This window comes from Nycticebus coucang, chromosome 23 (genome assembly GCF_027406575.1).
Source record: "Nycticebus coucang isolate mNycCou1 chromosome 23, mNycCou1.pri, whole genome shotgun sequence".
NCBI lineage: Eukaryota > Metazoa > Chordata > Mammalia > Primates > Lorisidae > Nycticebus > Nycticebus coucang.
This window is the reverse complement of record NC_069802.1, coordinates 14,634,791-14,706,879: the sequence shown is the minus strand read 5'-3', so window position 1 is coordinate 14,706,879 and position 72,089 is coordinate 14,634,791. Positions and strand designations below refer to the sequence as shown.

The following is a 72,089-nucleotide window of genomic DNA, read 5'->3' as shown; positions in this document are numbered from 1 at the left end:
TGACCTGTTGACAAGCACAGAGCTAAACACAGTCCCCATCTCTGCCTACGAGAGAGAAATAATAGTAGAATAAGAGCATAAAGAATATAACTATCTAATTGGCATTTTTATTGTCTAAAGAAGGCACGTTAGGGTGGCCCTAAAGCTTTTAACATTAATCTTTTCACTCATTATGTTGTTAAGAAACATCAAAAACTACACTTAACTACATCCCCCATAACAAAGATGGGCGCACACGGGGTGGGTCAAAGGCCTGCAGTTGCCCGAATTAGCTTTAATTGATTTTTCAACATCTCCAAACTTCCCTGGATTATTCTGTAAATAAGAATGATTAAACACAGGGCGATGCCAAATACTCAATATAAGCATACATACACTTAACATACATATGTTTATACGCACATGCGTGTGTATATATAAGAAAAATTAAGAGACCATTTGATATAACGAGGTACTGAGCCCACAGTCCCACTAAGTTAGTTCACTGGGCTTTCCAAGTGTAGATCCTGTGCCCTCTCAGGGCACATGCACTGTTTGCTCAATCTGTAAACACGTAATTATTTAACCTGCCTTCTAAAGTAACACCACGCCCTGGATATGATGCAAAACCCAGCATTACAAGATAAGCTCTGTCTCAAGTTTCTGCTCGTTATAGTGCCTGAAGTATTTGCTCATATGCTCAGGGACTAAAGCAGAAGTAAACAGCCAGGCCAGTATTATCGGTACACCTGCGTTACAAAATCAACTCTCTTATATTGTGAAAGCAATGAATGAGGTTCAGCGGGACTCGGGAAAGAACACCGATTCAGCCCACATCACATTGGTTAAACAGGACTTCAACCTTACTGCCTCCCTCCCTGACCCGCCCAGGTCAGTTCACTTTCCTCCACTGTCAGATCCAAGTCCCAAGTCACTGGGCAACTCACCTCCTGCTAACCTCTGTTTGCGCCCTCAGCTCAGGGCAACTCACCTCCTGCTAACCTATGTTTGCACCCTCCTGCAGCAAAATTAACCTCGCTTTCTCCCTCAGATCCCCAACAAGGTCTTTGCACCATACATTTAACGTGCCTACACTTTTTATCTTTAAACTCTACAAAAATCACTTCTTTTGTGATTCCTTTGTCTAATTATACAGAACACAGTGACCCGGACAAGGGGATCTGGTACGACTTTCCACTTAGATTTGGTTTTATTTTTGATGTCTCCCCACTAACACACATACCAAGATGTGATATAGCTGCGTGGTTAACGGTAAGAACTTCGAGAGCCAGATGGCAAGGGTTTGGATCCTGGATCCAGCAGATGCTAACTGTGCCCTAGTTTCCTAATCCAGAATCCACCAGATGCTAACTTGCCTTAGTTTCCTTACCAGTGATAGATGGATAGATAGCTGATAGATTACATAGATGGATGGATGGATGGATGGATAGACAGTAGATAACCAAAGTGTTTAGACTGGTAAGCAATAAATGCTACAGAAGGGCAAGCATAATAAACGTGACAATGGTGGTTTCTATCAGCCTCAGTGTTTGGAAGCCAACAGGAGCAATAAGGCCACGCTGGGGCCCCAGAAAGGCCCTGCCTGAAGGCCTGTGGCTGTCCACCACAGCCAGTTACCCCCACAGAGGAGCCTGGCCCGCTGTGACCAGCTCTTCACAGTTTCATGAGAAGGCAAAACCAGATATCTGGATTTTTTAATTGTTGGTTGATATTTTTAAAAATTAGCATTCCAGCCAAAGAAAGCATGTCAAGAGGCAGAATTAGCCCTTAAGTCACCATTTGGTGACCTCCAACGTGTGAATCTACAGTAGGTATGTGAGTATTTTTCGGTGTTTATTTTGTACACATCTTCCTTAACTGAATACCCTACATGGGTGGGGAACCTGTGGCCTTGGGGCTTTCTGGATCCTTGAGTGTGGCCTCTTGACTGAATCCAAGTTTTAAAGAACAAATCCTTTTATTTATTTATTTATTTATTTTACATATACATGTGTTTATTAGGTTTCCATTTTTTGCCTTTACAAAATTAAAGGGGCTTAAAATTTAATAACAATAACAATGTTTAAGATAAGGACTAGAAACAAAAACCTCGTAAAGAATGAATAAACATAACTACATTCAGAAAAGTAATCAGAGAATTGCTGCATTGAAATATTAAGCAATAATAATAATAATAATGCAAAGAAAGTAACATTCACATTGTCAAATAAGAGTATGTCTATTACAGAATGCTTTAACTCTGAGATTCAGTATGGAGTCATCAGTTAACTTCTTATTTTTTTTAAGTCTCAAAAAATAGACAACTAATATTTATAAATAAAAGTGAAAGATAATTTCAAAAAACAGATCATGCCAAATCTTATAGACAATAGAAAAAGAAGAAATACTTCAAAATCATTCTACTTGATCTGGGTACGCCTGATATTAAAACTGGAGAGAATGTATTATTATAAAGGGGAAATTACAAACATATTTCACTTATAAATGAGGATGCAATATCCCAAACAACATATTAACAAGTTGAATTAAAAATTAATGTTTAAGGGCGGCGCCTGTGGCTCAAAGGGGTAGGGCACCAGCCCATATGCCAGAGGTGGCAGGTTCAAACCCAGCCCAGGCCAAAAACTGCAAAAAAAAATTAATGTTTAAGTAATGTACTTTGGTCAAAATTAAATCAAATTTATGTGAGAATTAGTCACTATTTTCTTTTCTTCTCTTTTTTTTTCTTCTTTTCCTTTCCCTCACCCACTCCCTCCTTCTCTGTCTGGTCTCCCCTTCCCCCACGTGGGACATGAGGGAAAAACAAATCCTTTTAATAAAGGGATTTGGATTTGGTCACGAGGCTTTGCTTAGGGACCTGGTAGGCCACATGTGATCTTGAGGCCGCAGGTTCCCCATCCCTTCCAGGGACAGCAGAAAGCACACAGAAGGTACTAGTTAAGACCAGTTGACCAATGAACTGGTTTGTTAATGAGCAAACGTCAATGGAACTTTCTGAAAGAAAATGAAGAATAACTTGGTTATTAGTTCCTTTCGTGCCCTCCCTTAAAGAGCAACTTCAAGTCAGGTCTCCAGACAAGCCCTGGGGACACAGTCTGAACAAGGTGCAGTCCCTAAGCTTGAGGAACGTACCTTGGGAGAAAGACACAGACGATACAGATTGATGAAATGCTCTGACACACATTATCTCAGTTTACATCTCGAGAACTGACTGCAGTGGGCACCACACATGATTTGATATGAAATAGAAGAGAAACTGAGGCACAGGGTCAAGTGACTTGTCCAAGATCACTCCATAGTGACAGGGGTTGTCACGAGAACCAGTTCTGCAGACTCCAAGCCCGGTATAATATGCATATTTCCCAGAGCCTACCATGTTAGCAACTTCAGGCTCATTGAGAGGGTTAGCACTCAGTGAGTTACAAGGCATTGCTATCATCATGGAATGCAGGCTTTAAAAAGCTCCTGAGAGCATATTGCAAGTACAAGTTGGATCTATCAGGTGTAGAACACAAATGTCTTAACAAGGTAATTGGGGAAATGAGGTGAAGGCTATGTTAATTAGTAGGATGTAAGCACTCCAACTTGTACAAATAATCAACACATTGAATCCCATAATGGCAAAAAATAAACAAACAAATAAATAAATAATAAAGCATAGTGCCTACACATAACTGAAAAAAAAATTAAAATAAAAAAAAACTAAAAAGCTCCTGAGAGCTCACTCCTATAATCCCAGCACTCTAGGAAGGCAAGGCAGGTGGATTGCCTGAGCTCCGGAGTTTGAGATCAGCCTGAGCAAGAATGAGACCCACCTCTAGCCGCCTGTACTCCCAACTACTCAGGAGGCTGACGAATAGTCACTCAAGCTATGAGTTGAGGTTAGTGTGAGCTATGACGTGATAGCACTTAACCCAGGGGGACTGAACGAGACTCTGTCTCAAAAGAAAAAAAAAAACCTCCTGAAAGTGGTCTAGAAATTTTTTTTCTCACTAATTATAATTTCCCTTCTACAAAAAAGAAGAAAAAACTTTGAGGCCACTTTCAATAAAACAAAATGCCATTTTAAAAAAGGCCGGGCATGATGGCTTACGCCTGTACACACTCTGGGAGGCTAAGGAGGGTGAATTGCTTGAGCTCAGGAGACCAGGCTGAGCAAGAGTGAGACCCCATCTCTACCAAAGATAGAAAAAGTAGCCAGGTGTTGTGGCAGGTGCCTGTAGTCCCAGTGGTGCAGCAGCTGAGAGAGGAGGATCACTTAAACCCAGGAGTTCGAATTTGCTCTGAGGGGCAAGAGTCCAACTCTGTCTCAAAAAAAGGTTAAAAGAATTAGGTAATGAAGGCAAATGGAGATGAAATCACTGCTTCAGAAAATCAAAGTTAAGAATAGGGAGCAAAAGTGGGCACAAATCGTAGCTGAGCTTCCTGAGTGACAGGGAAGTGACAAAGTTCTTCTTGTCTATCAAAGGAGGCATACTAATTTTAATTTTAGCATATATTATCACCATTTGTTCCCTAATTTCTAAAGCACATAGCAAAAACTGGTATTATGGAAAGCATTGATTTAAAAGTATAGCATTTTACCAAAATAAAAGTTGATCTGTTAAATTTGTGAAGTCCGTGGTTGATGGGAAATTTGTGAATTATCAAAACACACTAACAGCTCATGTTTGTTGATATTAATGGCCTGGTATGTTTGGTAAAGGGAATTGGTCCAGTTTAGAAGAATTGTGCAGCAGGGTTTTGGAACTGTGATTTGGAGGAGAGGAAGAGCAAAGTGTCACCCTCATCATAAACAGCCCATATTTCAAGTTCTTAACTAGAAGTGGCACATGAAAACCCAAGATGACATTCAACAGCTATTAGGACATTTCATCACCCATTCACTCATTCAGTAAGTAGGTTCTGAGGGACCACAGGGCAGGCATTCAGGCTCCGGAGACGGAGCAGCGGACATAAACCTCTGTCTTCAACAGCTTTTGTCCTGTAACACCACAAATTAAAGACGGATGCACGAATCCACATCAGTTGTCCTAAAATGGCAACTGTGTCCAGCACAACTCGAGTTACCGAAGACCTCAAGACACATGCTCAGCTTCTGGGGCAGAACGACCTGGTTGGTCCACCTAGTAGGACCGGGTGGAGCAGAGGCTAATCTTAAGTGCCATGAGACAGGGCTGAGGCCGGGGCCCACCTTTTCTAAGCTTGTCCTGGATGAAGGGTGGGCCAGTACCCCCTTCACTCCAGTGCAGGGGTCCTCTTCTCTTCTAAGAATGGCTTTAAGGAATAAGAAGAAAAATAAAAGCAACAGCAGCCATAAAAGCTGTGAGCCAAGGTGTAAAAAAAAAAGAGAGAGAGAGAGTTTTAAAGACCCATACAGGCGAATATTTGTCCAATCCTCACTATATACATAAACAAGTCCCTGATGTAGGTACTGGGTAAATAGTGGGAGGGAGGGAAAGACATTGCTCCCGTTCTCTGGTCTCTTCTGTTCTAGAGTCAGCTATCAAAGAACTAATTATTTAAAAGTAAGACTGTTTCTAGGAAGGGGAACTGTTGGAGGCTCTACGAACTATAATATAAATGGGCAAATTAACCTAGTGCTGAAGATACCAGAAACCCCTTTACACACACACACACATTCTCTCTCCATGTCTTTCTCTCACATACATACACACACACCTGCACACATACAGGCATACACAGCCACGATGTGATCAGGCACCTGCTCTCTTTCACCTTCAAGGAGACTTCTTTGGAGCAGGAAATGCTAAAGATGGTACTCCTTCTTGGTTTTAGGTTGACAAGCTGTGACCCTTTAAGTCCTATGGCCAGCATTCCTACTCCACACTTAGATGCACCTGGATCGAGGGGGAAAAGAAATGTTTAGACAATTACTTCTTCAAAGGTCTTCTAGATCTTGGGGTGTATGGGCCTCGTTCCTGTTGACGCTCAGCACACGAGCTTGAAGGAGAGCATAGTATGCAATGAAAATTCCAGCTCCCCGTTGGACTGTGTGCTGATTAGCAGCAGTTCAGTCTTAGGTACTAAAGGTAAGAGAAGCAGCATAAAAATAGAACATGTAAAAGCTGACATGGAAAAATTAAAACTTAGAGTCCACGTACATCAAACTTGGACTATTAAATTATATTAATCAATAATGTCAAATTGAAAAAGAGCACATGAAAAACAAGTAGGCAGCAAACCCACAGCCAATATCGTACTGAATGGTGTAAAACTGAAAACATGTCCACTCAATCAGGAACGAGTCAAGGATGCCCACTGTCTCCACTGCTATTCAACATAGCAATGGAAGTCTTACCCACCGCAATTAGGCAAGAGAAGGCGATCAAGGGTATCCAAATAGGGTCAGAGGAGATTAAACTCTCACTCTTTGATGATGATATGATCCTATACCTGGAAAATCCCAGGGACTCAACTTCAAAACTCTTAGAAGTGAACAAGGAATACAGCAGTGTCTTAGGATACAAAATCAATACTTACAAGTCACTAGCTTTTATATATGCCAACAATAGTCAAGCTGAAAAAACAGTCAAGGACTCTATTCCTTTTGCAATAGTGCCAAAGAAGATGAAATATCTGGAATTTACCTAACAAAGAACATGAAAGATTTCTATAAATAGAACTATGAAACTCTGAGAAAAGAAATAACTGAAGATGTTAACAAATGGAACAACGTACCATGCTCATGGCTGGGAAGAATCAACATTGTTAAAATGTCCATACTACCCAAAGCAATCAACAGATTTAATGCAATCCCTACTAAAACACCATTGTCATACTTTAAAGAACTTGAAAAAATAGTACTTCGTTTTATATGGAATCAGAAAAAACCTCGAATAGCAAATACATTACTCAGAAATAAAAACGAACCAGGAGGTATCATGTTACCAGACTTCAGGCTATACTATAAATCTATGGTGATCAAAGCAGCATGGTACTGGCACAAAACTAGAGCAGTAGATTTATGGAACAGAATAGAGAACCAAGAGATGAATCCAGCCACTTACCGTCTTTTGATCTTCGACAAGCCTATCAAAAATATTCAGTGGGGGAAAGACTTCCTATTTAACAAATGGTGCTGGATGAACTGGCTGGCAATCTTAGAAGACTGAAACTGGACCCACACCTTTCACCATTACAAAAATTGATTCTCACTGGATAAAAGATTTAAACTTAAGACATGAAATGATAAAAATACTTAACAAATTGAGGTATATGTACACCATGGAATACTATGCAGCCATAAAATAGATGGAGACTTCACATCTTTTATGTTTACCTGGATGGAGCTGGAGCATATTCTTCTTAGTAAAGTATCTCAAGACTGGGGAAAAAAGTATCCAATGTACTCAATACTACTATGAAATCAATATATAATCACCTACACACTCATATAAATGGTAAAACATAACTATAGTCCAGAAAGTAGAAGGGAAGAGGAGAGAGAGGGAAGAGGAGGGGGATATGGGAGGAGGGATGGTATTTGGGGGGACCTCACCTAATGTACATGATGCAATGGTACATTTCAAAACTATTAAGAAATGAATATAATTGTGATGGATGTATTACTTAGTTCAATGTAAGCATTTCACATTGTATATCAAAGCAGTACCGTGAACCCCATAAATACATTAATGTACAAAATTATGATTTAATAAAAAAAAGAAAAACAAATAAGGACATTATTTTGGACAAAGCATTGGACTAGGCAAATGTTATCACTATTTAGTTATATAACTATAGCATGTTTGTGGTAGATAAAAATAAAAATGTGGACAAGCTCATAGAAGATAAAAATGTAGTTGACTCTTGAACAATGCAGGGGTTAGAGGTATTAACCTCCTTCAAAGTCAGAATTCCACATACAACTTTTGACTCCCTAAAACTTAACTACTAATAGCCTAAAGGTAACAGAAAAGTCAATTAACACACATTTTGTGTAAGTTTTATATACTGTATTCTTATAATAAAGTAAGCTAGAGAAAAGACAGTGTTATTAAGACAGTCGTAAGGAAGAGAAAACCTATTTACTATTCATTAAGTGGAAGGGGACGGCCATGTAGGTCTTCATCCTCTTCCTCTTCACGTTGAGTAGGAAGAGGAGGAAGAGGAAGAGGAGGGGTTTGTCTTGTATCTCAAGGAAGACAGAGGGGCAAGAAAATCTGCATGTAAACGGACCCACACCGCTCAAATACAGGTTGTTAAAGCACCAAGTGTGCAGCCATTTTTAATAAGTGCCTTGCATTGAATGACTATGTCAAAATGTATTTTACCAACTTCCTATTATTGGACATTTATGATATTTCCAATCTTTTAACACAAATATTTCAATGAGACCTTTAGGCAACCATTTCTAGACATATCCCTCATTATTTTCCACTGACAAACTCTTAGAAGTGGAATTTCTAAGGTGAACAATCCTCAGATATTTAAAAGTACAATTAAAGTGATAGCCAAATTTAAAGTCACTTTAAATTCTTGAGGTGCTTATAGCATCTTCCAACTTTGAGTTCTTCTAAGTAAGAATTCAAAAACTGAAAGACGGGTGGCACCTGTGGCTCAAGTAGTAGGGCACCAGCCTCACATGCCAGAGGTGGTGGGTTCAAACCCAGCCCCGGCCAAAAAACTGCAAAAAAAAAAAAAAAAACCTGAAAGACAACAGTCTTTATTTCTATATCAAAGTAAATAATAATATTACATATATATAATTTCAGGACACTGACATTTCTTAAAATCTCACTAAATACTGACAGACAGTAATCCATGTGGTTAGAGATGCTTCTCAGAGAGTGAGCCTATTTCCAATTACGATACAACCAATATGCTAACCGATTGTTTCATTCTTTGATTTAACATGCTGAACAGAAAACCAATCATGATGATCATACGTGATACTTTTAAATGTATATTATAGAGAACAGTAGAAGGACATAGGTCTGAACCATTTACTTCTTTGCTTGGTTAAGAGCAAAGCCGTCATCTCTCTGGGTCTCCATTCTGAGGGAAGACACAAGAGCTAAGGGTTCCAGACTTTAGGGATTTAACAGAACATTTCAACTAACAAAACAAATCAAGAAGGAACTAACAATTATCACAGATTTGCCAAGGAAATAAAAACAATAAAACACCACCTATTAGCGTAGCATTTACAAATAACCTTAAAATTGGATGAAAGCAACATAACATCTTAATAAGAAAGTCTCAGCATTTAACTTTTTTTTATCTGTTCCATTGATCATATTCTCATTTTGCCCTGCAGTGCAAAAACAGTGTCACAAACTTGCACCAGTCCACTGCTGTTGGGACTCCTCTAGGTAACTCGGAAATCCTTTCCAGGCCTAAAATGCTGTGATTTTGTGTTTCTAAATTTTAATTAAGGTTCTATATGAAGAAGTGATTAGCCAGGGCTTTTAAAATTCAGTCTCTGTTACTTCCCTGAGGCTGCCAATGAGTGTAGCCCATAGACAGTGGCGCCTGTGACTCAAAGGGGTAGGGCACCAGCCCCATATGCCGGATGTGGCGGGTTCAAACCTAGCCCTGGCCAAAAACCACACACACACACACAAAGAGGGTATGGACCCCTACTGAGGGCGGGCCTTCTGTGGCCAGGCACTGGGCCCCTGCACCAGGACACAGGGGTCAAAAAGCAAGGGCTCTGTCCTCAGGGTGCTCTCACTTAGGAAGAAACAGGAAACCAAGATAAAGTCGCAGGAGACCACAAGTAACAAAAATGCAGGAGGTATGCCCAGAGAACTCAGAACACTTAGGAGCAGCGCTATGTCCAGACTGGGGTGGAGAAGGCCGGTGAGACAGATCTTCTGGTTAAAATGACACTTAACTCTGAGTCTTGAGGCATGAATGTCAGGTAACTGGGGATGCCATCACAGGCTCTGAGCAGCCTGTGTGATGCTCACATGTATCAGAAATTACAGAGACTCCCAAGAGCCCCACATACTAGTGTGTTCCTATGAGGACAGAGTCCACGGGTTGGAGGATTGCCAGAGATACCAAAGAGGCAGGCAAGTTGCCAGATCAAGGAAAACTTGCAAGTCTTGGACTTGACCCTTAACACGTGGGGACATTACTGAACTATTTTAATCAGGGGAGGAAACTGAGGCACATCTCACAGTTTGCCTCTTTCCCCAGCTAAAATTTTAAAATAGAGCTTTATGGTCGAAAAGATTCTCACAATCAATAATTTCTATGTTCTCTTTATTTTTTTATTTTTTTATTTTTATTGTTAAATCATAGCTGTGTACATTAGTGCAATCAAGGGGTACAATGTGAGTGTTTCATATACAATCTGAAATATTCTCATTAAACTGTTCAACGTAGCCTTCATGGCATTGTTCTCTTTATTTTTTAAGAATACAGATAATACAGTAAAACTTGTTAAAGCAAATTCAAATTGAATAGAAGTGCATAAGTCAGGTGAATTGCTTGAGTTCAGGAGTTCAAAACCAGTCTGAGCAAGAGTAACATCCTATCTCTACTTAAAAAAAAATACAGAAAAAACTAGCCAGGCATTCGTTCAGGTACCTATAGTTCCAGCTACTTGGGAAGCTGAGGTAAGAAGATCACATGAGCTCAAGAGCTTGAGATTGCTGTGAGCTGTGACACTACAAATCTCTACCCAGGGCGACAGAGTGAGACTTTGTCTCAAAAGTTAAGGGGTGGTTCGGCACCCGTACCCAGTGGTTAGACACTGGCCATATACACTGGGACTGGCATGTTCAAACCCAGCCCAGGCCTGTTAAACAATAATGACAACTACAACAAAAAAATAGGCAAGCATTGTGGCAGGTGCCTATAGTCCCAGCTACTTCGAAAGCTGAGGCAAGAGAATTGCTTAAGCCCAAGAGTTGGAGGTTGCTGTGAGCTGTGACACCACGGCATTCTACCAAGGGCGTCATAGTCAGACTCTGTCTCAAAAAAAAAATAAGTTGGAGGGAGGATTTCAATCCTCTCAACCAGATCCTACTCCCCAGAGTCAATTCCCATTACAAATTTCATGTAAATCCATGTGCATTTTTCCTAAGCATATACAAATATATACAAAAGCATTTATAGACAATAGAGTGTTTTGTGAGTTCTCTCTAACAGAGAATGTATTGCACTACACATGGGTCTACAACTTGCCTTTTTCATGACACGTTATCAGTACAGAGTCATCTCATTCTTTTTAACTCTGCAGTATTCTACAGTATCCAATAGGTATTTTTAAAAATTAATTGAACCATTTCCATGTTGGTTAATTTAAGCAGCTCCCAATTTTCTAGTTGTTGCTGCAGTCAACATCCTTGACTGTTTGCACATGTGTTTTTGCAAAGAATGGTTTCTTAAAATTGGAATTACTAAAATTAAAATTTTGAACTCTACTGACTCTCTAAAAAGTCATTCCCATCTTATGCTCATCCAGACATCACAAGTGCCCATTTCCCCCCACAATGGCCAAAGGTGATATCATCAAGCCTTTTAATCTTTGCCAATCCAATGAATGAACAATGTTTTCTCGTGGTTGGTGCAATTGGCATCTTTTGTGTGTTACTGAGCTTGACCACCTTTTCATATAGTTACTGGCTACTTGTTTTGGTTGTTTTTCTGTGAATTGCCTTCTTATAAACTTTACGATTCGAAGATTCCTAATCTGCTGTCCCAGGGACCCTGACATATGTATGTTATCAAATTTTTTCTGTCAATCAGAAGTGCATTATTCTCAGGATCGAGTCCAAAGAACATTAAGAACAACTGATCTTAAAGTTCTTCATGGCTGAGAGGAGTATGTGGAAGGAAATAAGCAGGCCTAGATGGAAGGATGTGAGAGATAAGGCAGGTTTCGGTGATTCCACACGAGGGCACACACGTACGTACACCCTTCATTATCCCACCCTCAGCTACCTGGCCTTCCCAGCAGCCCTTGCTCATGTCCCTCCCAAGAGCATCCCCCAGCCAGAGGCAGGCTACTAGATCTACTACAGATTAGGCTCACTTGTTTAAAAATATTTTTACATATATCACAGGGAATGATAATAAACAACTCAAGATGTTTCTTTACATTCTGACTTATCTAAAATCAGAACAGTCATTAACTTCAACTTTACCTCCTAAATATTTCTCTAACCTGCCCACATCTCTTCATACTCACTCCAACCATCACATCTTGCATTGACCCCTGCGGCACCCTCTTAACTTGCCTCCCTATGTCCTCCCTGCCATTCTCTCCTATCCGCCTTCCACACTTTAGCCAGAGTTCTCTCTTCATTTCAGCACCCGCCAGCTCACAACCTTCCCCCAGCTCCTCTTTGCACTTGAGCTAAAGAGCCAACCCTTGATGCCCATGGGTCTGTCCAGCCCACCTTCCTAGGATGCTAAGCCCCTCCTCCCTCAGCCTGGCTCCTGCCACGCCCACCAGGAACACTCAGGCCTTCTCTCTCCCCGCTGTGAACTTTGTGATCTGTTTCTTCTGCTTGAACGCTCTCTCTTCACCTCCTTTCTTTCACTGACTTCTGCTCGGTTTAAAAATGACTTCCCTGACCTCCCAGGCCAAGCCATGTGCTGCTGTTTCGTGCTTTGGTAGCAGTCTCTACTTTTTTTTCCCTAGCAGTTATCTCCAATTTGTAGTGATATAGTTCATTAACATCTGCTTCCACTCTGGTAGGAAAGTTCCATGAAAATAGGGCTGAGATCTGTTTCCTTCTTCTCTGAAATCCCAGTGCTCAAGGCAGGGCTGACCCAGAGCTGTGATCAATAAATGCTGTTGAAGGGAGGAAGGAAAGGGATGCTGTTATAAATGATCCCTTACAGGACTTCATCTCTCTCACGACACTTTCCTTCAAACATGAAAGGCTGGTAACTATGTCCTGAATACAGAAATTTGCTAACCCTTTCAACTCATTTCCCAGTGTGTATCAGGAACCTACTGGGTATGTCCTAGGCACTTCCCAGAAATGGGAGACACCACGGTGAAAAAAGCCAGACTAATCATCTCTGTGAAGTTACATTATAGGAGGAACAGTCGACATCATAGACAAGTAAACTATATAGTATATTTAGAAGATGGAAAGGGCTGTAGGGCGGTGCCCATAGCTCAGTGGGTAGGACGCCAGCCACATACATCAAGGCTGGCGGGTTTGAACCCAGCCCAGACCTGCTAAAACAATGATGACAACTGCAACAACAACAACAAAAAATAGCTGGGTATTGTAGGGGCCGCCTGTAATCCCGGCTACTTGGGAGGCTGAGGCAAGAGAATCGCTTCAGCCCAAGAGTTTGAGGTAGCTGTGAGCTGTGACGCCACCGCACTCTACCCAGGATGACAGCTTGAGACTCTGTCTCAAAAAAAAAAGAAAGAAAGAAAAAGAAAAGTGCTGTGAAGAAAAATAAAGCTGGGTAAGTTGAATGGAAAGAGGAAAGGAGAAGAGAGAACTATGCCCATTCATTAGGTTGGGGTGACTGAAATAAAGGGTGTGTCAGTGCGCTAATGAAATTTGAAATGTTTGAGAAAAACAGCAGGAATAAATACAGATACATACAGACCCAGTAGTAAAATAGTGTGTGCACAGAGAGGGAGCCACCTGGAGCAGCACGGTGGCCAGTTTGGGAGAGCATCAGCATCTTCCCAAGAACTTCATCCATTTAAAGGTGACTCATTCCCTCTGAATCCCCTCCTGGCACAGGTGGAGGCTCTTTCTTCCATGTTCCTATGGCCTTTTGATCAGTTCTCTCCAGTATCACGCACTTCCGTGTCCTGTGATGATTTATTTCTGCGTCAGCCCCACTAGAACATAGGGACTCCTCAAGGACTGAAAGCATGTTCCAGTGCCCAGGCTGTGGTCATTGCCAGCACTTGGTAATATAGAATGTGCTCAAAGTATTTGATAAAGGAGTAAATGAAAGAATGGATACTGAATCAACAGAGTTAGGATGAGCGTAACTATGGCCATGAGGATGTACTTGGTCCTGAGCCTCTGAGTTCTCCACAAATTCTCCGTTTGTGTGCAGGCTAATCTTCCACACTTCTGAATCCAAGAATATTGGAGTGGTCAGACAAGTCATTCTCTACAGGGACTCATTAGAGGATTACAGAATCAACTCCATAGATTCTGAAAAGCATTTTTTATTAGCAAGAAGATACCATAAAATAACAGAGTCCATCAAAATACAGACGGTTAAGAGACATGGGGACACATGGTCTAATTTGCCCAGAATAGCCTCGTCTATTCCTATTAGCCTAACATAGTTTTTACCTTCAAAATAATGACTTTCCAAGTTTGCACAGTAAATCAGGTGATCACCGTTATATATATGTTTGAGTATACTGGTTTATAAAGTAAAGTATATTTCTTCTATTGGACAATGGTAAAAAAAAGTTTGAATAACACTTTTCTTGAGAGATTCAAACTTCTGAGACTCTGTGGAAGTAGCATGAAGGAGGAAAAGCAGAGGGAAAAAAAGAATATTAGAGCACACCTGTATAGCTTTCTAATCCTCATGTTACCCTGTGTGGACAGCAGAGCCATCCCATCTTACAAATCGGGGCACTGAAGCTCCCAGGGTTCAAAGACCTCGCCCCAGTCCATGGTCCCTCACATCATGGTGCCAGCACTGAACTCTAGATTTATACCTGGAGAAAAGAGAAAGCATTTGTTCTACCAGAAAAGGAAACAGATTTTTTTTCTCCACTTTTTGGAGAGTGTGGCATTTGCAGCCACATAAAAATTAAGGAGGGAATAAGGGAGGACATCTCCCACTCCAGTAGGACAAGTTTTATAATTTTATTTTGGAAATGCTCGGCATTTGAAACTACTTAACGTTTTGACTCAGATGGCAGCAGCTCTTAATTATGGGCCAAAAAAGTAGATAAATGTTTCAGATTGATGAAATAAGCCTTGCTAGGAAAAAAAGCACAGAAAATGAGCAGTTCTGCGCACACACGATGGACGTCTGCAGGGTCTGAAGACAGACAGACATAGATCCAAATCTTAATCTCAGTAGTCACGGTACTATGGATGGATTCTTAAATTGCTCTGTGCCTTAGTTTTCCTTGTCTATAAAATGCTCACAACATTAGTACCTATCTCGTAGGGTTCTTATGAAGACTAAACAAAAGAATTCACGTAAAGCTCTGACCCTGCTTCCTGGAATGTGGTAAAGGATCAGTCATGTTAGCTGCTAACGTTATAGAAATCAAGACTATTGGACCCAAGGTGCTCCCGCTTTAATTTTATTTTTCCTTTCCATTGACAAACACCTCCACCTTCAATGGTCTTTCTCCAGCTTCTCTTAACAGTCCTGCAATAAACACCAGTGGGTCATAATAACACTCTTAAAGAGATTGCTGCACTCAATTTGCTCATAGTTTGCCAAGGAATTTTATGTCTATGTTTACAGAGGATGTTGGTTTCCAGTGGTTGTTTTTCTTTTTTCCTCTTGCGCTGTCAGATTCTCTTATCAAGATGATGCTAGCTTCAGAAAATGAGCTGGAAAGTATTTCATCCTCCTATTTCCTAAAACAGTTTGTGAAACAATGGTCTATTTCTTTCTTAAATCTTTGATAGAATTCACAAGTGAAGCCATCTGGGCCTAAAGTTTTCTTTGTAGGAAGTTTTGAAATTACACATTTAATTTCTTTACTAAATATAAGGCTATTTGGGTTTTCTATTCTTCAGGGGGGTTTTTTGGTGAATTGTGTTTTCTAAGCAATTTGCCCATTCATCTCAGTTGTCGAATTTGTTGACATAAAATTATTCATAATGTTCATTTATTATGTCGTGATATATCTATAGCATCTGTAGTGGCTCCCACTTTTATTCCTGGTATTGATAATTTATATCCTTTTCCTTTTTTCTTAATGATTCTAGCTAGAGGGTTTATAAATTTTGATGAGATTTTCAAGAATCTGCAGTAGATTTCATGGATTTTTCTCTATTATTTCTGTTTTATATTTCACCGATTTCTGGTTTTTTCTTTGTTCTTTTTTCCCTTGTATTTCCTTTGGGTTTCATTTGTCCGGCTACTGCTTTATTAAAGGTAGAATCTTATATTGATTTTAGACCTTTCTCTTTTTCTAGTATAAACATTGAATATTATACAGTTCCCTAGAGGCAAGTGCCTCAGCCACATCCCACAAGTTTCAATATGTTTATTTTTATTTTCATTCCGTTCATAATATTTTCTAAATTCTCTGTGATTTCTTCTTTGACTCATGTGTTGTTTAGTGGTGTGTTACTTAATTCCTAAGTATTTGGAGGTTTCTCAAATAGCTATTACTGATTTCTAATTTAATTTCATTATGGGCAGGGGACATATTTTATGATCTTAATACTTTTACATTTTTTTAGAACTTGTTTTATGCAAGTAGTTTAACAGATAGTCTCTCCCGGTTAATGTTCCACGTGACTGTGAGAACAATGTGTATTCTGCTATCATTCAGTAGAGTCCAATTAGGTCCAGTTGACTAATGGTATTTATTATTCAAGTCTTCTATATCCTTGCTGATTTCTGTCTTCTTTCTTTACCAATTATTAAATGAAGAGAATTGAAATTGTAATTGTGGGTTTTTTAAAAAATTACTTTCAGGGTGGCACCTGTGGCTCAAAGGAGTAGGGCGCCGGCCCCATATGCCAGAGGTGGCGGGTTCAAACCCAACCCCGGCCAAAAACTGCAAAAATAAATAAATAAATAAAATAAAAATCACTTTGAGTTCTGTCAGGTTTTACTACAAGTATTTTGAAGTTCTACTACATGTAAGATTGTCATTTTATCCTGATGAATTGACACCTTTATCATTATAAAGTCTTTCCTTATTCCTAATAATATTCCTTTTAATATTGCCTGCTCTGTCTGATATGAATTTAGTCAGTCTAGCTTTCTCGTAATTAGTGTTTGCATGGTATATATTTGTTCATCTTTTTAGTTATAACCTATCTGGTCTATATATTTAAAGTGGGTTTTCTTGTATATAACATATAATAGGATCTTACTTCTTTTTTTTTTTTTTTTTTGAGACAGAATCTCTCTCTGTTGCCCTGGGTAGTGTGCTGTGGCATAATAGCTCACAGCAACCTCAAACTCTTGCGGGGTCAAGTGATCCTCTTGCCTCAGACTCCCAAGTAGCTAGGACTACAAGGCCCCACCATGACACGCAGCTACTTTTTCTATTTTTAGTAGAGACAAGGTCTTGTTTTGCTCAGTCTGGTCTTAAACTCCTGAGCTCAGGCTATCCACCTGCATCACCCCCAGAGTGCTAGGATCACAGGCCACCTTGCCAGGCTTGGATCTTACTTTTTAAAAAATCTAATCTGACAATCTCTGACTTTTAATTGGAGTGTTTAGACCATTTACATTTAACATAATTATTATTACATTTAACATAATTATTGACATGGTTAAGTTTAAATCTATTATTTGTTACTGGTTTCCTGTTAGTCTCCTCCTTGTTATTTTCTCTTTTTTAACTGGTTCTTTTGAATTAATTCATGCTTTTTAATATTTCATGTATCTCCTTTGTCAGATATATATATATATATGCATACACATTTGTATGTTTATATTTATATATGTAAAACCTCTTTATTTTTTAACGATTGGTCTACACTTTATAATATGTGTTTTAACTCATAATATATGTTCAATTAATATAATACCACCTTATATGTAAGGTAAAATCTTTACAGTTACAGACTTACCATGGTTCATCTTTGTGATGGTGGGAAAGCAATACACATTCAGTGGAAACCATACTTTTGTGAATGTTGATATTTTCCTGGGCTAGCAATATGCCGTATGATACCCTCCTACAATGCTGGGCAACATCAGAGTAGCAGATCACAGTCAGCCACATGATCACCAGGGTAAACAACTGAGCTATACAGTGTACTAAGTTGCCAGAATTTTTTGGAAATTGTTTTTCGTGTTTTCATATTCTATTGCATCTACGAAATCCCCATTTTGACTTATGATGTTTTCCATTTACAATTTGTTAGGACATGATCCCATTATAAGTCGAGAAGCATCTTCAGACTTTCATTTCTCCCTGTCCTTCAAGGTATTGCCAAACATTTTGCTTCCATATAGTTCATAAATCTCAAAAATATGTTGTTATTATTTTTGCTTTACATAGTCAATTAACTTTTCAAGAAATTTAAAAATGAGAAAACAAAATCTTTTCTATTTGCCCACATATTTACCATTTCTGGCATACTGTATTCCAAGTTTCCATCTGGTACCATTTTGCTTTGGCCTGAATAGTTTCCTTTAACATTTCTTGTTGTACACATCTTGTCGGCAACAAATTATCTCAAGTTTTATTTGTCTGATAAAGTTCTTACTTAATCTTTATGTTGAAATTATGTTTTCACTGGAGATAGAATTCTAGGTTGATATTTTTCTTTGGTGCACTAAGGATATTATTTCATTGTCTGGTTGCAAAGTTTCCAAGGTGAAGTCCATGATCACTTCATATCTAATCCTCTGCATATAATGTGTGTTTTCCTCTGATCACTTTTAAGATTTTCTATACAATACTGGTCTTCAGCAATTTGATTATTATTTGCCTTAATTTCTTTTTCTTTCTTTCTTTTTTTTATTTTTTTTTTAAGAGATGAGGTCTCTTTATGCTGCCCAGTCTAGTCTTGAGTTCCTGGGCTCAAGTGATCCTCCCCATTCAGCTTCCCAAGCAGCTGGGATTACAGATGTGTGGACCACCATGCCTAGCTACCCTAATTTCGCTCTCTCTCTCTCTCTCTTTTTTTTAGAGACAAGAGTCTCACTTTGTCACCCTCCGTAGAGTGCCATGGCATCACAACTCAAAGCAATCTCCAACTCCTGGGCTAAAGCGATTCTCTTGCCTCAGCCTCTGGAGTAGCCAGGACCACAGGCACCCGCCACAACGCCCGGCTATTTTTTGTTGCAGTTCAGCTGGGGCTGGGTTTGAACTCACCACCCTCAGTATATGGGGCCAGTGCCCTACACACTGAGCCATAGGCACTGCTCCTCTCTCTCTCTTTTTGTAATGAATTCTTTCAGCTTCTGGTTCATTAAGATTGTTGGATTTATGAAATAGAGTTTTCATCAAATTTTGAAATGTTTCAGCCATTATTTCTTGAAATATTTTTTTCTGTCCCTTCTCCTTTTTCCCATGTATGACAGAACACTTGATATTTTCCCACAAATCCCTGAGCCTCTGTTCATTGATTTTTTTTCAGTCTTTTTTCTTGCTGTTGGTCATCTTGCATAAATTAAATTGCTGTATTTATTGGTTCACAAGTCTTTTCTTCTGCTTTGCCTAATCTAATGAAATTTTCATTTCATATACTGTATTTTTCATCCCTAGAGTCCCATGTGCTTCTTTTTTACATTTTTCATTTTTCTTGATATCCTTGAGTTTTCTTTTAAATACTTATACATAATAAAAATATTTGTCTTAACATCTTTGTCTGCTCATTCCATTATCTTGTCATTTCTAGGTCTATTTCTCTTAACAAAGTCTTCTCCTTGTTATTGGTATTTTTTCCTGCTGTTTAGCATGTCTAATAATTTTCTTTGATGCCGATATTATTATTGTTACATCAATAAATATCTGCATTGTGTTGTCTTCCTTTAAATAGAATTGAGCTTTGTTTTGCCAGCAGTAAAGTTAATTGTTAATCGTCAAGTCCTGTTTTTAAGCTTTACTAGAGAGAGTCTAGAGCTACTATTATGTCGGATACTGTAGTCACTAGCTGTGTGTGGTTAATGAAATGTGGCTAATCTGAATTGAAATGTGAGATAGGTATAAAATACACATTGGATTTTAAAGGCCTAATAGGCGAAAAAGAATGCAAACATCTCATTAATAATTTTTTATATGGATTACATGTTGAATTGATAACATTTGGGATATATTCTGCTAAGTAAAATACATGACTAAAATTAATTTTACTTATTTCTTTTTACTTTTTTACTACATATGTAGCCTGCATTATATTTCTATTGCACAGTGCAGAGGTCAGCAAACTACAGGCTAGCCATGTATTTTTGTTAATAAAGTTTTATTGGAACATAGCCATACCCATTCACTTATATATTGTCTAGGCCCACCTTCGCACTATAATAAAGGAATTGATTAGTTGTGACAAACACCATATGATTCACAAGCTTAAAATGTTTGCTGTCTGTAAATTTAAGAAAATGTTTCCACACCCTAATGTAGAGTACCCTCACTCCAAGGATAGTTGAACCCCACTTACTAAGATATGATTATTCTGGGGTCTCCACTGAATGTCCCAAGGATGAACGAGGACTCCCCCTTTGGCTAGTCAGACCTCAAACACTTTCATGTGTGCTATGGGATTTATTCAGTTTACAACTCTGCAGACTTTTGGCCCAGACTTGTGGAGTGTCATTCTGAGTACCCACATCCTAGTACAAGAACTCAAGAGACTCCTAGACATATTCTCTTTTTCTGCATAGCTCCTTTCTCAGAACTCTGCCGTCCTACCTCTAGCCACCTCTGCCTCCTCAAACTCTGATCTCCACCTTGTCAACTTAGTGAGGCTACCAGGATCTGTTCAGGTCCCTCCTTACGAGGTTCACAGTCTAGAAATCACTCGCAGACAGAAAGCCAGGGTAAGTATGGAGCTCACTTTGTTTCTCTTCTCTCAGGCATCAATTTAGGAAACAAGTTGATTCATATTTTATATACTTGCCTAATATTTCACAGTGGTAGTTAGGTCTGGTTACTGTTGCCCCATTGTGACTATAAAAGGACATCCACTCCCGTCACCTTCTGATAAGTGGATTTTCTGTGTAATGCACTGCAGGTCTTCAGACTTTCCAAAGGAGGTTTGAACTTGTCTGAAGTATGAAAGGTAGTTGTAGAACCTTTCCTGATGAGTTTGCCTACATAGTTGATGATGAAGTATATTACCTGAATTTCTCATGCCCAGGTTCTGAAAGAAAAGCAAAGAGGACTTTATAGAAGAAGCTGAAAGGAGGTTAATCTTGAGCTGTGCATGTTTGCGTTCATTGTACACTTATATCAGAGGTACAAATCCATGGCTCAGAAAGGATGTTCCTCTTTTAAATGCAGGTTTAGGAAGCAATTACCATTAGCTCCAGATTCTGTATTAAGTTAAACAAATAGGACTGTCTACCTCCAGGAATTTATAGTTGAAAGAAAAAACTGACCCAAAATATAATTGGTAGAAATAGATAGATAGATAGATAGATACCCCCTCAAAAAGTTGTTTTGTATCAGTGGCATTTCTTTATCAAAGGATAACAACTCCAATCAGTCAACAGAAACAGGGCAACAGAGTGAGACTTGAGGCTGCTGTGAGCTGTGATGCCACAGCACTCTACCAAGGGTGACACAGTGGGATTGTCTTAAAAAAAAAAAAAAAGAAAGAAAAGGATAAATATGATGGGTAAGAGTGAGGATTTGATCTTCTTGTAGACAAGGAAGGAATCTAATGGGCATAGAGGGAATTGTAGTGAGAAGTTGTATGGGATGGTATTCCCTGATCATCAGCCTATATTAATTCACCTATCATTTTCCTTAATGGCACCCTATATTTTTTCTTTATGTCACTCATTACAGTTTCTTAAAATATTTTTTGGCAACTATTTGCTCAATATCTGTTCTCCCACTGGACTGTAGGCTCCATGAGGGAAGCAGCTATGCCTGCGGGTCCTGTCACGACCCACAGGAACTGTATTAAAGGCTCGCGCGTTGGGAAGGTTGAGAACCACTGAGCTATGCCTTTATTGCTATCCACTGTGTGTTCAGGGGATGGCGTAGAGTCTGGCCAGTATTTGTCTCCCAATAAAGTATTGAATAAAGGCATAAATAAGTTCATGAGTTATGAATGAAGTAGGTTGGGACATGTGGAAATGGAGAGCTGGAGACCTACCTAGCCTCGTGAGGACTGAAGCCAACTCATCTAAGGAGTAGCTGTAGCACAGCAGGAAATGCTCCAGAGTTAAGAGTCACAAAGTTTAACACCTGCCCCTGCTATTGTGACAACTAGACAAAGTAATTGATCTGAGCTTCTGTTTTCTGATCTCTTAAAGGAGGACACTAGACCTCACCTGGCTGTTAAGAAACTTGGATGAAAAAAACGTTGACAATTTCTCCTACGTTTTCTCTCAAGACCCACTCTGCCAGAAAGGGAAACGCACATTTGTGTTGAACTGACAGCACACTCAAAACAAGAGCAATTTCTCTGAAATAGGTTTTATGTTGAAAGTTCATGCAAATTTTGCATTTTATGCAATAATATATACTTACGTTGTTTCGCTATTGACATCATCTTTTAAATTATCCAGGGATTAATTGGCATAACTCTTTCTTCCATAAAATAATGAAATAGAATTGATGGTTATAAAAAATGCCCTATATTGTCCTTTTGTTTTCCATGTTTTTGAGAAGCATGGAGATGACCTACCAGGTGGTGGGTAGGACCACCATAAATGTTGGCTGAATACAAGGCAAAGCAGATAAAGCAAAGAGGATTTCTTCCCTAGGAGGAGTGCCCAATTAGGCAATAGGTCAGGGGAGTAAATCAAAAACAGGTTAGAAATGACCTGTAACTTTATTTGAATCTAGATAATCAAAAGGAAATGATCATTACTATATAAAATGCAGCATTTATATAATAAATGATGATGTATTTATTATACCTTATTTAAAATTTTTAGTTATAATTAAAAATTCATATTAATAACGTATTATTATATGTCAAAATGTTATTACATAATATATTAGACTGTATGCAGAGAGAAAAAGTATTTATTCATCAAAAATTACTCCTACCTTGGGTTTTATTCTTAGAAACTAATGTTTTAGAAAACCTTCCCTATCCCCCTCACTAGGTTAATATCCTAAAAATGGTCAATTCTGAATCAGAACTATCTATGTATATATTTCTACATATTTAGCTGTGGCTTAATTTCCATTTGCAAGGCTGTGACCTGATGAAAGCGTTAAATACACTATCATTTTTAAAAAGCCCCTCGATGAATTAACATGATCTGCCCTCTCTTTCCTTGTTGTAAAGTGAAGAGAACAATACTTGCCTCCCAGGTTGGTTACAAGCATTAAATGCAATAGCACGTGAGAACATGCCTGGTACAGCGCCTGGCACATTGCAGCCACAACCACGCCAGTTCTAGGCTTATTCATTACTCTACCACCACTGTCCACCTGCTATAGGCTGAATTGTGTCCCTAGCCAAAATTTTTACATAGAAATCCCACCTCTCGGTATTTGGACATGGTGTCTTTACAGAAGTTATTAAGTTAAAATGAGGTCATTAGAGTATCAATACGACTGGTGCCCTTATAAGTGGAGATTTGGAGGCAGGCAAGTCGAGAGAAGGTGATGTGACGACACAGGGTGAAGGTGGCCATTGGCAAGTCAACAAGAGAAGTCTGGGACAGATCCTGCTTTGCAACCAGCCTGGCCGACAATACCTTATCTTGGACTCCAGAACTATAGGGAAATAAATTTCTATTGTTTAAGCCACCGTGCTGTGGCACCCTAGAAAACTAATATACTGCCTCACTAAAAGCTTCAGCATTTTCTTTTTATTTTATATTGTACCCTAAGTGCCTGGAACAGAACCTGGCACACGGCAAGCACCTGGTAAATAATTGTTGAGCTATTCCATAAATGTCTGGTCCTGAGCTTGGTACAGACATTTTGCATATTTTTGAAGACTGGATAAATAATCCTGTTTTCCAAATATCAAATCAGGACACTGTCTGAAAAAAAAATTGTTATCTGATTTGTAAATGTATTTATATAGGCTTTGTAATGCTGTCAATATCAAGTCCCACTTAAATCACCTTAATCAAAAAGGGTGAAATGTCATGAAAGCCAAGCTGGTCCTGGAAATTCCAAATGTGGTAGGAAGTCCTTAACTGTTTAACATCCAAATTCCTTGGCACTGCGTTGTGTTCTCGTTTTCTCTCTCTCTCTCTTTCTCTCTCTCTCTCTCTCTCTCTCTCTCTCTCTCTCTCACCAGTGCAGTGTCACTTCCCCAAGTCCCCCCACAGATCCATCTGCTGAAACCACCCTAGCCTCTGCATCACTTTCAGAAATACCATCCTTCTGGGCTCAGTTCAAACTGCTCATGAAGCCTCACCTTCTGAAGCCAAAGTGACACCACTCTTGCTGCTTTTTAAAAAGGCACCACTTACACCCTCATACCCTTAGTCAACTTCGTGTGACTCTGTCTGGTTTCCATTATAGATTGTAAACTCTTTGAGGACAGAGGCCTTTAAAAATACTTAATTCTATCTTTAAGTAGGAGTCCAGCAAATGTTGTAAGTAGATTTTGGCTTGAATCACCAGAAAACACATAGTCAGGGTTTACACCCAACCTCAGCCCTAACAGTAGAAAGAGCCAGAGAAGAAACTAGCAATCCAAGTCTCTCTAACAGCTTGAGCATAAGTCCTACTAAAATTGGGAAATAAAGAATTGCCAAATATAGTCAACAGCGATGCTGTGGCTTCCAAAAGGTACAGCTTCACCGTTAACATCAGTATAATAAACATCCATCGGGCCCTAGTTTTGAAAAATGCCTATTTGATTAACGCCAGGAGTTTCCTTTGGTAATATTCCTTCCTCATGCTGTTTTCGTTGAGTAGGCACTTACCTTGGATAACCAAACCAGAAGCAGGATGCAGAAATACATTTGATCTCTGCTTTTGTGGGCTTTGGCAAACAGCTAGGGTATGTTTATGCAATCACAGGTAAAAGAAATACTGTAAAGAATTTCTTTTGTTTTCGGGTTTTTTTTTAACTGTCAGTGATTCTTCTGATTCCCTTGACATGAAACATGACCCATTGTAAGAAAAATTCTTTTCTTTTGATTTAATGCAAAGCCTTTAGAAAAGAACCAGTGTGAGTTTCCTCAAGTTGTTTTCTCACCACTTGATCTCATCTTCAAATGACCTTTATTTTATTTTAATTTTTTGAGACCTTTTTTTATGCGACTCACTCAGAGTCACCCCGGCTAGAGTACAGTGCCTCAGCCTAGCTCACGGCAACCTCAAACTCCTGGGTTCAAGAGATCCTCCCGCCTCAGCCTCCCAAGTAGCTGGGCCTATAGGTACCCACCATAATGCCCAGCTAATTTTTCTATTTTTTAGTAGAGACAGGGTTTCATTTTTGCTCAGGCTGGTCTAGAACTCCTGAGTTAAATGGATTCTCCCTCCTTTGCCTCCCAGAGTGCTAGGATTACAGGTGTGAGTCAGTGAGCCTGACCTTTAAATGACCTTTAAAAGTCCTGTTGTTATGTTACTTTTCATGAAAGTGCATTAAGCAATAAAGATGAATAAAAAATAATTGGGGTTGAATAGGAGAGGTTATTTCTATCCATGTAAGCATGGATATCACAATCTTTGGCTATTTCTGACTTTCTCTCCATTTTTATGTGATATAATAGGACATTTTGCATGACTCTTTTAATTATAATATATGAAATATATTATTTAATTATGATATTTTCCTTGGGAAATAAGGCTCAAAATAGTATTATTTTGAGTAAAGTGCATAGTTTTAAGGCTATAACTCAAAGCAAGCGATACACAATAAGGTATAAAATATAAAACCATTTATTTTTACTATTCTACTATTGTTTATGTAGTATTGATTTACAAACTATAGTTTACTATATAAATAATAGTAGAGGCAAATAAATTCAAATTTTAAAAGTCATTTGGTCAAGGAAATTAGTCGAGAGAATAATATAGAACTGTTAAGCATAAACACTATAACAGAAACTAGAAAAAAAGTCAAAGCCTTTGCCCTAATTAGCTTGTAAACAATTGCTAGATTTGTTTTTTGTTTTGTTTTTTTTCTTTTTTTTTGGAGACAGAGTCTCACTTTGTCGACCTCGGTAGAGTGCCATGGCGTCACAGCTCACAGCAACCTCCAGCTCCTGGGCTTAGGCAATTCTTCTGCCTCAGCCTTCCAAGTAACTGGGACCACAGGTGCCCAGCTATTTTTTTGTTGCAGTTTGGCCGGGGCCAGGTTTGAACCCGCCACCCTCAGTATATGGGGCCAACGCCCCACCCACTGAGCCACAGGCACCACCCAATTGCTGGATTTCAAGCTAACTAGAAATATAAACTTCACAGGGTAGTTTGCTGATAGTAATTTTAGAATAAGACAATAGTTTTTTAAAAAAATTTTGGAGGATTTGTTTTTTAGATTTGAAAAGAAAATTTGAATTATATGCACTTTTTTTTTAAGGGAAAGGTTTTCCTTAAAATAAGCTAAACAAACTTTGACTTCCTTCCCTAGTTTCCAAAAACTATGGAATAGAAAGTTAGCTGAAATTAAAATAACATAAGCACCGCCGCAGCACTATAATTCAGTCTCATTTACTGTCTGACTCACGTGATGTATTTTTACAGGTCATTTGTACCAAATGGTTAAGTTAACTGGAATTTTTTTCAGGATCTAAGGTACTTTTTCTCCAAGTACAGAAGAAAGTTAAGGGAAACACTTTAAGAAATGTGACTAATTTTGTTGTTGTCCAAGCCACACTACTCATGTGACAAGACTATCTACCTAAGGAACGCCTAAGTCCAAGGGCTGGACTTTGGAAAGGTACTTCCAAACACAACACACCAGGAACAACACCTTGAGATGTTTGGTGAGGGAAAGTAAACTGACTATCTCTCCTGGGACACAGGGATAAACCCTTCCTATCTCATCCTGAATCTTGGAAACTTCTTTGAAACGCCCTCATCTTCTTAGCACCAAGTGAAAAGAAAATGAGTTGTGTTTGAATAGTTTGCCACATAAGAAAACGAACAAACATGGAAAAGGAGAGAAACTTGTGTGAATGTGTAGAAAATCACTTTCAGATCGCCACAAAATAATAAGAGAAATATAACAGCTGGGCGCCCATCGCTCAGTGGTTAGGGGGCCGGCCATATACATCGAGGCAGGTGGGTTCGAACCTGGTCCAGCCCAGCTAAAACAACAATGACAATTGCAACAACAAAAAAATAGCTGAGCATTGTGGTAGGTGCCTGTAGTCCCAGCTACTTAGGAGACTGAGGCAAGAGAATCACTTAAGCCCAAGAGTTAGAGGTTGCTGAGAGCTGTTATGCCTGCCACGGCACTTTACCGAGGGTGACACAGTGAAACTCTGTCTCAAAAAAAAAAAAGAAAGAAATATACGATACTGATATCAGTTTATTTTTATTTATTTATTTATTTGAGATAGACTCTCTCTCACTTTGTTGCCCTTGGTAGAGTGCCGTGGAGTCATAGCTCACAGTAACCTCAAACGCTTGGGCTCAAGAAATCCTCTCGTCTCAGCCTCCTGAGTAGCTGGGACTACAGGTGCCCCCACAATACTCAGCTATTTTTTTAGAGACAGGGGTCTCGCTCTTGCTCAGGCTGGTCTGGAACTGGTGAGCTCAGGCAATCTACCTGCTTCACTTCCCAGAGTGCTGGGATTACAGGAAGGAGCCACTGCGTCCAGTCTCTCAGTTATCAGTTTAGAATTCCACCATCATTAATTTCTGCTTCTTTTGAATCTTCGTTTCTCTTCAAAACTGATAAAATTACTGTGCAGCAAAAGTTGTACTTAATGAGTTTTGAAAGTATTTCTCTCCTTTTTCAAATTTTTCTCTTCTTTAGAAGATGAATTTTCTCTGACTACCAGGCAGAATATATATATAGTCGTCAATTGTGCTAAAGCACTAGTGACTTTTTTTAATGTTGGTATTCTGAAGATGTTTTAAATATTTCTCATAAACCTGCAAAACTGAGATGTTAGATTTCATAATTTTCATAGTTAATAGATCCATTGGCAACAACAATGAGAAAAATTGAAATGTAAGTCCAAATAGTTCATAAAAAGCTATTGACTGGCTAAATTATTCTTTAAAATGTAATAAACTAAATATGCTGATGTGAGCATGAATACATTATATATTGTGGATTTTCTTGTTCCTGTCATAACCAAGTAACTTTAAATAGACAAAGCTCACCAAGAAAAGGCCCATTCCTAGCACAAAGTTCCCCAAATTTCCTTTTATTCCCCTCCATATGAAGATTTGACTCCTGGGCAGAATTACATATTTAGAATTTGCTGGAAACATAGCATCTTTAAGACAAGGTGCGGAGACAAATGCTAAAATATACATCTAGACACATTTTAAAGGTATTCACAATAGAAGAAAGTATCTATCAATGAGTAAAAAATTAAGTAGATTGGATGTGGGAACACAATAAAAATCAGAAGTTGAAATTGCTTAACTGAGGGAAGATAAACATGGCCGACAGGCCAGTGCGGGTGGGGCTGGGGCGGGGAAGAGAGTCAGGGAGGCAAACAGGATGCTGGGAGGTGAGAAATAAGGGTGGGGAGGAGTGGGCAATCTCAAGAGGAACTAACCAGGGCTGTTGCTTATAGTTACCCAGAAAACCTGAAGAACAATAACAGACAAGAAAATGAGTGAGAAAGACACAGCAGAGGAGCGAGGCACCCCAGCTGAGCCACGGGCCCAGCCCTCTTACTGTTTGGGGGGCTTAAAGGGAATCTCTTGCACAGTCTCACATCCGCAGCTGTAGACATTTCTGCTCGCCTGCTGAATCAACAGATCCAGGTACAAGAACCCAGGAAAGGATAAGTGGACCTTGTGCTCCAGGAAGTGTATTTCTATAATCTCTTGAGAAATATGAACTTCGGCTCTATTCAGTCTAGTTTGCTGGCTAGTTTCTGGGTTTTTAGCTTTTTCTCTCTGGAGAGGCTAAGTTAATACCCTATATATTATTTTGAGGACAAATTTCAGTTCCAAGAACCTGTACAAGCCCAACTGTCCGAATGGCCAGTGAAAAACCAAAGAGTCAATGAAAGGAGAGGTTCACTTCACCAATGCCTTGGCTATCCCTCTAGAGCCTCCTTCTGTTTTACCTTCTGAGATTCCAAGATCCTACTTTTGTGTCATTGTCCTTTGATTGCACTGTCCTGCCAAACACAAGACAAGACAATTGCTCACCTGTACTAGAAATGCGTAAAGCTCCCAAAGGCAAGGTGGATCATATATCCAGTTTAATCTTTATGAGAACTCTTGGTCACCTAACTCAATATCAGTATTTTTTGCAAATTATAAATTGGTTGGGTGGATGAATGGGTGAATGGATAGATGGATGGATGGGTGGACAGATGAATGGATGGAAGGATGGATGGATGGATGAGTGGATGGATGAACTGATGGGTGGGGGGGTGGATAGATGGACGGATGGATGGATAATATTAATGGAAACTTGCCGAGATGCCACAGAGAATCTCCAGACCCTTTGTAATGCTTCAAATGCGAATGATCCATAGCCCAGCATTTCTAATTTTACTTCAAAATATATAGTTCTCTTCTCCTTTAAAGTAGATGTATCTGTGTGTCTCATAATTTCATAAGTATGTAATGCTCTTTTGCCTTCATAATTTTGTCCATCATTACCAAATGAGGAGGAGAAGCTTTTCTGGGGAAGGAATAGAAAACCTCTAAAGAAGAGTGCTGTGGCTCAGTGAGTAGGGCGGCAGCCCCATATACCGAGGGTGGAGGGTTCAAACCCAGCCCTGGCTGAGCTGCAAGCAAAAAATAGCCGGGCGTTGTGGTGGGTGCCTATAGTCCCAGCTGCTCGGGAGGCTGAGGCAGGAGAATCGCGAAAGCCCAAGAGCTGGAGGTTGCTGTGAGCTGTGTGACGTCACGGCACTCTACCGAGGGCGGTACAGTGAGACTCTGTCTCTACATAAAAAAAAAAAAAAAAAGAAGAGTGGAGAAAGAAGAAGGAATCTCAAGAATATGTATTTGTGTAGCAGAAAGAGATTGCCTGAGATGAACCTAACCATGATATAAACCTCCAAAGAAAAAGGGGAGGTTTGTAATGGCTTGTGTCCACAGGCCCTGAATCCATTCCAGGATGGAGGTGTTTGTCTTGGGGTACTTTAGATATCATCCATTAATCAACAAATATTTATGGGACAGCTTCTATTTGTCACACTGTTCTAGAAGCTTGGAAAAGAGGAGTGAAGAGATAGTGTCCCTGCTCTTACGAAGTTCAGATTCTTTTTTTTTTTTTTAATTATTATTACATCATAGCTGTGTACATTGATGCGATCATGGGACACCATACACTGGTTTTATAGTGTAAATGCATAAGAAATGCGTAAAGTAAATGCGTAAAAAAAAAATGTGACAATGACACAAAAGTAGGATCTTGGAATCTCAGAAGGTAAAACAGAAGGAGGCTCTAGAGGGATAGCCGTTTGACACATTTTCATCACACTGCTTAACATAGTCTTCCTGGCTTTTTGTTGTTGTATAATTATTTTTGTTGTTGCAATTTGGCCGGGACCAGGTTTGAACCTGCCACCCTTGGTATATGGGGTCGGCGCCCTACCCACTGAGCCACAGGTGCCGCCTAGGAGTTCAGATTCCAATGAGAAGAAAAGGTAGAAAATAAATTTTACAAAAATGAACAAGGTAACTTTAGTTAATGATGTGTAAAAAGAAATAAAATAGGACAATGACTAGATAGTGAATGGGTATGTTAGCCCACTTAGTATTGCTATAAAGGAATATTAGGGTAACTGATAAAGAAAAAAGGTTCATTTGGCATATGATTCTCATGTCTAGAAAAGTTCAAGATTGGGCACTTGATGAGGACCTCAGGTTTCTTCCACTCATGGCAGAAGCTGAAGGGAAAGAGACAGCAAGGAGGAGGAGGAAGTTGCCAGGCTCCTTTTTGAGTTAGGTCTCTCGGGAGCTAAAAGAGCAAGACCTCGCTCATTCCCCACCCCCAGGGAGGGTATTAATCTATTTGTGAAGGATCTGCCCCCCAAAACCTTAACACCTCCCATTAGGCCCCACCTCCAACATTGGGGGGTGGGGGGTGTCCAAATGTCAACATGAGTTTTGGAGGGAACAAACATCCAAACTATAGCAATGGGAAGGGGCATCTATATTAGAGTGTGTGGTCAAGGACGTCATCCCCATGGGGGGTAACATTTGAGCTGGAAACTAAATGGTGAAAAAAGGACTGTCCGCATGGAAAATCTAAACTTGTCTCTCTTCTCATAACTACAAGATAGTTGCCACAGCATTGAGTATTGCACCTTCACATAACAACTTCCAAAGCAGTCTGCAGGTTTCCTTATATCTGGAAGAAAAAGATTTCTCACAACCTTTCCGCTCACTTCCCTTCATATTCCACTTGCCAGAACTAGGTCACATACCTATTCTCTAAGCCAGTGTTTTTTACCTTTTTTAACTCATGGCACACTTGAACCTATAGTTAACTTCCGCAGCACATTCAAATTATGTTGATCCAAAAAAAAGGGTTACAAAAAATATATATACTTACTGTGCTTAGAACTGCTTTTGAAAATAATTTAAGTAATGATCTTTAAAAATCTTCACAGCACACCTAAGATCCTCTAATGGCACACTATTTGAAAATCACTGCTCTAATCAGTCACCTGCAAAAGAGATTGTGACTACCATGATTGGGAGCAATCTGCTGGGACCAAAGAGGGGCATCCTTCCCTGAGCTCATGCTGCCCACATCTCAGCCAGGTTGGCCTGCTGTCAGCAAGAAACAAGGGTAAGGCAGCCACCCCAAAGACCAAACTTGAGCATTTTACTCAGGCTTTACTGCACACCTACTAGCCATTGTGCTAGTGTTAGGGATAAAAAGAAGAGCTGGGCACTACTTTTATAACTCACTCTGCTGCTTAAAAACATGCAGCACAGAGAATTCCCTCATCTGTCCCTCCTCTTCACCGTTTCAAAGACCTGGGATTAATCGAGGTATTGTCATGGCCACTTGCTTCCCAAATGCCTCTGCTCATCTCTTGAGCTCAGAATGACTCCGCCTTCCTCTCAGTTCATAAAACACGTTTATTCCTTTAACAAGTATTTACTGAGCTTCTGGGTCCTAGAATACAATTTTGCTGAAAAGACGAGGTCCTGGCCCTCCCAGAGTTCCCATTCTAGTGCCATAGAGATCATTAAATAACCAATTGCAAGAAAGAATGGGAAGGGTTAGAAGAGCCAGCAGGAATGCTCCCCCAGCATCAAGAGGGAGCACCTCAGCTCATCCAAGGTAGGGTGAGAGATGATATATTTTGGAGAGAATATCATTTAAGCCAAGGAAAGGATGAATAGAATTTAGGGAAATGGGGAGGAGGTTGGAAGTTGGAAGAGAGGGTAAGAAGGTTTTTCCACCTCAAAAATTGAACATGTGCAAAGAGTCAGAGATGGGAAGAGAGAGTTGGGGGAAAGGCAAAGAAAGAAGTTGAGGCAGGGTGGCGCCTGTGGCTCAAAGGAATAGGGCGCCAGCCCCATATGCCAGAGGTGGTGGGTTTAAACCTAGTCCCAGCCAAAAATTGCAGGAAAAAAAAAAAGAAGTTGAGGCGGCACCCGTTGCACAGTAGTTACAGTGCCAGCCACGTACACCGAGGCTGGCAGATTTGGTCCCAGGCCAGCTAAAACAACAATGACAACTGCAACAACAACAACAACAAAAAGCTGGGCGTTGGGGCGGGCGCCTGTAGTCCCAGCTACTTGGGAGGCTTAGGCAAGACAATTGCTTAAGCCCAAGAATTTGAGTTTGCTGTGAGCTATGATGTCCCAGCACTCTACCAAGGGCCACACAGTGAGACTTTGTCTCAAAAAAAAAAAAAAAAGAAGAAGAAGAAAGAAGTTGAGCTGCTGGAGAAAGGACAGGAAAGAACAGGGAGTGGAGAGCCTATTTGGCAGGTAGAGGCCAGGTCAGCAGAGGTGTTAAGCTCCTGGACTTGATCCTAAGGGCAGTGAGCTAAGGTGAGTCAGCATGATTAGATTTGCTATTCTAGAAGGGGCACTCTTACTCCCCTGCACCGATTCCTTTCCCACACTTTAGCCACACTAGAAACAGGATACCCAAAAGATAGTGAGGCAACAGGCTGGACCAGCGTATTGGCCAGAGAGCAGGTAGTGACCAAGGCAGCCTAGGATTCAGTGAATGATGGGTAATGGCCCAGGAGAGGAGTCAAAGATCACCTGAGGCACTTCTGGTTTGGGCACGGGCAAGGACAGTGGTGTCCTTCACTAAGCTACCCATCCAGCACTGGATTCATTTTTGTACAAGTTGCATCTGCACTGCTTCCCCTAGGGCACTGAACACAGTGTGTTCATTAACTTTTTAAAAAATGGCTTTTCTTTCCCCACCCCTCCCCTCCCCTCCCAGAGCTGCCCCTTTCTTATCTTGGATCACACTTTTCTCTGATAGGCCCATTACACGCTTCCCCTTTGAGTCCACACCCACTTCTACAATGTGAAAAACATGGTAGATGTGCTTCAAATTTTCATCACTGTCCCTTTAGGTACATCCATGTTTTCTGAGCACCTACTAGGAGCCAAGGCAGGCACTAACTAATTCCACCGGTCCTCTCTAACACGGTTTCTCAGCTAATATGAATCCAAGGCATCCAATCAGATAATTCACGATGTCAGTGATCAAGGAATTGCAGTTAGTGATTCACAAGAATGCAACATTTTTTTTTTGCATCTGTCTTTTATTCATTAAGAAAGAAACACTCACCTTTTACATTTCAAAGATTCATCATATGGGACAGCATGATGGCACGGGAACTGCTGTCAGTCCTGGGTGTCCTCCCTGCGGTCCTTCACTACTTGAGGTTACTGGGTAACTAATTTTATAATACTGTGTAGCTACACGAAGGAGCTCAGAATATACTCTTATCACCACATTTTAAGTAGCACTATCTCTGGATGAAGCATCTAAATGAAAAGGGTGAACCTTAAGGGCCTTTAAAACATCTTGAAGCAATAACAAGCCTTAGACTGAAGCAGGGGTGTTTTTAAACATCACACAGGACTAAAACAATTGAACCAATTTGTCCTTTGTTCTTTTTATTGCATTCTTTATTACATTAATACTGCTTCAAAAGAAATTCAAAAGGCATTAAATTCTAGCACAGAGCTATACAAAGTACTGGAAGGGGGCCTGGCTTTCACAGAAACAGCGTTAGTACCAGCGCCTTCGCTCCCAGCTCTGAGGTCACTGAACTCGGTCGCGCGCGGTCCCAAAGAAGCGACTTAAATAAAGGGTCGCCGGACCAAGGCCAAAACCTGCCCCGAGTTCTCTGGGTGGGAAGATCCGACCAAAGTTTGCCAAGTTTTCAGGCATGCCCGGATGAATAAATGTCGCTTTACGCTCCAGTGGCAGGCCTGGCCGTGGGAGGTTTGCCTCGGGGGGTCTCCCGGCCTTCAGTGAAAAGTCCCGCGAGGCGGGGTCGCCGCAAGGGCCGTCCCTCCACTAACAGGCGACCAGCGGGACACAATGGAAGAGCGCGCCCGCAAGGTGTCGGCTGAGCCTGGAAACTCGGGACCGATGGAGGCTGGAAGTGCCCCGACCGCTGTCCCCTTCCCCAGCTGTCGCCCTTTCTCTATCGAATCCGTCCCGGCCCACCCGCTCCTTCTCCAGCGCTGCCTCCACGCCGTTTTTCCTTTCAGAGACTTGTGTGTACTCGGCCGAGGAGGGGCCGCGCTGGCCGCGGGGCTCAGCCCTTCCCGCCGCGCCCGGGGCCGCCCTTCCCGCCGGAGCCGGCTGATTGATGGCCCGGCCGCCCGCGTCCCCCGCCTCGGCTCGCCCGCGAGCCCGGCTGTGTGTTTTGGAAGCGGCGCAGCGGGCAGCAGCCGTGTGACGCCCGGAGCGGGCAGCGCCGCCCTTCCTTCCCCCAGGGCTCGGGCGGCGGCGCGGCGGCGCGGCCGGGCGGGCGGGGCGCGGCTCCGGGGCGGAGGGTGCGGGGAGGGGGGCGGGGGCCGCAGCGCGCACGCCCAGCCCCACGGCCGCGCCACGCCTCGCGGGACAGGTTGGGCCAGCGGGGCGGCGCCCGGCTCCGGGGAATAATGAGTGTCTGTCAGGCTGTCCCCGGGTGACTGGGCGGGGCGGGGCGGAGGCGGCGCGGGAGGCGGGGGTGGCGGGGGAAGGGCGCAGGGCGGGGTGCGTGTTTGCGCGAGTGACTCCGCCGACCCCTCCGGCTGCTGCCTCCACCCAAGTGGGTGGGGACGCGCCCAGCCCGGGCGGCCGCGGCGGCTCCCTCTCCCCTCCCTGACCCTCCCACCCCGGGTCCCAGCCTCTACTTACCCCGCCAGCCCCGGGAGGCTCGCAGAGCGAGCCGCGCCGGCGTCATGTGACTGCCCGGAGTTGGTGCCAGGAGCCAGAGGGGAGCCAGGAGCGGAGCCGTGTGGAGCCGGGGCCCGAGCCGGAGCGCAGCGCGAGCGCCCGCCGAGCCGAACCGCGCAGCGCCCGCCGCACGCGCGTCCGTCCCGGTCTCCGTGCCCGGCGCCCGCCGCCACCCGGACCGGAGCGCTGACATTACCGCACTCTCGGGGTTCGGGGCAGCCCGGGTCCGGGCCTTTATTTCTCGTCGGCCGCGCTCAGTACCGCGCCTCGCAAAGTAAGTCCCCTCTCCCTCACCGCTCTTGCTCGCCCGGACTCCCGCCTGCCCCCTTTCCAGCTTGTCTGGTTTCATTTTTTTTCCCATGGATGGGGGCGCCACGAGTGGGCTGGGGGTGCAGCGCGGGGGGGCGCCTGTGGGCTTGGGAAAGTGCAGCGGCTCCTCGCGGCCGGGGTGGGGGAAGAGAAGGAGGAGAGGGGGAGGGGGCACCGGGTGCGCGATCGCAAATGTGGGGTCAAGGGGACACGCCGTGCGCCCCGGGGGTGCTGGGCAGCGGGCCCGGCAGCGCCCGCCGCGGCCACGGGCGGGGCGCGGGCGGGGGCTCACCTGTGTGGTCCCCGGCCTCCGCCCGCCCGCCCGCTTGCTCTTCCCTCCAAAGCCCCAGAAATCTCAGTGCTCTCCGCGTGTGGCAACGTTGTTTGGAGAAAGGTAGCGCCGAGGCCGCGCGTTCCTGCTCCTCCCCCTCCGCTCCCCCCCTCGCCGGGGCTCCCGCGTCCTTCTCCTCCCCGCCCCCCGCCCGCGCCCCCAGCCGCCCCCTCTCGGGACCCGGTGCGCTGCTGCTTGCCCGGCCGAGAGCAAACTTGGAGCAGCCTCCTGGACTCTCTGGGAGGAAACTTGGGGCCACTGGGATGAGAGGCAGCATCCCACTCGGTCCTGGAGCACGGGAGCTGCCAGGGTGTCTGGATCTTTGGGGGCAGGAGAAAAAGAGCTGACCGGGTTTGGAGAGTCCTCCTGCGAGCACGGAGGGAACCTGCCGCAGTGCTTGGAGCAAGGATTGCCGCGTGGCTGGAGGCGGAGAGCGCCTTAGGCTACTGCCTCCAGCCCAGTCTGGTGGTACCGAGGAACTGATCCCTGGACCGGGACCAAAGGACCTACCTAACATCAGAATGACTTTCTTAGAGATGGCAGATAAGACCTGGAATTGTCACATCCATTTTGGGGGCAGATTACCGGGAGAAACAGTTTTCTGCTTTAAATTTTATAGCAGTCTACAGTAATACTCGATGAAGTGTGTGAATGGGACTTGTTTTTAATAAGTAAAACGGAAATTGGAAATTGTTCACCTTCTTGTCTTTCACTAAAATAAACATCTTAACGCTGAACCACTGAATTTTTTACTAACTCAGAATTTAGTTTTCCATTAATATCACCTGAGACACTTTTTTGATCATGTTCTCAAAAAGTCTGATGTATGGGGGAAAGTATGAAGTGGGTTTCTGATTAAATTTAGATTTAGTATCTGCGATTATTAACCAAAATCAAGTGGGGAATAGGCTAGTTATTCGTTATAGTTTTTTCCACACTGCAATTTTGTGCTGTCCTTTTATGAGCACTTCATATATGGATTTGAGGAGCATTTTTTATGTGAGAAATTCATCTGGATGATAATCTGTCTCACCCTAGGGAAGACTTGCTAGCACTAACAATCTCCAGAATTTTTCAAGTGAGTAGAATTGTTTAAAGAAAAAGTCCACTAATGTTTTCTTCTGGCTTGAAACATGAAGTATGTTAGTTCACCTTAGACTGTCAATAGACACCTGAAGTAAGACATTTGATGAATTTAAACTCCCTGGAGAAACTGATTGCTACAGTCGATGCGGTTTGCTGCAGAACTAGTAGAGGGAAAACCCTACTTGGCTTGCTTGAAGGAGAATGCAAGTGTACAAATCTTAATGTGAGAATAACAAAGAAAAGTAGCTGCTTAGACCACAAAACCTTGTCAGATATAAAACAACAACACAGCTTTGGAGAAAGCTATTGTTTTCTTCACTGCAAAGTTTCTAAATTAAAACCCAATCTGATTGTTGCTATGAGCACAGTGATGCCTTTTTTTTTCTTTTACCTGTAGTTATGTCTACACAGATTCTTCAATCTCTGTTCATGTAAACCTGTGCTAAACAGCCCTGGCTAACAAAGTAAAGAGAAATCATGGGAAAGAGACTATGAATGGACTTAACTACCTAAAGGAAAAAACCATTTTAGGATGTCTTGTAAAAATTGGTACTCTACAGATTGTGTAATAATTTTGGATTAAATGAAATGTCAGCAACAGAACCACATTCTCAAAAGGTGGAATTCTGTAGGCATGTGTGTATATGCAGAACAGATGAGCAGCTCGGTGCAAAAATGACTATAACTGCATTTGAAGAAGACAGTGAAATCTTTGGGTTACTGTAGATGTCCCACAATCTGTGTCTTGGAATTTAGTTCTGTACTAAAGGAGGCTTAAAAAATGGTCCAATTTTAGTTATGTGGAGTAACCCAATTGTAATCTGAATTCTTAGCAACAGGGCTTTATCTTCATTTTCTTCCTCAGGCTCTAGGGGTAAAGGATATCAATACCCTAACTCAGATTTTGATTAGAGCTAAGTACTAGCCATTGGGATGGAGCAGAGAGAAACAAAAGGAATCAGGAGGGAGGCTGGTGTTCATTAGAAAGGTCTCTGTTGCTTGAGCATGATAAAATCACATTTCACTTATGATGTTTACTGTATCTGGCAGTTCCTATTTGTAAATAGGGCAGGTCCCCCATATAAAGCTGGTGTTATTATTCACACCCATAGAACAAACACCTCCACCCCCCTGTTGTTGTCTTAAAAAACTCCAGCTGCTCATGAATATAGGGTCAGGGAGGGCTGGCTAAATGTTTCTCTGTGCTTTCTCTCCAGCACAGCCAGCAGAGCTGTTTCCTGTTCTTTGTTTCAAGGCTGGGGTTTGCGTCATACATTCCAAGTGGCATATGTGTGCTCTTTCCTGTTTCAGGCTGTTTTCTGGTAGATCAGTAGCCCAGACCAGGCCCTGGTCCCTGCCCCTAAACTCCATATCCCCACCCAGGGAGTTATCATGTCTCTACACACTTGCTATTGCTCAAGATGCCTGTGTTATGTCATAATGAGAAGTCAGTTAACCTTTTTACGTACACCCTTTGCTCCACTCTGTTTATATGGGTGAATAATACTTTTACCTTGTTTTAATTTTTCATTGCCACATTGTAATTTTTGAGACATTTTAGTGCATATTGGCAAAGAAATAGAAAGTAGGAGGTTTTTTTGTTTGTTTGAAATTCTAGTGTTGAAGTAGGTAGGGTGTTTGTTTTTAAGATAGGCATTTTGCCCTGAAGCTGTCAATTTTGGATCAGGATTAACACCTTACAGGTTAGGAGACCTAGCCTTACCTGAAAGATGTGGCCCACTCTTACGCAGGTTTAATACATACTGCTCAAGACAGCTTCAGTGCATGGAGAATTTAAGCAGGCTTGGTAGCCTGTGCTGAGTTGAAAGTCTTATGTTTTGAAGGAAAAACCTTTAGAGAAATAATTGAAGCAAAGCATAAGACATATTTTCATAGACTGGACACGCACCACATGTGAGGATCTCAGGATTATTTTTTTTGTAAGGACAAAGATTTCACTGTACAGTATTATAGATCTGAATTCCAAACCTTCTTAAGAATAAAAATCACGACGCAAAGGAGAACCTGCAACAAACAGGTTCAAATTCATTTAGTGATAGTTTAGAAAATTTTAATCTTATATTTTTAAAACAAAAAATCTTTTTTTCTGATGTCGGATTTTTCATAATTGCATTTCTTTAAATTAAATACTGTCAGTTGTACGTAAATAAATTTCTGGGTTCACTATCTCAAACCTACCTTAATAATTTTTTTTCTCCAGATTCTTGAGAACCTAAGCTTTAAGGAAATATGGTAGAACCTCTGTAAGTTGACCACCCAAGGGACTGTAACAAATTGGTTAATATATGGAGGCAGTCAACATAAGGAACTAGGCCTACTGTATTGATACATACATGTGGCGCATGTCCAGTCTATGAAAATTAGGTCCACTTAAGCAGGTGGTCAGTGTAGGGAGGTGGTCAACTAGGGATGTTCTGCTATAATTGGTAGGAAAAGAAAACTTTTGGCAAGTTCATTTTTTAAACTTTTTGAGCATTTTTTTTTTTTTTGGCCAGGGCTGGGTTTGAACCCCCCATCTCCAGCATATGGGGCTGGCGCCCTACCCCTCTGAGCCACAGGTGCCGACCATTTTCTTAAAAATCTAAAGTAATTATCTACAATGTCTCTAATGGAATTAATTTGGAGAGTTGCTGAAGCAGCAAATCAGGCCTTATACTCCTAAAAATTGATACTACTACTTTGGCTTTAAATGGCACATCCCACCACATTCTTTCCTTACATATAAAAGGAAAGTGTAAAATACTGATATGAAGGATCAAATTATTAGCTACTGATTACTTTCCTTGAGAAAAGATAGGTGTTTTGGAAGGTCTCAATAAGATTTTTCCTTTCCCTTCTGGGAAGAGCAACTTTAAGCTGACCTGTAAGACAAGAGGCCTTTAAACTTAAATTCTTAAGCAACCCAACTAAAGCAGATTTTTTTGTTTTAGTTCCAAAGTTGTTAACAGTCCAACCAGACTTGGTAAACAGAGTCTTTATTTGGCTTTCCCCAAATTCTTTCCACCCCTTTTTGTAGGGGGAAAGGGGTGGTTAATAGAGGTGATTAAGCTCTAATATATTCTTATTCTATCAGAAAAAAAAAATCTGCAGGATTTTACATGCTAAGGTAAATAGTTGAGGGAAATGATACTGATAGTTTCTGTAATTACCAAAATTGAGAATAATGGTTTCATCTCTTGACTATATAAATTATGATTCCTAATTGCACTGGCTCTCATGCTCCTTTGTGGTACTTGCCTACTTAATATTTCCAAACCAACATTTTTGCTATAAAATGACAGCTTTCTTAGGCAGTATTTCTTACTCTGTTTTTACATGCAGTTGTGTTTAAAGAAAAAAATACTCTTTAAAGAAAAAAACTATGCTACCTCATCCTTTAAATACTGGAATTACATTATTTTCTGGAAATTGGATTTCTTTCTGAAGTGTTTCATTTATCATTGGTTCTGGCTTAAAAAAAAAATCCCTAGGGTCTTAAAACAATTGTTATCTGGTTTGCTAATATGTGATATTCTTGGAGTGAGTTGCAAGAGGATTATGACGGTCGTTAGCATTCTCATTTTCAAGCCTGACCTGTCCCTTTCTTAGACCCGTTTCTCGTCTTAAGCAGTCATGCCGGAGCTGGAGACAGGAAACCAGACAGCAGTCTGCCCTGATAAGGGAGAGCATTGTCTAAAGAGGGTAGCCCTGCTTTCCCTTCCCAACTCAACTCTCCTTCCTTGAAATTTAGTAGTAATAAAAGAGGCACAATGCTGTAGGCACAGTTTCTGAGCCAAAACTAGGACTAATTTCTCCCAAAGCAAAAAAAAAAAAAAATCCTTTCCACTGGTCCTGTATTGATTCTGGAATGCGACCCGTATTCAATGGAACATTTAAAACTTATCTGTATGTTTTGTATCCTTTGGTCGGGAGGGTTTGTAGTGAAGTTCTTTCTTGAGCAAAACAGGTTCCTAGAGGTTTTTACTCACTCCATTGTGTTGGCTGGCTGAATTCATTATAATTTCTCCATCTAATTATTAAGGGGGGCTGGGACTAGGATGGAGCCAGTTAAGGGGCCCTTTGGCCCATGCATTTAGTTTAACCCCTGGGTCTACCTCTTAAGCTCATTTCGGATAGGGGTGCCCAGAGGCCGCGCCCTTGCAGGAAGGAGGACCTGGAATTGCCCAGCTTAGTCTGACAATCTCTGAGAGGCTTGGGGATCCCGCCAGGATGGCCCAGAGCTAGTCTCGGCCCAGATCAGTGGAGTTTGGCCAAATCTAGACATAAGAGATCAAGTGGATATTGAGGTCAATGCATCCTACCCTGGAGAGCGACGTCTGAATGAGTGTGGGCTTTTTCTCTTTTGCTCTATATGCTATTCTTTCTACTACTACTGTTCTGAGTCTAATCACTGAAATCCATCCACTCCTTTATCTTTCTGCACTTTAAACCCTGGAACCTTCCAAAGCTTTGCACTCCAAAACTACTTTCATTTGTATGATCAAGTTCCTGTTCCGCTTAGTTCTCCAAACGAGGAAGTTTTTCTCTTCCAAGCTCCCAAAGTTGTCACATTTATTTTGCATTTTTGAAGATGATGTTTCATGCTAGCTTCCCTGGACAGATTTTCCACGTAGGACACCTGATGTATGATCATTCCAGGGCTCTTCCTTGCCCTTAATTTATCCCAGTATGTGAGAAGTGTAGTTTGACATCCATTCATTTATTCATCTTGCAAGTATTTATTGAATACCTACTTATTAGAGCTAATCTCAAATTATGTACAATCATTACTCTGAGTTATGCCACAGGTTGGAGTGGATCTACAGTGATCTAACCTGAAAAGGTGTTTTGAAATCTTAATTGCCTGCTGGAACCTCCCAATGGCCCTCCTGCTTCAGGTGGGCCAGTGTGGCACAGCACACCCACACTCTCCCCGCTGGAGGCGTGACCCCAGCACAAGGCCCCAGAGCACAGGCTCTGAAGCAGAACAGAAAGAGCACTGCAGACACATTTCTGTTCTTGGCTGGAGGTCCAACCAGCTCTGTGAAATTGGGCAAGTCATTTCACCTCTGTTCCTCCATTTCCTCATTTCTAAAATGGGGATGAGGACCTGACCCTTCTACCTTTGTACAGTTATTATGAGGATTTCCGTATTTACTTGGAGAAAGCTGCCAATTTTTTTCAGTTTTATGGACAATTGTAGGTGCATTGGCAGGGAAGAATAATAACCTAATTCAGGGCCTTCCGAGTGTATCTTTTGATCTTGCATCCATTCCAGCATGCCACGGCAGGGTCGGCAGCAGGGACCAGTTGGGAGGAATGGAAATGCCACTCCTCTAAGTATGCCTAGACTCTTCCCGTGTCCCATCTTCCCCAGGGACCAACCTCAGAAATCTCTATCCCAGTCTTCACTGCTGGTGGTATGATGTTTTCCTCTGCTTGTGGGGTAGGAAGGATTGGTAGAGTGAAGTGCCCAAGGCCACAAGCCTTGAAGTCAGACTACCCTGGGTTCAAATCCTGGCTCTACAATTTAGCAGCTGTGTCACCTGGACAGGTTACTTTACCTTTCTGTTTTAGTATTCTTATCAGTAAAATGGGAAGGTAGTACCAACTTCGGAGGCCTTAAATGACACAGTCATGCAAAGAACAGCCCCGGTGACATCACTTAGCCCCTTGCTTTCCTTGGTCAGGGCAATTGTCCTTTTTTAAAAAACTAGTGTTTTCCCAACACACAACCTCCCCGTGCACTAGCCTCTTCCCCATCCTCCTCTCCTCTCTCTCTCTCTCTTTCTCTATTTTAGTTTTTCAAACAGAGTAGAGGCCTTGACACTGGATTCGTTTAGAAGACCTCACTGGGCAGATAATAATAAATACTTCGAGGATGATACTGATAAGGTCTCTGGAGTACCCATGACAGGCAAGGCTGAGGTTAAGGGCAATGACTTTTCTAAGGAAGTTTGGTATACTAGGTTTCCTTTAGGGTTAAGCCCCTCCTTCACCCCTGTTACTTATGTAAGGGAACCAAGTGTAGACAGAGGGAAGGAGAAACGATTGTAAAACTCCTACTATGGCCTTAGTGCTCCTATACTTGATGTAAAAGATTGATTCATTGACAAGTCTGATCTCCCTTGCAGAGTGGAGGGGGCTCGAAGAAAGGGCAGGCATACCTGTTTCCTTCAGGGTGTTGTCCATACTGGTGGAGGTATAGGACTGGATGTGCCATTGGGAAAGCTAAAAGACCCGGCATATCTAGGTAAGGAAAGGCAGCCTCGGTAGGGGGAGTGATCAGCTGGCTGCTCAGAGAGGGGAGGGCCTTGAGCTGGTCTTTGAAGAATTAGGAGGATTTAGATAAGCCGGAAGGGGGGTGGGGGGGCATTCCACGCTGGTTGCCCAGCATCGGGGCCAAAAATGCACAAAGGCCTGGGGTGGGGTGGGGAGGGGGGAGACAGGGCAGCCAGCATGAAGGGCACTTGCTGGAGCGGGGGCAGCTGGTTAGAGAGGGATGCTGGGCAAAGGTGCCTGGAGGATCCCATGGGAGGAAGGTTTGTGAGCTTGGGAGGGGCAGTGAAGAGTGCAGGTGATGGGGAATTGGGATGGAACAGACAGGAGGGGACTTGGAGGTGGGGAGACCAGTGGAGGGAAAAGCTCCAGCAGCACAAGTGTGAGGCCCCGAGGGCCTGGCCCGGGAGTACCATGAGTACTGATGGAAAGCAGAGGAGGTGAGGAAGGCTTTGAAGATGACCTCTAGGTTCCTAGGGTGAATGACCAGAAAATAAGGCAAATAGAAACTTGTGAAGGGACAGCCAGTTTAGAGGCAGGAGCATGGAGGAGGAGGCTTTGAGTTTAGGCCATGTTGATAGCAGGGGGTCAAAATGCTTTTCTGTTTCTTTTTTGTTTACTTTTGAAGGGAGAGCGGTCTTCACTGGCTCCTGGCTTTGTATCCAAAGGTTCAGTGGCTCTGTGGGGTGAACTTTCATGGAGGATCCTCAGCAGCAGAGTCCTGATGACTCTTTCTGGTTATTTTTAAGGTTCCAGGCGTCCCTGTGCTGGCTGGAATTTCCAGGAACTGGCTGCTACCCAGAGCCAGTTGGCCCCTCCCAGGCTCCCTCTCCCTGCAGGGTGGGGCCCCAAGGGTGGAGGCCCCGTAGGGTGGAGTTGGGTGGGTCTCCAGCGATAGGGAGGGCACCAGGCAGAGGCAGATGAGAGGCGGTGTGGCCTCACACAGCCCTCTGGATTTGATTATATAACGCTTTACAGAAGAGAATTGTGAGGGCTTAGGCGAGGCCTGGTGAGAGATGTACACAGCAGGATTAGACCTTATGGGAATTTTTCAATTTATCTTGGGTGGCTTGCCCTAAAAACTAAAACACAAAATTGTCAGAGAACATAAAGAAGGAAAACAAGGTGTATAACCCTAGTGGGGGAAATTGATTTTAATTTCACTAAAATTTCTTTGAGAAGGGCATGGAACGCCACTAGCCAGGTGGCCGTGAACTTGGGAGCCGACCTAAGGCGTCTTAAGTGTGGGCTTTGCCACCCCCTTAGCCCTGCCTTCCTGGGCCTCAGTCTGGAAATGTGTAGGGATTTTGCTGGGTTGTTACCTTTGCACCTGTCCTTATTTACATGCAAAATCAATTGCTTCACTTGGTCTTTCCGAAGTACAGGGTGTGGGCAGAATCTTATCTGAAGCCATGTCCTGTTTGGACAAGTTGGACTTGCCTTGGCAACTCTCCATAGGGTGGAGCAGATGGGTGGAGGCAGCAAAGTAAAATTGGGTGGCTTGTTAGCTGAGAGAGGAGAGAGGGCGGATTGTTTGCTCACTGGATCATTATATTTCATCCGAAACGAAATAATTAACTTCTTTCCCATTTACAATACACGTTCATGCAAAATAACTCATGAGGGGTAAAGATTTAGAAATACTCCGTGGAGTTTTTTCCCTACTCCTCTCAAACCAACGATAGAAGACAGAGGCAGGTGACAATCGTGGAGTGGTATGAAAAGGACGCATTTCCAGGTAGGTGCCAGTACTTAGCTTTTCTTAAAGGAGCCTCCAGCTTAAAAATGCCTACTGACATCTGTTGCCTGTTCCTGTGTTTCTGACCAGGGCAACTGCCATTAAATATTACTTAAGCCATCAGGAAACTCCAAAGGGTTTGGGTAAAAATAGGAAGAAAAAGTTTCTCTGGAAAGGAACTTTAGCTACAGGGGTGTTGCTTGCCTGTCCAGCCTTTCTCTGGCCAAGAATTACAAACATGCACACACAGCTTCCCCCGCCCCCGCCCCCCCCCACCTTTTTTTCCTTGAAGTTCCTTTGAGGGGTAAAGGGTGGGGGGATGTCACATGTTTCCTCTTTAAAAAAAAAACCCAAACACTTGGAGGAGATACAAGGGGCATTTACTACTGACAGCGTGCTGGTTGAGTTTGTGCTGTTTCCCACAAACCCTGCACCTTGCTGAGGTCAGCCAGGGGGCCAGGGTTTGCTTGGAGGGAGGCAAGCCAGCCATTTGGAGCCTTAGGTTCAGACCAAGGCTGGGGAAGATACTGCGAGGACCCTTTGAGTATCTACGGAAATAGGATAAAGGGGGATACAAGGGAGATGAGGAGTGAGAATGTGAGAGGCGGGTCTTGCTGGCTCCCTAGAAGGAGATTTTGCGGTGGCACACACTCAATCTCTTCTCCCTCCCTCTGTCCTGTGCTGCCGAGGAAGGGGCAGGCAGTCCTCTAGAAAGTGGTTTCTGTAATAAAACACTCCAGGCTTCAAGGCAAGCTACTTTCAGAAGAGGTTCAGTAGCTCCCACCCCGCTCATGGACCCTCGTAAAGCCATCACTTGGGGGCCTCAGACACCACTGAACATGCCCCCCAGGCAAGGCTGGCTGTATGACTTCTGAAACGTCATGTAAATGAATCTCTGTGATTCTTAATACATAATCACACAGTTTTGCATTTTGACAAATTATTTGACCCTATTTTGACATTTGTAAAGTCAGAAATACAACTGCAGTGAGTGTGAAGGGAAATCTGTTTCTTCCCTTTTTGAGAACAATTCCTTTCTCAGAAACATAGGGAAGGTGGCATGTGCCCTAATTAGGGGAAATTATTTTGGCAGTGGAAATGTGCCTATATATTTTTGCTTTTGACCACCTCTGTAATTTAGAAGGTTTGAGAAAAAAAAAAAAAAAGTTTTGTCCTTTTTTTCCTTTTTTTAGGTACAATTTTGTAATCTGGGATTGCTTAGTTTAGTCTTAGAATGTATTGCTGCTAAGGCAGTTAAATATAATGAAGATGTAAATGTGTTTATGATTGGAAAATAGTTGTGAGGAAAAACAGAACCACATTTGGGGCCTCATCTCTGTGATACCCACGTAAAATGGTTGAGCCTGGTTAAGGCACTGGGTTTAAAGACCCTGAGGTTGGCAAACTGGATTTACTGCCTGTGGCCTGGTCTCTAATGCCTGTTTTAGTCTGCCACCTACTGGTGCTACTTAAGATTGCTGTCAGTGTTGAGTAGTAAATTTTCTAAGCATTTGTGGTTTATTATTAAGCATTCTTTTAAAATGATGGTAATAGCCCCAGAGCACTGCGCTCCCTTTGGGTAACAAAGACCACCACGTTTAGAGAGCTTAAGTTTTCCAGGGCGTAAGTTATTCTTAGTTACATGAAAGGCACTTTGAAGACATCGCAGTCACTCTTCTGATTCTAGACCAGGACCCAGGAGCAAAGTTAATACCAATGACAAAAGTGGTCTATTCAGAGATACAGGTGCAAAGTATAGAATGTTTTTGCAAATAAACAAGAGCCGGGATTTATAGTAATGTGTTTGATGCTCTTAAATTTGGTTCCTTTCTAGCTTACCTCTCTCTCTTACTTGTTTCTATTAGAAGCTTTTTAATTATAGAATTAATAAACTTAAAAATTAACACACAGGTGTGTATAAAGCTGTCCCATCCACCCCCCACCACATACCACTCTTATTATCCATTTAGGATGTACCATTCCAGGCGTTTGATTTGCGTGCCCTTTTTCCTTCCATAGCATATGCATAATCATTCAGAAGGCATTTTAGAAGTTACTAATGTAAGGACAAAGCACTGCTAGATGTGTAGGTGGTTGGTGAGTTTGATTCTGTTCATCTTGATATTTGCACTTTGTAGACTTTTTTTGTTGTCCAATGATGTATTAGTAAGGAGATTCAAAATGAGGTGTTCTAATCCTTTCATTCCCTTTTCATTTATTAGTTTAAATACTATAATGAGAAATAGCTCTTCATCAACACTTGAATTTGAGGTACAAATACACATATCTTTGTAATTTTTTTTTGACAAAAATCAGGTTTTGTTAGGACCAATGTTGTATACTAGACTTCATGTTTCTCTTAGGATTACAAGACTCGCAAAGCACCAATATCCTTAAATTTGGATAAAACAAAAATTAAAGGATGATAACAGTTTAAATGATATCCTAAAATGATGAAAGATACAGGAGGCTAATGTGTAATTCATTTCTAAATGGATTCAGTAGTCCTTGCCATAGGCATTGGACATTGAAAGCTGTAAGAGCTAAATGTTAGAATTGGAACTGAAAAAAACTTGCGAACCTGTCATCTTAATTTATCCTACTGTGCCGCAGTTAGTGGTAGTAAAGAGTGGGGGATAAGGCAAGGTGTGGAGACCACACTAGCCTCATGTGGAAGCTTTTGCAGTGGTGACAGAGGCCCCTGTGAGACCTCATACAGGATGTAGGCAGCTGTTAACTTTGAAACTAAATTTAGTCTGAGTTGTATTAAGGATGAGGGGATTGACCGCTAAGGGTAGATGTGTTAGCAAAGAGGCAAATACCAGACCCTGCTCCAGAAGTAGAAACCAACACGGTTAGTGTTGTGTGTACAGCGTATTTATCCCTAAATTATGCACATATCTGTTGCCATTAATAATTTAGAAGGCAAAAGAGTGGGGGGAGGGGTTTGTGGGTTTGTAATCTCATTTGATAGACCTAAAACCTTCAGAAGTAGGTAAGTGGGGGGGCAGATATCTGCATTTCACGTGGGAAACGTGTCCCGTGGCTGGGCTTTTTCCTTATACACCTGAGAATGTGAGTGCCTTTGTTTAGAAAAATTTGCCTCCGGATACTGACTAGTGTAACAGATGAATCTGTGAAGGAGAATTGGGGGTGGGGGGGGGACGACCAGAGGGAGAATAGCCAGTGTGAGTCAAAGCTGCTGAATTATCTGACCTCGTGGAGGTAAGCAGGAGATCTCACGTCTTTTATTTATGGTCCAGTATGGGGCACTGGACAACAGTTCTTAGCAACCTGTTCGTCCATACAGCTGCTAGACTGGGAACTGGTTCATAATAGATCCCAAGAGACAAAGGCGTTTTCATCCTTCATTATGAAATCATCTATTTTTCACTGGCTGTTGGAGTTTGTTCTTTCTGGGACACCTAAGAGGATAGTAGCGCTATTGAGTTATGTAGCTTCGTATCTGGTGTGTTTGTAGATTATAAGATGTCCCATGATGAAGAAAAGTAGAATTTTGAAGTCAGGGCCTGATGTTGAGTTATGGAGGAAATTCACATGCTGGCAGGAGATACCAAACAGGCTTCTGTGAAGCCGTGAAGCACAAGACCTACATGGTATTATTACCTCCATAACTGTGTGAAGAAGTATCTTATTAGAAACTATAGAGCATGGGTGGCACCTGTGGCTCAAAGGAAGGGCTCTGGCCCCATAGGCTGGAGATGGTGGGTTCAAACCCAGCCCCGGCCAAAAACTGCAAAAAAAAAAAAAAAACTATAGAGCATGAATGTGACAAACTACATGGTTGCTACCATGGGATGGAGACGGGTTTTAATACTGAAATACAGGGCGGCGCCTGTGGCTCAGACGGTAAGGCGCCGGCCCCATATACCAAGGGTGGCAGGTTCAAACCCGGCCCCGGCTGAACTGCAACCAAAAAATAGCCAGGCGTTGTGGCGGGTGCCTGTAGTCCCAGCTACTCGGGAGGCTGAGGCAAGAGAATCGCTTAAGCCCAGGAGTTGGAGGTTGCTGTGAGCTGTGTGAGGCCACGGCACTCTACCGAGGGCCATAAAGTGAGACCCTGTCTCTACAAAAAAAAAAATACTGAAATACAAGGATCGCTCCAGAACCCAGGGTTCTGCAGCTTCTTCATGTAGAACTCAACCTAGAACTTTTTTACTTTGCCCCTCTCAAACCAAAGTGATCTACAAAGGTCTTACCTTTACCCAAAGCACTGAACACTTTGGATAATAAGTGCCTGGAATAGGTTTCTAAAGATCTGTCTAGTAGCTGGAACCTTGGGAGATGCAATTGAACATGGAGGAAACTGAATGTTTTATCCTGTGGGGAGCTGGTTGGCTTGTAGAGCACAGACAAGAACAGAGATAAGAAGCTGAGAAAAAAAAGACCAGAAGGACAGGACAGGATAGTGGTGAACTTTTCCTTTACATTAAGCTAATTTCCTAATTAGGAGAAATTAGAATGAAAACAGGCTGGGCATCGCCTGTGGCTTAAAGGAGTAGGGCTCTGGCCCCATAGGCCGGAGGTGGCGGGTTCAAACCCATCCCTGCCCAAAAACTGCAAAAAAAAGGAATGAAAACAGGCTAATTTTCTCCATATACTGAAAAGTACTTAGAAAACAGAAATGGTGGGGGCAGGCTCAAGATTTGAAACAGGCATTTCTCAAAAGAAGTCTAAAAGATCAGTAGGGATGAAAAAACATAACCTCAATCAATTTAGGATAAAAATAATTTGCCATTTTGAGACTAACAAATTGGCAAAGTTTTTTTTTTTTTAAGTGGTCAAAATTTGGGAAGACAGCTTTTATTTTATTAATGAAAATAACAGAGCATCTTCATTGGATAATACAGCAAATGCTTTGGAAAAGTTAGGCACTTCTTACCCAAGAAATTCCTCTTCATAAAATTTAGCCACCAATTATTGAAGGGTGTATAAGAAGGCTCTAAGAGATTCACTGCTGCTTCTGATGATGGAAATTTAGAAGCAATCTAACTGCCAGTAAGCAAGAATAAGTTAACTGATCTCTTCATCCGTGGCACAGTGAATTTGATGATAAGGTACCATACTTAATGAAAAAGAAGCATTTTCTCATAAACTGTTAGGTAAAATTATAGGTACTAAGTAGTATATAAACCGTGATCCCATTTAAAAAGAGGAGCCAAGTGTGGTGGCTGGAGGCCAAACCGGATGGTTTGAGCCCAGGAGTTTGAGACCAGCCTGGGTGATAATAGTAAGATCCCATCTCAAAAAATAAATGAGAGGGTTTGTTAGGATAAAAAAAAATTTAATGCAGTTGGTTCTGTATTTTCTTTTTGTTGGTCTTTTTTTCCCCCTGATTTTTCTATAATAAACCTAGGGGGAAAGGAAAGGTGTTTAACAATCATATGTAATGTGAACTTCCAGTGAGTAACATAGCAGTTGTCCTCAAGCTTTGCTGCTGAGAAGGGGTTAGTACATATTGTTCCAGAAACGTCAGAGTTTTCGTTCCAGTTAGCAATGCTGGTTGAGGCTGGGTGTGGTGGCTCATGCCTATAATCCTAACACTCCAGGAGGCCAAGGTGGGTGGATTGCTTGAGCTCACAGGTTTGAGACCAGCCTGAGCAAAAGTGAACACAACACCATCTCTACTAAAAATAGAAAAACTAGCCAGGGGTTATGGTGAGCATCTGTAGTCCCAGCTACTCAGGAGGCTGAGGCAAGAGGATCTCTTGAGCCCAAGAGACTGAGGTTGCTGTGAGCCGTGATGCCACGGCACTCTACCCAGAATGACAGCTATCTCAAAAAAAAAAGAAAGAAAGAAAAAGAAATGCCAGTTGGCTCTCATCTGGTTATAACCATGGGATCTGGTTTTAATTATATAAAATGGCATCTTTCATAGGTGAGGGAAACAAATTCCAGCCATTCTAAGGGTGGGGTAGAGAAGGGGGGTGAAAACTATTGTATTTTACTTTTACTGGTTTGTATTTAAAGGAGCCTCAGGATTTAGATGGATACCTTGTTTTGTTTTCTAGGCCCAACACCAGAGCACCCTAGAAGGTTTCACTAAAAGAATGCTCATGTTTGACCCAGTCCCTGTCAAGCAGGAGGCCATGGACCCTGTCTCAGTGGTAAGTTTTCCACAGTTGAACACCTTTCCTTATTTTTTCTAAGAGAAAGAACATTGTCAAATATTGTATTATTCCCTGACAAGCATTTCATAAGCAAACCTTTCTCAAAGCCCCTACTTAAAAGGGGCTAAAGAGGTAAAAATTCTCCTGCTAGCTGTGTATCCACACTTCCTTAAGCCCCGCGCCCCACGGCCCCAGATATGATCAGTGCATAACTTGGGCCACACACGAATCCGGTCACGACAGAAGTAAGTTTATAAAAACTGCTCACCCCTTTCGTGTGTAAAAATATGTTAAAAATTAAATGATTTGCTTAGAAACCGTTGACAGCAGCCATGTGGACCTGTGTCTCTCTAGGAGAGGTCGGAAACAAAGCCAGCAAGAGAATGAACTTGGCAGTAGGGACGGGATCTCGTTTCACTTGGACGAGCCCGTGGCTGGGTGGGAGTTCTGTTCATTGTCTTTTTCAACACTTCAGTGCAGAGCTAGCCCCTCCATGAGCCAGGCCGCTGGGGGCTTTTCCAGGTATCTGTAGAGGCCCAGCCCTAGTGCCACGGACGTGAGGCATTGTGACAAAGGAAGCGTCTGGCTTCAGAGCAGAGAGTGGTTTAGACCTGAGGGGTCTGGTTTGGTGAATGTTGAACAACAAGGCAGCGCTCCCACTCCGTCTTACTCTTTTCTTCCACCGGCTTGGAAAATATTCACAATGGGAAAAACTTGGCCCAAGTTGTGTATCTGAAGGTTAGTAATGACACGCTTGCAAAATTAGGTCATCCTTATGCATTGGCTGTGGAGGTTCCTGCCAGAAATGTGTAGATAAGACACAGGGGTCACTCAGGGCCCTTAGAACTGAGTTGCCATGGATATTACTACTAAGCCCATGAAGTGTTTACTGGTATCTATAATGAAAAGTTAAGTCACAGAGGCTTTAAGGAAGTAACATTTACTTTTCAGCATGAAAACTGGATAACCGAGTATCTGAATATGGTGCTAACTGGGCTTTTAAGAATTTCATTAATCAAAAAATAAATTTACTTTTACTGTGATTCACCGCTGTCACTGTGTTCATCAACACTTTCTATTGCACAATTGTGTTGGAGAAAAATGAAGGTACGCAATTTCCCCATTAATTATATCTTTTAACTTTGAATAGGTTTTAGTACTGGAGAATATGATTGATTTATAAATGATGCAGAGCCATCAGTGATGCGTTTTACTGTTCAGTGTACTTCCAACGCTTTTAATCAAGCATGAAAATATGGCTTGCGAGCCTAATTTTAAGCTAAAGTGAAGATCAAGATGGCTGAGTTGGAACAATGTAATCATATGCAAGGAAATGCACTTAGCTGAAGAAACGGGAAGTAAAATGAATTGGAAGTCACTGTTAAACTTACAATGCTATGACTTGTGTTAATATGTGAAGTTAAAATACATGAAAGTATTTTTGCAATTAACAGTCTTTGCATACACTAGTTTTCAACTTCTACTGATGCTTAGGGCTTTAATTGGTTTCACCAAAAGTTAGCATTGGTCTTCATGATGGCTTTCTGTTTTTGTTTTTTGAGACAGAGTCTCACTGTGTCACCCTCTGTAGAGTGCTGTGGCATCACAGCTCACAGCAACCTCCAACTCCAGGGCTTAGGCGATTCTCTTGCCTCAGCCTCCCAAGTAGCTGGGACTATAGGCACCCTCCACAACACCTGGCTATTTTTTGTTGCAGTTTGGCTGGGGCCAGGTTCAAACCCGCCACCCTCAGTATACATGTGGCAGTGCCCTACCCATTGAGCCACAGGCGCCTCCCCGTATGATGGTTTTTTAAATCTTACTTTGTGAAACCTCAGTTAACAGAAACATTTGAAGAATAGGGTGTTACAGTTATTACTCACACTGCATCTGTAGCACATTGGTTATGGCGCCAGCCACATGCACCAAGGCTGGCGGGTTCAAACCCGGCCTGGGCAGCTAACCAACAATGACAACTGCAACAAAAAAATAGCTAGGTGTTTTGGCAGGCGCCTGAAGTTCCAGCTACTTGGGAGGCTGAGGCAAGAGAAGCACTTGAGCCCAGAAGTTGGAGGTTGCCGTGAGCTCTGATGTCACGACACTCTACCCAGGGTAGAGTGAGACTCTGTCTCAAAAAAAAAATTAACTAAAAAGCTTTTGTTCCACTTTTTAATTTTCAAATTTCATCTTTCCTACCTTCATAGATAAAGATTATCAAACCTAATTTATTATTATTCCTCCTTATTACTATGATTTGATAGAGATGGGGTCTTGCTGTGTTACCCAGACTCGTCTCAAACTCCTGGTCTCCCTACCCAGTCTCCTGAGTAGCTCAGATTACAGGCTCAAGCCACCAACTATGCCCATTGTTTTTATTTTTAATTCCTTCTTTGTCTTGAAAGTCAAAAGTCTTTGGCTATTCAAGTCAATGCTGTAAACATTAAGGCATTATAGAGTATCTGTAAAAATGTTTAATTCTACATAATGAATACAAATATTTTATGGTAACTAATCACCCACCCCACTTTTAAAGGGGGAACACAGCAGAAACAAGGTGCTTGTTTGGTATTTTGCTGTAGTTAGAGAAAGTGAGGATGTGCCATTTCCTTCTTTGCAAAATACAAGCCCTTAGTACTGTTCTGTGCTAAACCTGCACTTTGTTAAAATTTACTAGAATGGGGAGCAGAGTAGATGCTACCTGCCTGCATCTGTGCCTTGAATCTCTGCTACTCACTCTACACCTCAAAATGCCAAAACTCACCAGCATCTCCCAGAGCCTTCTTTTTTAACTGTTTTGTCAAATGTGCATAAAATCCACATGTAAAGACACTGCTTTGTTTCCAAAAAGGCTGAAAAATAAAAGGATTTAATCCGAGAAGTGAAAAGTAAGTGGTAAAAAGAAAAATCCACAAATTGTTAAAAATACTCTTTATTCGTTTCCTGTAGAAAGGTTATTTTGGATGATAGTGTATTCCTCCTCCCCTTTTCCCCCCTGTGTTAAATGAAAATTGCCGCCTAACAGACTCCTTACAGAAGAGAAGAACTTAAAATCAGTAGTTTGCTCTGCTCTATCCTAACAGAAACTTTGCTTATGACTTTTCTGAGCCTGGTAGAAAGAGGGCTTTCTACTTTTGTTTGCATAAAGGAGCAAGCCATTTGCTGCTTCCAGAGTGTGTGTTTATAAATGCACCACGTCTTCCTGCACTTGGAACTCCACCCTTGGACGAAGATGCCTCTGACTTGCCCTGTCACGGATGTGTAATTTTTTCATATTAACGAATAGTGGAGACTTCATCTACTGTTGTGTAATGGAAAAACTCTCCAAAACTATTCCTAATAAAATAAAAAACTATTGAAACTTTCACTTTAGCATAAAACATTTATTTAGAGCTTTGGTCAATATTCCAAACTCCAGTGTCTTTTTTTTTTTTCCTCTGTCACAATTGCTTTTTTTTTTTGAAATTCAAAAGAATTGGTGTCATCCTTAGCCACGTCATTAGTACAAACATGCTACCAGGGCTCGTTAATGCACTTCATGCATCCATTAAGTATTTATGGAGCACCTGTGCCAAGCCCATGTCTTATATTTCAGGGAGAAGCTGCAGTCAGCTCATAAACACACACTGTGTGGAGGTGTGAACATTGGAATGCATGTTCCAACAAAAGGAAAGAACCTCTTTGTTAATAGCAAATCATTTTGAAAAGTAAAACCCATTACCATCCTAGGGGCGGGGTGGGGAAGTGGGTGTCTGGGTCTTCACACTGCTCCATTCTAGGACACAGGGTTTCCTGGGGTCAGCATTATACACAGGGGGCACTGGATGTCCAGAAGCACATTTTCTGCTTCATCAACACTTGGCTCTGATTTGAGTTTCAGACCAGTACAGCCTTGCTTATTTGCATTGCTTTGAAGTTAGGAGTGGTCTGGAAGAGAGGGGATGTGACTATTTCTAGGTTGTACCCACCCCAAGGCACACACCTGATCAAACTTTGTGTCCGATTGCACACTGATTGCAGTAGCTCATGTGCTTAGCCCAAATAAATCTGTGTTATAGAAGGTTTTGGTAAACACAGCTATTAAATTTACCAGGGAGCTTGTTTGGAGGGCCACATTTATCCCTTTGAGGCAGGTGGACTGGAAACAGTTAACTGTTGGGTGTCTGGATGTGTCTCCCCATGGTTAGCCTTCAACATTACAATAAACGCACATCCACTGTAGGGGATGGGGCATTCATTTGGGAGCAAACCATCAGCAAACTAGTAAATTTTGCATGTCACTTTATCTTTCTTAATGGCCTAAGAAACCTAAAATATTACTAAATGTGCAAATTTCTCAGTTTCTAAATTCCTGCTTTCCTTGAACTCAGCCCATAATAGAAAAATCCAGCAATGACAGCAATAAAAAGAATGTGTCCTCATTTTGCTCCCCATTCAGCTGCCAATAACTATTGGCATTAAAATCTAGGTCATAGGGAGGTCTTGGAAGAATGGGGCTGAAAATGAGGGAGAAGCTACATTTTGGTGAGTAGAAACGATGCTGCCTCCCATTCCTAAAGTTTTCTTCTGGTACCAGAACTATTGCCCTTCAGAGAATTTAAAATTTAAAGCATGTTAGACTTTAGAACTAGGAGAAATCTTTCTTCCCCGCTCCCCCCACCTTTATTTAATTATCTCTTGAAATTCTCATTGTAGGGCGGCACTTGTGGTTCAGTGAGTAGGGCGCCGGCCCCATATACCGAGGGTGGCAGGTTCATACCCAGCCCTGGCCAAATTGCAACAGCCTACTCAGGAGGCTGAGGCAAGAGAATTGCCTAAGCCCAGGAGTTGGAGGTTGCTGTGAGCTATGACGCCATAGCACTCTACTGAGGGTGATAAAGTGAGAATCTGTCTCTAAAAAAAAAAAAAGAAAGAAATTCTCATTGTATACAATTTATAATATTTTTTGTTAATGAACCTTGTGCTGTTTTTAATAATGCTTGTTTCAGTATTTAGTGTTAAATAGATTTAAATTTAATTGTTGCCTGCTCGGCAACCGTAGCACAGTGATTACAGCGCCAGCCACATATACCAAGGGTGGCAGGTTCTAACCCAGCCCAGGCCAGCTGGGCAACAAAATGACAACTGCAACAAAAATTAGCTGGGTGTTGTGGCGGGCACCTGTAGTCCCAGCTACTTGGGAGGCTGAGGCAAGACAATCGCTTTAGCCCAAGAGTTGGAGGTTGCTGTGAGCTGTGATGCCACAGTACTCTACTGAGGGTGACATAGTGAGACTCTGTCTCGTTAAAAAAAAAAAAAGTAGGGACAGGAAGGGGCTCCTGGGACATCTGGTGTTTCAGAGCTTATGTCAAGCCCCTCACATGGGTTATCTCATCACCTTACAACCACCTGGAAGGTGGGTCTTCAGGGCCACCATAACAAGCTGATGTGTCCTCACAGCACACACTTCTAATCATTAGTAATATTTCTTGCCTTCTTTTATGGGATTGCTTTATTAACATAATTTAGTTTTAAAAAGGAACCTTATATCACTACTGTAAAAAAAAGAAAAGTATCAGGGTTTTTTTGCATGTTCAAACACACAACTATTTCAAAGTAGTGTTATGTTCTTTCTGGTTTTTTGTTTTTTTTTTTTTGAGACAGTTTCACTTCATTGTCCTAGGTAGTGCCATGGTGTCACAGCTCACAGCAACATCAAACTCTTGGGCTTAAGCAATTCTCTTTCCTCACCCTCCCAAGTATCTGGGACTACAGGCACCCTCCACATTGCCCAGCTATTTTTAGAGACGAGGTCTTGCTCTGGCTCAGGCTGGTGTGAGCTCAGGCAGTCCACCTGCCTCGGCCTCCCAGAGTGCTGGGATTACAGGTGTGAGCCACCGCGCCCAACCTTGTTATGTCCTTTCTATACCCCACTTATGTGCCCTCTGTGGGATGTGTGCCATGCTACGTGAATCCCTGTCCTAGGAAGTTATACCAATAATAACAACATTCTGGAGAAGGGACAGAAGAAAACAAAACACAATCTTAATGATGAGAAACTGACATCAAAACCAGGTAAACAGAGTTATGTGAAAAAAATTTTCCTGGCTGGGTCTCTATGCCCCAATACTCTGATGCTTTTAAAAACAGCACAGATGATTCCGATGCATAAGCAGATGGAGATTCACCCAGTCCAGGCCCCGAGAAGAGTAATTGTGATCTCAGTAGTAATCCCTGTGAAATCCACTGCTACCCTACAATTATTTAGTCTTACAGTACTAGCCACTAGTGGGGCCAGGGAGGCTCAAGAAATGAATAGTGCTGGTCGAATCCTGAGTTACTATTGCCTCCACATCATAAATATTGCATAGGTTTTTAGAGCTGGAAGAGAGACACAGTGTGTTACTTACTCACTGTCACTGTAAAACATTCAAGTATAAATAATTTGCTGCAAGTAAGCATGACATGTGATCAGTAAAAATTTTCAGTTTCCCTAAAATGCCCATGAGTAAAGAAAACGGCTTATGTTGTGTTTAGTCTTTAAAAAATTAAACATTATGGGGCAGCCCCTGTGGCTCAACGGAGTAGGGCGCAGGCCCCATGTGCCCGAGGTGGTGGGTTCATTCAAACCCAGCCCCGGCCAAAAACTGCAAAAAAAAAAAAAGAATATATATATATATAAAACATTATGTTTTTACAACAAAATTTTAGTTAAGGAATAGGAATCATTTAGGTGAATTCCATGCTCAAGGATAGTGTGGAATTAGGATTTTTTTTTGTTTGTTTGTTTTTTTGGGTTTTTTTTGGTAGAGACAGAGTCTCACTGTACCGCCCTCGGGTAGAGTGCCGTGGCGTCACACGGCTCACAGCAACCTCTAATCTTGGGCTTACACGATTCTCTTGCCTCAGCCTCCCGAGCAGCTGGGACTACAGGCGCCCGCCACAACACCCGGCTATTTTTTTGTTGCAGTTTGGCTGGGGCTGGGTTTGAACCCGCCACCCTCGGCATATGGGGCCGGTGCCCTACCCACTGAGCCACAGGCACCGCCCATGGAATTAGGATGATTTTATTTGTATTTAACGCTGGTGGGTGAGAGTTAGGTTATGCTGATAATCTAAGAGAGAAAGGTATTTGAAGATAAATTAATTCACTTGTGGGACAGATCTTGGATTTGGGAGAAGACAGACCATTTGCCCTCCAGCTTCATTTGATGAGTGGGTGGCAAGGTACAGAACAATGAAAATCGGGTCTAAGCTGCTGTCTGGCTTTGAATACTGTTTTTCCTTAGCTGAGTCATATCACGTTGGCTGTTCCTTACCAGTGTGGAAATCAGGTCATCATCCACAGCTTCATTCCGATTCTGAATAAGACCAATCAACAAGTTAGGGCCAGGGACATCACTGCCCTAGTGGGGGTGGCCTTTAGTACAAAGGCATTAGGGTAACCCACCCTCCTGGTTTGCCTGAGATGGGGGGTTTCCTGGGATGTGGGACTGTCAGTGCTGAAACCAGGACAAGGCCGTGCAGTCTGAGACTGTCAGCCACCATAGGCGTGGATCTGGGTCGCTCAGTTGATGTAGCCCATCACGGTCATGTCTCCTGCAGCCCCGTCCATTTCTCCTTACCATACACAAGTACACGGTGAAAGATGATCAATGCCTTGCTGAGGTTAAAGGCACTGAAGCTTAGAGAGTATTTCTGGCCAATCAAAAAACCCCATCAGAAAAGCAACAAGGTTAGCTGGTTTTGGCTGGTTCTTGGTGAACTCTAGCTCTGATTCCCAATGAAAAGGCCACTGACCTGGGTAATAGCCTGTTGTAGAATTTTGCCAGGTAGCAACCTTAACATTTCACATGGAATCACCTTATAATTATATTTCAGGTTTTCCTTGGGACACAGTAACCACTGAAGTCCAGTATACATCGCAATCTAAACCACTTTGTAAACCCTGTGTAGTTATAAGTCCCTTGTTGCATCTTTTTGTCTTAATTCCATACACTTGTTCGGCTGTTTACACTTTTTTCTTTTTTTCCTTTCCAATAGTCCTATCCATCTAATTACATGGAATCAATGAAGCCCAACAAGTATGGGGTCATTTACTCTACACCATTGTCTGATAAGTTCTTCCAGACCCCGGAAGGCCTGCCTGGAATACAGATGGAGCCAGTGGACCTCACAGTGAACAAGCGGGGTTCACCGACTTCGGCTGGGAATTCTCCTTCCTCACTGAAGTTCCCGTCCTCACACCGGAGAGCCTCGCCTGGGCTGAGCATGCCTTCTTCTAGCCCGCCGATGAAAAAGTACTCACCCCCTTCTCCGGGCGTGCAGCCCTTCGGCGTGCCACTGTCCATGCCACCAGTGATGGCAGCTGCCCTCTCCCGGCACGGAATACGGAGCCCGGGGATCCTGCCGGTCATACAGCCCGTGGTGGTGCAGCCTGTCCCCTTCATGTACACGAGTCACCTCCAGCAGCCTCTCATGGTCTCCTTGTCGGATGAGATGGAAAATTCAAATAGTAGCATGCAAGGTAAGTGCTGCCACTATCCTGTGCCGCTGCCCCCGCTTAGTAGACTGGGGCTTCTCCAGAAGGGCTGTGTGAGGAAGCACAAGGCAGGAGCTATTGAACTCTTCAGAAGGATTCCTCATCCGCCTAAGTCATTGCCTCTTTTTCCTTTTTTTTGTAAAGTGTTGACATTGGAGGCGCTCTCCTAAATCAGGCCATTTACTACCACCAGATGCTTGATTACTTTTACTGTATGATTGTCGACTTGGGGATGGAAAAAAATCTTGACTTTGGTATTGCTTTATTGAATACCAACATAGTGCTAGTGCAAGAGGCATTTAACGAATAACTTTTTGATCATGGTGATAACTAATGGTTATGAAAAGCCACCCCGTTTATCAGCTGATGTTAGAGGACTATGGGTTGAAGGGAGATAACCAAAAATTGTAAGGAAGATCCTTTTGGGGGCTGTATCTTAGAACTCCAGTTCCTCCTATTTGCTGCTTCTTGGCAAAATAATGGTGGGGAGAAACAAGAACCCCCTCCACAGATTCACTCTTGGCTATAATATTGTCAAAGGCACATAAATGTCACGCATCAGGGTTCTAGATAGGAGCTGTGCAACAAACTTAAAAGTCGTAATTGGTAAATTGTACACGGAGTGACTTTTCTATTTTTATTTTTTAGTACCTGTAATTGAATCATACGAGAAGCCTATATTACAGAAAAAAATTAAAATAGAACCTGGGATCGAACCACAGAGGACAGATTATTTTCCTGAAGAAATGTCACCCCCTTTAATGAACTCAGTATCCCCCCCACAAGCATTGTTGCAAGAGTAAGTATATTTAGGTCTGCCTGGCATTTGTATGGTAGCGTGCGGCTTGGGACCTGGCGTGGCAGCACAAGATGGGCTAACGTGTGCTATGGTGTGGATCATGAACTCCTCATAGTGTGTGGTAGCCACTGGGCAATGGGCCAGTACCACTAGTCAAAATGGGAGAATCATTCCAAAAACAACGTGCTCTTTGTTACTCTGATAGCGTTACGACAGATTATGTCCAGTTTTCAGTGAATTAGTTATCCACGATTTTGCACCTTACTGCATACATCTTTTTTGTGTACGTAGTTTTTCCATAATCAGGATCCTTGCACAGGTTGAATTGGGCATTCAGATACTCTCCTTAAGCTTGGAGAACAAACTATAGTGAACAGTTTTCATGTGGACAGAGTCCTGTTAGTTGTCACTTCTAATCTAGCATATTGTGTCTTTTCTGGGGAATGTCTTTAATCAGAAACTGTAGGCCATCCACAAGCCCAAGAGAGACACTCCAGAACAAGTCCTGTTAACAGTGGCAGCAACAGAAAGCTGTCTGCATAGCTCGGAGAAGCTCAGCATTGAAAGAACTTTTTATTCTCTGGTCTTCTGAACCATATCTGCCCATAGAGGTGTACAATTGCCGTCTAAATAGGAAGGTTGCGAGGTATCCAAGCACCTGAGCGCTGGTTTGTTTGAGGTCTGATGTGCTGTAACGTGATCATGCCCACACAATTAAATGATGCCATTCATGGATTTGCCATGGTAGATAACCTTGACTTCTACCAGTGATTATTCTGGGTTTGTAGTCACTCAGAAGATGGCCTTTGGAGCCAACAAGGTCCCCGCTCTGCTCTCCAACATTTTATGACCTTGGATTAGTCCCTTAATCTTGCGACACCCATTTCCTCTCCCCTTTATTTTCACCGTTAATTGTAATTGTTGTCATTGTCCTGGGTTGTGGCGCTTTGGCGTTGGCTCAGTGGCCGGCTTCCGAGCACACAGACAGCATTACCATCTGAGCAGGGCTGCGTCCGCCATCGTCCTTCCACATCACCTTCTCTCCGTCCACCTTGGATAAATGTTCCACCCACCTTTCTGCCTTGTGTTCTCCACCCCTCTGCCTCACACAGTTAACTCTGCACCGGGACACAGCTTCTCTGCTTTTAGAACAACTATTTCCTGGTGACTGCAAATGTATTCTGGTTGTATCGCAGTGGGTGTCTTCCCAGTGACACATGGAGTAATCGTCTGCCGCACCGAATCATAGTCTTTTTTTTTTCCCCCCATTGTCATATGCTCCCTGGTAGATAAAGAGAGTGACAGTGTTTGTGACCAGCCTCGTCGGTGGGCAGGGAGAGCGTCTGGAGCAGTGGGAACAGCACATCTTTACTTCGCACAATTGCATGGTGCCGTCCTCCCTCAAAAAAAAAAGGAAGAAACTTCTCCATGTGTTTTCGAAGGAATTATTTCATTCCTCCAAAAATAAGCATGTGGGAGTCAGAGCCAGGGAAGAACTGAGGGGCCGAGAGATGAGCTGACTTGCCCGTAATCCCACCCTCCACAGCAGAGGGAGTCTCCTGGGTCTCCTGCTTTCAGATCAGGGCTTGTCCTGCCGTCTTGCCCTCATTCACCAGTGGCATCTGCTTGAGCCCTCAGGTGAAAGAGAAAACAGGGACTGAACAAAACAGACCCATCTTACAGGCAAAGTGGTCTCTTTTTCATGAACAGGATGACATGCATTTGGAGTTACTCCTCCACAGGCAATTAAAAAAATGCTATAAAAGTAAATAAACCCAAGTGCCTACGTGGGAAGGCATCCATTGACTGGGAAAGTGTCCTTCCAAAGTCTAGGTTAGTGTGAATTACAATGCAAAACATTACCGAAAAAAGGTGCCCCCCACCAACCACTGCATGTCTGTAGAAGATTTGAAGGCAATATTCTATGCTCTGAATTCTGCTCAAAAGAAAGTCCTTTTTTCTTTCCTATTTTAAGCAGTATTCTTTTGATGATCTCAAGCTCAGTACTTTTTAATGATTAATGAGTAATATGCTTATTTTAGTGCTGACCTAACAGTGCATTTTGTTCTTAAAAATTTTTCAGCAGATTAGCCACAACTGGGACATGTACTCTTTAAGTAATTCTCTCACAGATGTGATTAAGTAATGTCTTGGAGGGTGCCCAGTAGCAGCCCACGTAGGAAACCAGCTAGCCAGGAAAGAATCACTTGAAATAGGCTCCTCGGACCATTGCAGTGAGGCAGCCCCAATAATATTTGCCTTGGGAAAACCTTCCCTTCCAGAGGCAGACTTTAAAGTACAGCTTTGAAATCCATTTGCTTGATCGCAGTGTTATAGCTTCAGAATTATTTTTACAGGCACTCAAAGGTATATCAAATTCCAAAACTCGGTTATATATTGACATATATGAAACCGTATTTCAAACAAAAAGCTTGAGGGTCAGATTTGCCTACTTAGTTGTGTACGAATTATAGCTTAACTCAAAACACTGACCAGGTATCTAATATTTAACAGCTATTCTAACATCTTGGTTAGAATGATCCCAAACTACCTTTTTAAAATGAGGAGTGAGGAGACGAACCAGGAGAACCCAGGGCTCTTACCCAGCCTCAGCCTGAACTGTCAGGCTCTTCATGGCCGAGCTGTTCACCACTCTGAGAGCATCACTGCTTTCAAGGTAGACAGTGACTCAAGTGGAGGTGTTCTGGTCTGGGGACATCCTCAGAAACTCCTCGTGAAATTACACAACGGTAAAGTGCCCAGTTCCAAATGGGTAAAGCCTTCCTGAGCCTCCAAACATTCACAGCTGCCATTTAGTGATTTTTACCTCCGGGACAGACGTCATTCTTCAGTTTGCATGTTGACTACATTGTTGTCATCATCCTGGTTTTAAAGGGAGGAAGCTGAGACACAGAGGACAGGCTCCTTGCCCGGGGTCACTGTCAGTGACAGAGCTGGGATTCAAAATTGGAGCCCACAGCCTTTCAGCATAACCTTTACATAGGAAACAAACACCCAGAAAAAGCCATTATGATTACCACACAGAAAATATTAGATCCCCAGCCCCACTAAGTCCAATAATTGAGAGGGATTTCCTTAGTGGTCTGGGATAGATACTCTCCCAGTAGCCCAACCATGTAGGTGGGTTTAGAGTTAATCATTAAATTTCCTGCCCAGCATTTTATTTCCTGACATTCTCTTAATGAAGATGAAACATTTTCATGAGATAGCATTCAAGCTGAAAGTTAAAAATGAACTGATAGTTTTTTCTTTTTACTGAAGGATTTTAAATGAATAATTCAGCCTTATAAAAACTCAATCTGTCCATGTACACCTCTCATTTCTGTTTTCTGTTTGCATACATATATATGATTCAAGTTCATGTTCTTTTCTCCTCCCTTCTATTTCATGTTCACTTGTCCATGTATCTAAACTTGGCTATTTTATCCATCTGTACCCCTCTTTCAGACATCAGGGTAAGAAAGCAAAGTGGTACTCAAAACTGACAGTTTTTGTTTGCTGATAATAAAATCTGAGAAGTTGGGTCATGTAAACCCACCTTTTTTTCTTTTTTCTAGTCCTTAGCATTCCTGAAAAACTTCTTGACAAGGGGTATTCAAATTTTTACCAAGACAAAAAAGCAAATTTCATTTTAGGGACTCTCTGGATTTTAATAGCTAACTTTTTTTTTTTTTTTTTGAGACAGAGTCTCAAGCTGTCACCTTGGCATCACAGTTCACAGCAACCTCCAACTCCTGGGCTTAAGCTATTCTCTTGCCTCAGCCTCCCAAGTAGCTGGGACTACAGGTGCCCGCCACAACACCCGGCTATTTTTTGGTTGCGGTTGTCATTACTGTTTGGCAGGCCTGGGGATTCAAACCCGTCAGCTCCCATGTATGTGGCTGGCTCCCTAGCTATTTGAGCTATAGACACCAAGCCTGAAGTTTTTGTATAATTTTTTTTAAACCTTACTGTTTACTCTCATGAAATTTATTATTATTTTTTTTCACCAGTGTTTGATGTCCTCACACACAGCTATACAGAACATTCATGTATTATTTGGAACATCTTAGGAGCCATGGATTCAAATTCGAAAGAAAGGTGTCTCTAGTTACAGTTGGTGGCCAACTGCATACGTTTGTGATGTATCGAGTAACTAGTCGTTAGGAAAAACAAGTGAGCAGAAAAGAACGTTCTAATTACTTACATTAATCACAGGGGAAGCCTGCGACCACTTCACAGACTTTTCCCAGCACTTGCCCACCTACCTTTACTCACCACACATTTTTTCTGAAAAAGAGAAAGCTCGTGGTGATGTTTAATAGGATTTGATTTCAAATCCACCCAAAAAATCCATGAGAAAATCAGGGAGGGAGAATGTCTCGCACCCCACGGGGGTGCCAGTATCAGTGGGTGGCTGCTAACACTGTGCTGAAGTCTCCCTCACATGGGAGTGACAGTGAAGGTTAGAGTTTGTGAAAATAGCAAAGCCAACTTTTTTTTTTTTTTTTTTTTTTTGGAAAGAGCCAGCCAGTGTTTAAACATTAAATGTGAATTGGCAAGTCTCTAAGAGGCTCCACCCTCACGCCAATGAGGTAAAGGATAACATACAGGTACATCTAACAGTGTGATTGCCTGAGACTTAGAACTTGGCCTTTCCCATTTTTCCCTAAATGAAGATGAGGACAGCCTGTGAGGTGCAGCACTGGCTCATCCCAGGAAGCTCCGTGGAAGGCAAACGTAGACCGAGGTTGAGAGCCTCCCTAGCACTCGGCACCTCCCTCTAGCACAGCACCTAACCTTCTCACTGTCCTTACTTATTTCCATGTCTGTCTCCCCCTAGAGTGTGAGCTCCTCGAGGGCAGGAACCCTGTTTTTATTCATCTTTTGTTCCGGTGCCAAGCACAGTGCCTGGCTCATGGTAGGTGCCCACTATGTGTTTGTTGAATGACTATAGCAGTGCTTCTTGGGTTGATGAGCTAATTTCTTTTGGTTTACTTTGTTGGGGATTTTTTTAGTTTGGTGTTTGTTTCACCCAGTATTGTTCATGCTTTTAGTAAACCAAAGGAAAGAAAGAGCCCTCTCAACATTTGGTATTTAATGTTGGCTTTCGTAGGAATCATCCTTCAGTCATCGTGCAGCCTGGGAAGAGACCTTTACCTGTGGAATCCCCGGATACCCAGAGGAAGCGGCGGATACACAGATGCGATTACGACGGATGCAACAAGGTGTACACCAAAAGCTCCCACTTGAAAGCACACAGAAGAACACACACAGGTATTGGAAACGCGAGGCTCACTTCATCTCTTTTCTGAAGAAGTATTAGAATGGAATGAATGCTAAAGGTGGAAGTTCTGGCTTTCCCGGGTTATTATAATAAAAGTTTTTCAGGCTTTTTTTTTTGAGACAGAGTTGGTGGAGTGCCCTGGTATCCTATGTAGCTCACAGCAACCTCAAACTCTCAGGCTCAAGCAGTCCTCTTGCCTCAGCCTCCCGAGTAGCTGGGACTACAGGCGCCTGCCACAATGCCTAGCTAGTTTTAGAGACGGGTCTCTCTCTAGCTTAGACTGGTCTTGAACTCCTGAGCTCAGGCAATCCCAGAGTTGGCCTCCCAGAGTGCTAGGATTATAGGCGTGAGCCACTGCACCCCGCCCATTTTTCAGGTATCTTAAGAGTTATAATCATCTACAGGTAGTTAGTCTTAAAGGGTGATGGGTTTGGTAATTTAGAATAGATTGAAAGTAATCCCTGTAACAGGGTCCCTCATAATCATAGTTCAGTGTTCTGCAAGGGAAAGGAAGCTTTGCTGCTAGAACAGGAGAAAGTGCCTTAATTGTCCAGGATGTGGGCTTCCTGTGAGCTGTCATTGAACCTATGTACATTATCAAACGCGTGAGATCAAAGAACTGTTCTTTATACAGAATGCATGCAGCAGTTTGATACAAATGGATTTAAAATAGAAGATTATCCTTAAAAGAAAGAAAAGGAATTTGGGTGATTTTTGTTTATATCATTGCCCGGCATGTCTGTTTTTGGGTATCTTCCATCTTGCCCAGTATCGGATATAGACAGTGAGCAGCGGACCATATAAAAATGGTTACATGGGGGAAGACAATGTGAAATTGTTTTTCGTGTTCCTGAACACTGTGGCAGCAAAATATCTTAAGGAAATCACAACAACGTTATCACAGCCTGATTGACTAGTCAGTCCTGGTGACTGATGTACCGTAAGGCCCATCTCACTTCAGACTCTCAGATGTGACATTTTAGTTCGACAGCATTTCGCCTCTGTGTGCATTTTCCCTAACTTGGAATGAAGATTGTTTTTCTGAGACTCACTTGGAATATTTATGCAGAGAGGAATCTGGGGCTTGGAAGAGAAAAGGGAAGGAAAGTGTCTGGCAGTTTACAAGTGGAGTTTCTCAGTGAATCCTGGGAGGAGGCAGAGGAAGCTCAGGGGAAGTCAGCCTACGTACAACTGTTGTTTTGCTTTGGGGTAATATTATCACAGAGAGAACTGAGGGGGACAGCCTTGTGTTCAGAGGAACACCCAAACAGCAATGCCTGATCACTTAATAAAAGCATCCCTCGGGCTTTAATGGGACTTAGAGGAGGCTGTTACCAACTTTAAACTTACAGTTAAAAAGACATTGACTATTAGGATAATAATTCTGATGTGGGAAAGATGGCTTTCTGTGTATATTCTCTGTGGTGAAACGGGTGATACAAATTCTGAATATCTCATTAAAATGCTAAGGTTTCTAGAGAACAAGGGGTGTTAAATGGGAATTAGTTTTTGATAGTCAGTATCCCTCATTACTAATTTAAACATGGAAGACTGCCATAACACCGGTTTTGTTTCTAAGGGCCTTCATACTGGCTCTCCCTGTCATTTCCCCATAAGGGTCTTCTGTTCCTCACTGTAAATTATCCTTATCCTACTGGAAAAGGTTGCAAAAACGTAGCTTCGGACAGAAGGGGAGAAATGACTATTTTCAGCACTTCTGAATTAAAGCAGTACACTGGGCATAATTGTTATGACTAAACAAGAAAACAGAATGTTGAAATCCTAGCTTTACATTTTAAGAACGCTCAAAATCCTCCCTCCCCTTTGTAGGGAGGGGGACAGAGAGCCAAATAAACATTAAGAGAATTGATTCATTTGTTTTCTTGCTTGCCTGTTGTGGTTTTGAAGACACCATGTTATTGAAGGACAAATAGACGAACGGATCTTAGAAATACTACTTGTCAAGCATTCGCTCATATATCTTCACTGTCTTTACAGGAAAATCAAACAGTTTTCTTTTTCCTTTTTGCAGGAGAAAAACCCTACAAATGTACCTGGGAAGGCTGCACATGGAAGTTTGCGCGGTCTGATGAACTCACAAGACATTTCCGAAAACACACTGGAATCAAACCTTTCCAGTGTCCAGACTGTGACCGCAGCTTCTCCCGTTCTGACCATCTTGCCCTGCATAGGAAACGCCACATGCTAGTCTGAATGCCTCTGTCTCCTGCCTCAACACGACCCCCCACTCACCTGGCTCTCTCTGTCCTCCCTCCCAATGCCTAACACATTTTTTACATGTACATTTTAATTTGGATTCAGCTGGTCTGAATCTCAGAATTTATATCATTCAAAACTTCCATATGGTCAGTAGTAGCTGTTCTCTAATCCTCCCTCTCCTTACCACGGGTCAGACCTAAAGAATGTGAACACTTTTTTTTTTTTCCGGGGATGCTAAGCAAACCCTTCTTGTAGATACGTTTAATGTAACGAGAACAAGGGAACATGTCAACTAACGTAACCAGTTATCGGGTTCTCCATGTATTCCTCAAAAGAATGTCAAAGTAAATGTATTAGAAATACAGTATGCAGCCTGCTAGTCCTTGCCAGAGACATTCATACCTCTGTGCCCTGTGATCACATTTTATTCTTGACAGCGGAAAGAAGGGTGGTGTCTTTCACCGGTTAGCTAGAAGTGTATAGCAAGATTTCAAGCTAGCGGAGTCTTTCATCGTTCTCACAAATCTTGTCAGCCTGGATTTATCACTTCATCTGAATGAATCAAGTTCTTTGCCCTCCTCTGTGCCTGCAGCTGACACGGAGGTCTTTGCCACCATTGGGAGATGAGCCAGAGCTTTTGGTTTAGGTCGGTGACGTGTCTCCTATTTCAAGGGATGGATGCTGTGCTTTCCTAGCCTGGAAAGGAGCAGGGGGCCATTGAGGTCGGGGGGAGCCGGGGAGGCAAAGGAGGAAGACGACCATTCCTCCTGAGCTAGGGGTTGTTGGTGAGATTTCAGCATTTGGGTAGCTGTGCAGTGCTTTTCCAGAGCATCAGTCTCATGTGCATGCTCAGCCGTGCAGAACCGTGCTGCAAAGCCAAATACCAATGGGGTCATCCACGCAGCTATCTCCATTCCTACGATGTCCTTAATAGGAGAGGATCAGGCATTGGATAGTAGGGACTCCACAAAAATATTTGCTTAGTAACAGTACAAAATCTTCTGGGTAAGAGTATGGATGGTCTTCTTTTTTTCTTTTTTTGGATGGTCTTTCTTTTACCCAACCTGCATAACAGCTTTATTGTAAACAGGGAAATGTTGAGTGGTACTTGTATTCCCGTACAAATTCATCACATAGCTTTTATACAAAAATTCTTCTGTGTGAGCTGTAAGGTGCCAAACTGGCTGTCATTTGTGTTCATGACACATATCATAAAGAAGCATCTGCTAATGCTTTAGTAGATTCATTGAATTGAAGCCCTGAGTGACACTATTTGTAAATATGATTAGTTGTGAAGCACACATAACCTTTATTTTGGGAATTTCTGAAAAACAGGAAACCAGAGATCAGGGATTCATATAAAGTTTACTGGTAGGGCTGGCAATTTACTACCACTGTCAAGTATCAGGACAAACTGAAAATAATGACTTATGTTTGTGTTGAAAATACCACCATTATTGGGGTAAGATTTCAAAAGCAGGCTTTTGAGCACCATAGTCAATGTTAATAAAAATTGATTTATGCATAGAAATGCCGTTGGTCTTGAATTTGAAGAAAATGGGCAACAGTGGTTAAATGTAGGTGCATATAAAAAAATGCCCTTTCATCCCTCTTGAAAGAATGAAGAGAGAAGAATGGAATCTTGAACTTCCATCCCAGCCACAACTCAGGATCCAATACAACCTTAACTGGGAGGAACACATTGTTTAAAACACCAGCGAATGAGTTGACTCTAGAGGCCTGGGAATTGTGTGGGGAGCTTGCTTGGATGATGCTATGTTAATAAAAATTGTAGAGACTGTACCAGAAGGGTCCAGCGCGTCAGCCCCGTAAACCAACTGAAAGGAGATGGAGTTGAGAAATTTATTATCTTGGCACTTGGTTTTGATTTTTTGTTTTTAAGCACTGCAGAATTTGTTTAGAACATTCAGACATCCTGATTGGGCTATTTTTTCTTCGTTTTTGTAACTAAGATAAGAACTGGGATAAAAATGGCTCTTTGAAAAGTAGATATTGTCTGTATTATAAATGCTTAGTCGCATTCATCCCAAAAGTGTTCGTTTCTGGAAATGGTTCTTCCACAGCACACAGAATCAAGATGGAAGGCAAGGAACTTTTTTGTTATGATGGAGATAAGTTGTTTAGGTATGTTCCAACCCACACTGAAGGGAGGAAAGGGGATGAGAGAGGACAGAATTGATCTTTGAATCAACTTTGAGTCCAAGTTTAGTTAACAGCTTTAAGAGTTCTCATGAAACGTGATGCATTTGCTATGGCATATTTAAATGCTCAAAAGATAGGCAAGACCCCGCAAAGTCTCTTAACATTGTTTAGCTTGCTTAGGTTATGGTAACAGGTCAGAGACAAAGATCCATTTCAATTTTGGAAAAACAACCCCGAGAAGCCATTCTCTATTCCCATGCTGGTCTATATACTTTCGTTACCAATTGGCATTACCAAATTTTTCTTATATATATATTTGTATTTTACTATGATAGTTGAGAAATTTAGTCTGTTAGTCACTTTTAGCTGTTATTGTGGAAGACCTCAAATACAAGATGCCCTTGAACATGTGGTTTTAATGATGTGCCATGTTACTATCAATGGTGATTTTCATTACAATGTTTTACATTGATGAAAATGATAAGTAAACATGAAGTTGGTGTCATGTAAATTTTGTTTGTTATAAAGTTTCTTCAGTTATTACCCACGTGTCATCTTGGAGAAGTGAGAATTAAATCAGAATCTATCATATTTTGTTACTTTAAAATGTGAATCTACATGATAAATGGGCATTAACATTCTAAATCGCTTTGTTTGGAGAATGCGTTAGCAGCATAGCTATGTTCAGCTAAGGAGATGCTAAATCCACAGAAGTTTCAAGAGCCTTGGAACAGAATTACAGGGAAACTATATGTATATTTTATTAAACACCCATCTGCACTATCAGTATTGCACTAATGTGGAATTTGAAAGACTATATTGCTGATACTATACTATGTGTATCTGCACATCATTCCTGATTAGATTGTTTTAAAGACAATCTTCAAGATCTAAAATTTGAAAAGAATTTGATTTGAAAATATATAGTTGTCTTGAAGGAATTGCTGTCGTACATGAAGTTGCTCAGAGTTGTCTATATTCTCTTGGTCAAGGTTAATTTCTAAGTTGATTGCAAATTCATCTAAATAATACATTTACAAAGCCATTTTACATGCATTAAACGAGGGCTACAACAATATTGTTTTACAAATACTAGCACTTTTGTTTCCTGTTATGTACTTAGTGTTAGAGGGTCAAAATAATCTTTTGGCTTAGCATCTCTTAAACTGTACCTGCAAGTATAGCAGGACTATTACATTTACAGTACTTTAATACTTGTATAAACTATGCAGAAATTTTTAATAAAGTGTAATATATTTTATAAGCTAATAAGACTGAATGGGTAAAGGTTTTTAGCATGCATTAGTATACTTGCAAATACTGAGACATTTTGGTAATCTTTCTTACTAAAGATGTGAATGTTTAATGTACCTTCTGTTTCTACTCTGTAGTCCAATGGGAATTCAGTAATGACATTTTGTCATGTCAAACTGTGAACATAAATTTGTACTGTACAGTCCTCATATACTATATACAGTATGCAATATATGTATTATATACTTGTTAATAAAACCATCAGAATATTAAGTGTGATCATGTGAGTACTATATATGCAGTGATCACTAGGAACAGAAATGTGCAATGTAAGAGCTCCTGCTTTGAAATTTCCAAGCAAATCACTCTTTGATGGGTAATCATTATTAACAGAGGGGAAAAAAAGATCCAACTGGGGGCAGCACCTGTGGCTCAGTGAGCAGGGCGCCAGCCCCATGTACTGATGGTGGTGGGTTCAAACCCAGCCCCTGCCAAACTGCAACAAAAAAAATAGCCGGGCGTTGTGGCTGGCGCCTGTAGTCCCAGCTACTGGGAAGGCTGAGGCAAGAGAATCGCCTAAACCCAGGAGTTGGAGGTTGCTGTGAGCTGTGATATCATAGCACTCTACCAAGGGCGATAAAGTGAGACTGTCTCTAAAAAAAAAAAAAAGATCCAGTTGGAAGAGGCACTAACGTTCAACTCAGCCCTAAAGCAATGTCCCTGTCTTTTCTGGAAACAGCCAACAGGGA

At 42.0% G+C, this 72,089-nt stretch overlaps 2 protein-coding genes across 5 annotated transcripts; one reads left to right on the top strand and one right to left on the bottom strand.

Moving 5' to 3' along the window:
• Positions 1-35,154: 35,154 nt before the first annotated feature.
• On the bottom strand, positions 35,155-35,591 carry LOC128575907 (putative uncharacterized protein FLJ13197). The gene has a single exon (XM_053577709.1). It carries the CDS (start codon positions 35,584-35,586, stop codon positions 35,179-35,181), a length of 408 nt encoding a protein of 135 aa, XP_053433684.1. The 5' UTR covers positions 35,587-35,591; the 3' UTR covers positions 35,155-35,178.
• Positions 35,362-71,613, top strand: KLF3 (KLF transcription factor 3). Of its 4 annotated transcripts, none has more exons than XM_053577708.1 (6): positions 35,362-35,499; positions 51,001-51,096; positions 59,197-59,602; positions 60,266-60,416; positions 65,533-65,693; positions 67,736-71,613. In XM_053577708.1, exons 2-6 carry the CDS (start codon positions 51,040-51,042, stop codon positions 67,915-67,917), a joined length of 957 nt encoding a protein of 318 aa, XP_053433683.1. In that variant the 5' UTR covers positions 35,362-35,499; positions 51,001-51,039; the 3' UTR covers positions 67,918-71,613. The 4 variants fall into 4 exon arrangements, with proteins under 4 accessions (XP_053433683.1, XP_053433681.1, XP_053433682.1 ...); XM_053577706.1 differs by having other exon boundaries at positions 59,119-59,602; XM_053577707.1 differs by lacking the exon at positions 35,362-35,499 and adding an exon at positions 44,760-44,968.
• Positions 71,614-72,089: the final 476 nt, after the last annotated feature.

Excerpts from the sequence above, each read along its gene's own strand:
- LOC128575907 (XM_053577709.1), bottom strand. The coding sequence starts at position 35,586 with ATGGGAAAAAAAATGAAACCAGACAAGCTGGAAAGGGGGCAGGCGGGA.
- KLF3 (XM_053577705.1), top strand. The coding sequence starts at position 44,948 with ATGAAAAGGACGCATTTCCAG. Across the intron at positions 59,603-60,265 it reads TTCAAATAGTAGCATGCAAG|TACCTGTAATTGAATCATAC; the intron begins GTAAGTGCTGCC and ends TTTATTTTTTAG. Across the intron at positions 65,694-67,735 it reads ACACAGAAGAACACACACAG|GAGAAAAACCCTACAAATGT; the intron begins GTATTGGAAACG and ends TCCTTTTTGCAG.